General features: G+C 39.4%; 1 protein-coding gene across 1 annotated transcript; it reads left to right on the top strand.

Moving 5' to 3' along the window:
* Positions 1-18,324: 18,324 nt before the first annotated feature.
* LOC149300135 (calcium-activated potassium channel subunit alpha-1-like) lies at positions 18,325-70,428 on the top strand. The gene is made up of 25 exons (XM_089485568.1): positions 18,325-18,363; positions 20,807-20,868; positions 21,187-21,277; positions 23,271-23,382; positions 24,071-24,146; positions 25,003-25,078; positions 27,475-27,645; positions 28,337-28,428; positions 28,554-28,664; positions 28,774-28,879; positions 28,993-29,075; positions 29,525-29,594; positions 34,854-35,009; positions 36,022-36,131; positions 36,785-36,850; positions 37,947-38,033; positions 39,223-39,320; positions 40,169-40,226; positions 49,061-49,160; positions 52,671-52,902; positions 60,153-60,215; positions 62,508-62,644; positions 66,554-66,748; positions 68,274-68,393; positions 70,285-70,428. Exons 1-25 carry the CDS (start codon positions 18,325-18,327, stop codon positions 70,426-70,428), a joined length of 2,655 nt encoding a protein of 884 aa, XP_089341694.1.
* Positions 70,429-72,089: the final 1,661 nt, after the last annotated feature.

Genomic DNA, 72,089 nt, shown 5'->3' with positions numbered 1-72,089 from the left:
TAACAGCTGCTCTTCCTCATCATTATTAACATTAGGTGGTTTATAACATATCACAAGCAGTAGTTATTTTCCTTTTTTTGTCATATCTACCCATAAAGCTTCCAAAAATCCCTTGTCGCCCTCAAGATGCTTAATATTTGACTTTAGCTCGTTGTTAACATACAAGCATACTCCTCCTCCCTTCCTATATAACGTATAACCTTTTAAGTTAACTGCCCAGTCATGGGTCTCATCCCATGCCTATTATATCATATTGCTTAGTGTATGCTATTGCCTCTAGTTCTCCCATTTTGTTATTTAGGCTCCTTGCATTAGCAAGCATACATTTAATATTATCCTGAGTCTCTTGAATTTTATGAGAATTTTTATGAATACTTACCTCCTCTGTTCTGATCTTGCCCCTCCCCCCATCTCCACCCCCTTGTTCTGATCTGAAGCCCCTCTCCTTTCTGTGCTATCTCCATTTTCAAGATCTCTGTGTCCCCCCCCCTACCACTAGTTTAAAAACCCCTCCAGCCTTCTAGCCATCCTCTCCCCTAGCACAGCAGAACCTCTTCCGTTTAGGTGCAATCCATCACCACTATAAAGATTGTACCCAAGCGCAAAATCAGCCCAGTGCTCTAGAAAGCCAAAACCCTCCTTCCTACACCATGACTTTAGCCACGCATTTACCTCCCTGATCTCCCGCTGCCTTTCTACTGTTGCGCGTGGCACAGGTAATATTTCTGAAAATACTACCTTGGAGGTCCTTTTCTTCAGTTTATCTCCTAATTCCCTGAAATCATTCTTTAGGACCTTCCATTTTCCACTGACTTTGTCATTGGTACCAATATGGACCATGACAGCCGGGTCTTCCCCAATAATCCATCCACTCTGTCAGCAACATGCCGGACCCGAGCACCCGGGAGACAGCAAACTGTCTGGTTGAGCCTATCAGAGCGGCAGATTACCCTATCTACTCTCTTAATAATAGAGTCCCCTACCACCACAACCTGTCTAGCCTTTCTTACGCTTTCAACCCCACTCATACTAGAGGGGCTGTTCCCTCTGCTGTTAGAAGGAACAGCTTCCTCCAGTATAGCTACTTCTGAGCTGATGCACCCAACATCTTTACTCAAGCGGGCAAATCTGTTAGGCTGCACAAGGTCAGGACTAGCTAAACCTTTCCTCTTTCCTCCCCCTCTACCACCACGTGTAACTGTTACCCAGCTACATGCCTGTTCCCCAACTGACTTATCTCCTCCCTCTTCACTACCTGCACCCACTAAACTCTGCTCAGTGAGCAGCAGACTCCTTTCAAGATTGTCTATCTCTCTGAAAGTTGCAATTTGCGTCTCCAGATCTCTAATATGAGCTTCCAGAGAAACCACTTGCTCACACCTGCCACAGAGGTATGGACAAATGTGCATTGAGTCAGATCATCAATCTTGCTAACTCCCATAACCATACTCACAATCAAGTATAAGAGAAAAAAACGAAATAAATAAATGAGAATCTACAAAATAACAGTTAAACAAGAACACCCGTCAAAAATAAACAGTTAAAAGTACAGAACTATAGTTCACCAAAAACAGTCCAATAAATATATAGCAGTATAAATACAGTACCTTGTGGAACCCCTTTTTCTCTTTCCAACTCCTGTTTCTTTTTAACTCCTACTTAAAATAGCCTACTTGGAAAGACTATCTCAATGCAGAAGCAACTCAAGTGAGCAAGCTCTGTGAGTTACTTGGGGTTTTATATGGATAAACCCACACAGGTGAAACTAGGTAACCACTCCCCTCAATTAACTGAGCTGCAGCACACAGAAGAAAAAAAACACACCAAAAATAAAGCACCCAAAACAGACGACTGAGTAATTAAATGCAACCAAATAAAGCTTTTTCCACCAGTTGTACATAACCTGAACACGGCTCTTAAAAAGACCCGTGCATTTCAGACTGAGCAGCCCATGTACATACATAAACATAATACTTGGTCATTCAGCATGGGAAGCCTGAAGCCACAATTTAGTGCGACTAATCCTTGAAATAAATATTATAGAGTAAATAACACAATACCTTATCTTTTCCACTAAATGATTTCAGGGCCTTGAATGTTTTGTCCCCTGAAGTCACTACAAATTCAGGAGGGCATTTTATCTCTGGATAAGTAAAAATGAAATAGTTCCTACTGTAAATTAAGGAAACAGATACACACCAAACACACACACCAGGACAGGCTTTTCCACACCGACACCCAGACACACACACACCAGGACAGGCTCTGCCACACCGACAACCAAACACACACCAGGACAGGTTCTGCCACACCGACATCCAAACACACACACACCAGGACAGGCTCTGCCACACTGACATCCAAACACACACACACCAGGACAGTTAAAAGGAGAAGAAATGGTTCAGCACTCAACTCCCAAGAAGCTGGGAGCTAGCAGGAAAAAAGGGCAAAACAAAAACAGAAAGCATTACAAAAATAGCAACGTTTTGGCCAAACAGGGCCTTTTGAGCTTGACAAAGGTCCTGTTTGGCCGAAACGTTGTTTTTTTGTTTTGCTTTCTTTGAATAAAGTAACCTAAGGATTGGAAGCTGATTGTAGTGCTGGGGTTCTTTTCTGTGTTCGTACACACACCAGGACAGGCTCTGCCACACTGACACCCGAACACACACACTAGGACAGGCTCTGCCACACTGATACCCAGACACACACATCAGGACATGCTCTGCCACACTGACACCCAGACACACACCAGGACAGGCTCTGGACAGGCACACCGACACCCAAACACACACACACCAGGACAGGCTCTGTCACACCGACACCCAAACACACACACCAGGACAGGCTCTGTCACACCAACACCCATACACAAACACACACCAGGACAGGCTCTGCTACACTGACACCCACACACACCAGGACCGGCTCTGCCACACCGACACCCACACACACACCAGGACAGGCTCTGCCACACCGACACCCAAACACACACACCAGGACAGGCTTTGCCACACTGACACCCGCATCTGGAGGGTTTCCACGGACGGTTTCACTCAGCCTGCCTGTGGCATCTTTGCCCCCAAAACAGCTTGCCTGTGGAAACTTTGCCACCAAAACACCCTGCCTGTGGCATCTTTGCCAACAAAACAGCCTGCCTGTGGCATCTTTGCCAACAAAACAGCCTGCCTGTTGCATCTTTACCCCCCCTTACACATCCATGCTATCACACACACATATTCATTCACTTGTTCACATATATTTATTCACTAATTCACAATCATTCACTCATTCAGATATTCATTCATACATTGATACTCATTAATTCCCTCATTCAGATACTCATTAATTCCCTCATTCAGATACTCATTTACATATACTCATTCACAAACATTCATTCACTCACTCCTTCACAGATACTCATTAATTCACTCTTTCATTCAATCTCACATACTCCATACAGCCTCCCTCACCCCCTTACCTGAACTGATGATGCACGCGCCGCTCGCAGACTTCCGCGGATCTGCACAGAGGAAGCAGACGCGCAGCAGGGACGTACGTCACATGGCTCCGTTGGATTCCTGCGTCTCCCTGGTGGTAGAAGAGACGCTGCTCGCGTGCGTCTGCCAGGTAAGTAGCGGGCCCGCTGCTAGAGTTGCGGGCCCGGTCACAGTTGCTGCGGGCTTAAGGGCCAGGTGCCCCTTTTGCCCTGCGTTAAGGACGGCCGCATAGGCCCAGTCAGTCCGGTCCTGACTGGGGCTATTTTAAGGTAGGGGCCTGGAGCTGCAGCTCCATTAGCCCCTTAGTCAATCCGGCCCTGCCGCGGCCAGGGCTGGCCCAGCCCGGCCCACCAGGCAAATGCCCGGTGTGCCCGATGGCCAGTCTGGGCCTGGTGCTTTGTATTTTTGTGGACACATAGTGTGAATTTGTCTTTTTAAAGGATCTTCATCCGTGATGTACCTATGTGTCCACAAAAATACAAAGCGCCAGTCCGGGCCTGGTGCTTTGTATTTTTGTGGACACATAGGTACATCACGGATGAAGATCCTTTAAAAAGACAAATTCACACTATTCCTAGCTTTTTCACAATTCAAAGCAGATAACACATTTTTATCATGCTGAGTCTTCAAAATGTGTGTTCTATGTGTTGTTAAGGGGGTACGTGGGCATGAACAAGTTAATGGAAAAACCAGGCTCACTTCACGCTTTCCCCACAGGGCCCAGATAAACTTAAAAAGCTGTTTACCCCACCACTAAGTTCTATTTAAGGTCTTAAAAAATATGGCTTTAGTATCCCCATAAGCTACTTAAACTATAGAAAAACCCAATTTGGTAAAAAAAGATGAGGTAATGTAATAATGTTCAAACATAGAGCACAAAGACAGAAGTGATTAATATTTAATCCAAGCAAAAATGGTCACAACAAATGGATACAAAATAATGGTAAAAATACATACAAAAAACACAATAACAAAACAGTATAAAAATTAACAAGACTTAAACACACACGTAGACATTCATGCTCACACACACACTTATACGTAGACATTCATGCTCACATACACTTATGCTCATATATATATATATATACATACATACATACATACATACATACATACATACATACCCCACTTACCACTCACCTCTCCTGCAGCTTTCTGTCCGGCTGCTCACACACTGTGCAGCCACAGTACAACCCATTCTGTTGCCAATGTTTGTCTATGGAGATGGCTGCCTATGTGCTTGTTTTTATACATATGTGTGCAATGGATATGACTAAAACAGCTAAACTCAATAATTAAGAAAGGGTGTCCACATCAGGAATATGAAGCTGCTTCCAGGAAGGTGTAGTCCTGCAGACTCTAGCTATAGTAAAGGAAGAGACCTCTGAGGTCTTGAACACGTATGTAACTTTCTACATATTTCTACATCAACTTTGACTAAACTTTGTCTTCAACGTTAGTAAAGATATCCCAATTGTGATGATATCTTAGGATCAATGTTCACTATAGGATGTGATGATTTTTGGTGGACCAGATGCCAACAATATCCTCTACCAAATCTTTCTGTAATTCCTTTCATACACACCCACTTCATTTTATGGTTTATAACAAATTTAAATCAAAATCAAAGACCTATCTAAAATATAATTAGTGCTAACAGTGGTAGAAACAGGAGAGTTAGACATTCAACTGCCAGACTAAACTTATATGTACTGATGCAGATTCTAGACTGTGACAAAAAAGACGGCATTAAGAACAATATAAAACAATTTCTACTAAGTGATTCAATGAGGCAGGCAGAGTATTAGCAAGTTTATAATCACTACATTTTTGCAGACCATAAAAAAAACTTCCCAGCAGACAGCAAGCAACACAAGTACCATCTCCTTTACCCAATCATAGGTGAGCCTGAAAAAACCTTAGGAACTAATCACGAGTGCAATTTTACATTAAGACACAGCCTTAATAAATTGAAACCTGACAAACAGTGGTTCTGGTTCTATTGATGTGAAATTGATTCTATTAAATGTAATATATGTGTTTTGGGACTCTCATTGCGGCTGTTTTGAAGCCCCTTTCGGTGCCTAGCACCTTGCTGAATGACCTTTTTTCACAAAGGCTATGAAGGTATAAATGTTCTTTTCTTTAATTCTCCTTATCAACAGGGCCTTTTCTCCACTTTTCAAAATAGGTTTAATAATATTATGTCAAACTATTTCTATGTTAAGGACTACTATTAAAAAAAATCTTGTATGTTTATTAGGGAAATTATCTTCAATACTTTGGGGTTTATTCACTAAAAGGAGTGTATGCAGAAGATTTGCGGTTTTTACAATTGACAAGAGAGCTAACTTTCACCTCTTTGACTTTACTATGCACTATAAAGAGTTTTATAATGGAAAGGTTTTATAATGAAAGTTTTTTTCAGGCTCCCCAATCGTTGAATTATGGACCAGCTCAGTCCTTTGCACTGTAGAAATGTACTACAATTGGTCCATCATAATGAAGTTAAGTGAGAGTGTTAAAAACCACAACTCTCCTGTCAATTTTCCCTTTAGTGAATAGAGCCAAGCGTGAATGCTGCCTCCTCTGAAGCCACTGTCCTTACTGCGGATTGCTGGAATATGATGTCACATCACCATGCTCCTTTTAAGGTGAAGCTAAACATCATTCACCAGTACTCTTTAAAGCAATATCGATGTTCATTGAATAATACCTTCTGACAGAGGGCAAAGCCAGGAACACTCAACTATCTGTACAAAACGAGAATGGCTTTGATTACAGATTTAAAGTTTTTAAATAAAACAAATAGGGCCTACTCTTGCATACATTTCAATATAGACAAAAACAAAAGTCCATATGACATACTTTCTTTTTTATGGTTAAACTAAAAAAACAAATGTACACATTTTATGAATCTAAAATGTTCTTACATGTACATAGCCTTTATGATCAAAATAGGTCTGACTATGAGATGACTAAGATCCAGATCTCCCGCAGCTGCAGGGGACCTGGATCCTCCTGTCTCCCCGCCCCCGCCCCACTTACCGGTACTTCTGAGTCCCCGGTGTGTAGCTGGGGCAGCGTGTAGATGTCTACGTGATTCGCGTAGACAACTTACGCTGCAGCAGGAAGGAGGCGTGGCTACATGACAGGGAAGCCAGAAGCACCGGTACGTTTGGGGGGGGGGCGGGGGAGTGTTTAATGGGGGTCATAAGGCATTTCTGGAGGCAGAGTGCTCTGTGAAATGCCCTTTAACCCCCTTAATGCCACTCTGCCTCCAGCAATGCCTTTTTAACCCTCTATACGCCACTCTGCCTCCTGAATGCCTTAAACCTCCCTATATGCCACTCTTCCCCATAATATGCCTTTTAACCCTCTAAATGCCAAAGTGGCCTATAGGGGTATAAGGTATTTCTGGAGGCAGAGTGGCACATAGGGGGTCAAAAGGCATATCATGGGGCACAGTGGCATATAGGGTTAAAAGGCATATCATGGGGCACAGTGGCATTTAGAGGGTTAAAAGGCATATCATGGGGCCCAGTGGCATATAGGGGGTATAAGGCATTTCTGGGGCAGATGTGCATAACTGGTGAGCAGGTTGGAAAATAGAAGGAAATAAAACCAAAATATTTTTCTCAATCATAGCTTTTATTAAAAAAAAATTGTTTACATGAATTAACATTTACTGGTAAAACTTTTTTCCTATAGGGTCGTCTTATATTCAGTCTTTCTTTTTTTTTCCTAAATTAGTATTCAGATTTGGGGGGTCGTCTTATAATCAGGGTCGTCTTATAATCAAGCAAATACGGTAATTCTTTAACTTGATCCATCTTAGTTTCAATACTTAGTGGCTCTTTGGAAATATTTTCCAATAAATGTTGCAATAACACACCAACTTGCTCTTCAACACTGATATCTCTTTAAAGTTGAGCTCCAGAACATAGGATCAGATTTGCAAATAAACTTTCTCCCAGTTCTCCAGAGTTATTTGTCTGTTGCTTTTTTAAAACACATTACCATTTTGATGAAATCAAAGACTCAACACAGCCCTTCCCAGGCATGATTGCTGTGGAGAGTTATTGCTTGATTCATCTAAATAAATCTAATTCCCAGCCCTGGTTCTGAGTTTCATGGATATTAAAAAACAAAAAAAAACAGCCTCAGACTAAAGCTAGTTGGCTTTTTTGGGGGTGGGTTGAGATGTGGTGAAAACTGAGACCTTTTAAAAAAGGAATACTTTAGGGTGTTTATATGCTTTGTGAAAAATTCACACAATTGTAACCCATGTTAAATGTCATCAATCCATAAAGTAGATCATGGATAGTTCCCACTGAGTTTAAAGGCTGACATAATTGATATGTTTTGCGTACACTAAGCCACAGAAACAAAGGATACATATCAGGGCTGACCTAAGACATTGTTCTGCCTGGGTCCAAGGATGAAATGCTGTGCCCCCCAAAGCACACACTCTAAAGGAATTCTGTTAGACAATAAAGCTTGCACTCTAATGTAATTCAATTAGGTAATACAGTGTATAGTCTAATGTCATTTATAAAGCTTGCAGTCTAATTCAGCTAATGACAGTGTTTGGCGTGCAGACAGCACACTAGACGTGTGCACATGGACCAAAAATAATTTGGACAAATGTTTCATTTATTTTTATGTCCGTTCCTTTTAGGACAATGAATTTCATTTCTTGCCCTTTGCGTTCGGACAAACTTGTGAAAAAACATTAATTGTCATTCATCCTCTCTCGTGCCCTCTTCTGCCTTCTTTCATCATCCACTTCTACCCGACCTGGTTAACAAAGTTAATCGCGGGGAGAAGCAGATAATGAAAAGGGACCGAAGAACAAGAAGAGGCAAGAGAAGAAGCATTTGTTTTGTTGAGGTCCTACTCGTTTTCAGACATTCATGCGAATTAACAAAATTGGAATACATTTGTTAACATTAAAATTTGTCTAAATCAGAATGCACAAGTCCACAGCACACAGAACGCATAACGGCCCCCGAAAGAAAGGGTAAGTTGCCCCCACTGTCAAAGTGCTGCCTGGGTCCCCCTGACCCACCATGACCCATGTAATCTACTTTGTAAGTACTTTAATATGCATTTATTCAATCAGTGGTAGGAAAGCCCTCCCATTGAAATAACTTTCTTCGCATGTGCACAAGAGATCTCATTAGACCTCCGTCTTCCAAAGAACACTTGTTGAGTTTACGCTGGAGCTGACTGGCAGTGTGTATCACGTGGGCAGCAGGAACTCCTACAACCCAGGGAGCTGGGTAAAGAGATGAATACATATGAGTCACTCAGCAACCATACGCATTAAATTGTATATAATGGTTGGAGTGTTCTTTAAGATATTAACAGTAAACCACTTATACATAAATTCCTTTTCTTTTGGGAAGAGAATTAATCCCAGAATACAGTTTATTTCCCTTTATGGTGATAAGGTCACATGAATGACTATCATTTGCTTGCATGTCAATTCAAGAGTCTGGATGAATAATAGGTCCTTGCAAGGTTTTCAAAATATGTGTTTCGTAGACCAACCATGTCCTTATTCAAACTAGTTTTTCTAAGAAACATTTATGAGATTTGCACAAATATATTGTCCAGAAAAAATCTAATCTTTCAATGAAAACAAGCTTTCACATGTCATTCCAATCCTTTGCCTGCTGCCAAGGAATACAAGGAAAAGCTAATCTGATTACAGTGTTAAGTGGTTAGACGGTGGGAAGCAGCGAAATAGTGGGGATTTTTGGATACACCATGTGGTGAGAAATCCTTACATAAAGGACAACACAAAAATACAAACAGGTTCTGAAAAAAAATGAAATCAGAAATCCATAAAAAATGTTTTCATGGCATGAAACTGCGGTTGCACCAGGGGTAGAACGATACATAATTCCTCTTTGGGGGAAGGTGACTAAAATCCAGATCCTCCGCAGCACTGCAGGGGACCTGGATCCTCCTCTCTGACAGCCGCTTCTGCCCTCCACTGCGCGCAGACAACCTCCGCTACTGCCCTTCACTTCCGCTGGGGCTTCTATGATGTAGCACCGGCGTCGCATGACCTTCCAGTGCTCAGTCATAGAAGCTCTAGCGAAAGTGCCGGCCAGCAGCTGAGGTTCACCGGCTGCCCCCACTAGACACCAGGGGGGCATAAGGAATATCAGGGAGGCAAAGTGGCGTATAAGTGGGGTGTAAGGCATATCAGGGTGCAGAGTGGCATATAGGGAGGTATAAGGCATATCTGGGGGGGGGCAGAGTGGCATATAGGGAGGTTTTAGGCATATCTGGGGGGCAGAGTAGCATATCAGGGGCATAGTGGCATATAAGAAGGTATAAGGGGGTGGAGTGGCATATAGGGGATATAAGGCATATCGGTATAAGGCATATCAGGGGGGGCATATTATGGGGCAGAGTGGCATATAGGGAGGTATAAGGCATATCTGGGGGCAGAGTGGCATATAGGAAGGTATAAGGCATATCTGGGGTTGGAGTGGCATATAGGGGGTATAAGGCATATCTGGGGGCAGAGTGGCATATAGGAAGGTATAAGGCATATCTGGGGGCACAGTGGCATATAGGGGGTATAAGGCATATCAGGGGCATAAGACATATCTGGGATATAAGGCATATCTGGGAGTGGAGTGCATATAGGGGGTATAAGGCATATCAAGGGGGGCACAGTGGCATATAGGAGGTATAAGGCATATCTGGGGGGGAAGAGTTCCATGCCTGGGGGCAGATGTGCATAACTGGGGGGCAGGTTGGCAAATTAAAGGAAATAAAAACAAAAAATGCATTTTTCTCAATCATAGTTTTTATTAAATATGAAAAAATAGTTTTCATGTGAATTAATATTTACTTCTAAAACTTTTTTAGGTATGAAAACTTTGAGAAATATTGTGTTTGGGTTCTTGTACCTTTAAAATATAGCTTTTATTATTATGTCAGTAAAAAAAGGCAATTAGAGAAATACCTTTGTGATAGAGATAAAAGGGTTAATGACACGTTAATGAAAATTTTAAGTTTTTTATTCTGATGTTTGTTTTTAACACCCAGTTTGTTCATTATATTATTTTAAATAAACAAAACATTTGCATATTTTTTTTATCCGATGAATCGAAAAATTAATCGGCCAACTAATCGATTATGAAAATAATTGTTAGTTGCTGCCCAAACTGAGATACAATGAAGACAAGTAACACATCGATATAAGGAATGGTCCCTAATGGCTACAGGCTTTATTAAGTAAAAGAGGGATTAGAATAATCACATTACACTTTATCAGAAATAGCACAAAATCCATGTTGCTTTAGTGGTTACGAACAAAGCTTACAAACAGAACATACCATTTGAGCACTACCATCAATGTGATTGTATAATGACATATAATCAGGAAAAGGGGACTAATGGGTCCTTTAACCAACAACACTTTCAAAAAACATACTTTAAGGCATAGAAGGTTTAACCATTTTAGTACCAACTACATATGTAATACCTGGTTGCCAAAGTAGGCATAAGCCAATCGACAGCACCTCCAACAATAAAAAAAAATAGGGATAAAACAATAAAAAGGGCAGGGGTTAGTCCATTAATCAGGCAGGCAAATATGGCAGTGCAATGAAGGCTGATCTACCGTGAGAAGCAAAATGTGAATTGTATACATGTCCTGGAAATAAAAAGGCCATCCTAACATGGCCGTTAAAAGTCTGTGAATTGTAATGTATGAACTGACCTTATTAATTCTTCAGTAGTTAGAAAAGCAAGGCTGCGTGGTTGGCTGTCCAAAAAGTCTGGGAGTTGTAGTAAGCCTTACTGTGTATATTGTTTTCTCCGTGTGTAATAAACATTGGAAGGAATCATTAAAAGCAAGGGCGCATGCAATGCTTTCCATTCTACTGTGGTATTGATACATCTAAGCTTACATTATTTAACGTAACTTGCCAACATTGAAAACACTAAAACAGTGACATATTATCGATTTCCTTAAGGCTTTCTGCAGATCTTTACATTATCTCAGCCTTCCAGTATTTTATGGAAATGAAGCTGTTAAAATGTGTTTGTTAATATCCCTCTTTAATAGCCAATCAAGAACAGATTGGTGCCCTGTGGAGTATGCAGCTAACAGAAGAGCAGCATACAGTATAATCTGTCTCATGTCTAGATTGTGTAGCACACTCAGCACTGATTAACCCTTGGGTTTTAAAACAGTCCCTAAAAAGGCCCAAAGCAGCTTTGACTCTGTTTGCTCCGACAAGGTGGTCAACAATGCTTATTGACTTTGGATTAAGAAGAAACCACGCATATGAATAATTAAGGATATCTTTGTCCTGCATATATTTACAAGAAAATAATGGACTGTATATGCGACAGCAGTAGTATAGTTAACACCAGTACAGTATCTTATCTTTTGAATGCATTTAACTGAGCTACAACTTGACCAGTTTACATTATTTGCTTATACTTTACACTTTATTTCCATGAGAAAAAGATAAACTATATATAACGTTAACATTAAAGCAAGGATGTTTTTGTAACTCTTGACACTCAAAGGTACTGGGGCACCATAGCTCTTTTAACAATAACATTTCTTTCTCAATAAACCCCATAAACCATTTTTGGCTCCTTAGTCCTAGAGAACCTTCATAATGCTTTAACTTAGGGGACCTCTGCTCCTTATTTTGTGTGTGGTGTTACGGAAAATAAACATGTTTTGGATGGACAATGTAATTAATGGTCACTTCCTATTTTCTTTCTCTTTCTAAACCTTTCTCTGTGACCTTCTTCTGTCAAACAGTAAGATGCTTCAGCCAAAATCACAATGGATGAATACATGTATAATTGTAATACAATGTGGCCCTCTGGTGGTTAAAGATTGCTGTTGCAACCAACTGGGAACATGCCATTGAGCAGTATTTATTCACCAACCTATAGATGAAATAAAGTGAGCTCAGGGTGACACAGGTCAGCCTGCCTATACATTATGTGTAGCCAATGCCAAGAGAGTTCCTCCTTCTAGAACAGTTGAGTAAATTCTATATAATATATGGTACAACCAGTGAACAGGGCCGGACTGGGACTGAAAAGCAGCCCTGGAAAAATTTGGAGACCAGCCCCATATAGTTTATCTCACGGTGAAGCTCTTATACCCACACGCACCCCTTATACACACCCGAGTCACACTATGTGCAATTCTTTTTATCTCATTATTTGTATTAAAATGCCAGAAAGCAAAAGTGTTAAAAGGCCCTAATAAATTAAATACATTACACATAATAGGATCAAAACATTTACTACTGCGAACATTGTTAGATGAAAGAGTTCCATTTTATTCAGTGGAACAAAACACTGATCACATTATTCTTCACGATATTCTGGTAAGAAACTTTTATTTCTTTATTAATTCATGTAGACTATTTTTTTCCATATTTAATAAAAGCTATGATTGAGACATATTTGGTTTTTATTTCCTTTCATTTGACAACCTACCCCCGAGTTATGCACCTCTGCCCCCAGGCTTGCCACTCTGCCCCCCTGATATGCCTTCTAACCCCCTATATGCCACTCTGCCTCCAGAAATGCCTTATACCCCCTATATGCCACTCTGTCCCATGATATGCCTTCTAACCCCCTATATGCCACTCTGCCATATAGGGGGTTAAAAGGCATATCATGGGGCACTCTGCCTCCAGAAAAGCCTTATGCCCCACTATATGCCACTCTGCCTCCCTGATATGCTTTATACCCTCTCTTTATACCCTCACTCTGCATCCAGAAATGCCTTATACCCCTATATGCCACTCTGTCCCATGATATGCCTTCTAACCCCCTATATGCCACTCTGCCATATAGGGGGTTAAAAGGCATATCATGGGACAGAGTGGCATATAGGGGGTATAAGGCATTTCTGGAGGCAGAGTGGCATGAAGGGGGTTAAAAGGCATATCATGGGGCACTCTGCCTCCAGAAAAGCCTTATGCCCCCTATATGCCACTCTGCCTCCCCAATATGCTTTATACCCTCCTATATGCTCCTCTGCCCCATGATATACCTTTTAACCCCCTTTATCCCACTCTGCCTCCAGATATGCCTTTTGACCCCCTATATGTCACTCTGCTTCCAGAAATGCCTTATACCCCTATATGCAACTCTGCATATAGGGGGTTAAAAGGCATATCATGGGACAGAGTGGCATATAGGGGGGTATAAGGCATTTCTGGAGGCAGAGTGGCATATAGGGGGACACACTTACATACACACACATGCCGATTTTTTTTGTTTTTAACAAATACAAAAAACATTATACAGTACAAAAAATACATTATTTTACTCACCTTCTACTTCTCTTGACTTCCTGGTAGCTGCACACTGTTCTCCTCTATGCTGACAGGATGCCACTGACCTGACATCCGGTGCTGCAGCAGTCTGAGTGCGAGGGGGCGGAGCTTCCACCTCACGCTGCTCCCATCACTATGCAGCCATCAGACTGCTGGGAATGTAATCTAAACGGCCGGTGCGTGCTGATGCCGCCGGCCGGAGCTACTTTAACACTTTTTTTTTAATTTATATGGTAAGCTGGATCGGCTTGCCATATAAAGTAAAAAAAAAGTATTAAAGCAGAGCCGGCCGGCGGCATCAGCACGCACCGGCCGTTCAGATTACATTCCCAGCAATCTGATGGCCGCATAGTGATGGGAGCAGCGTGAGGGGTGAAAGGTCAGTGCGAGGGGGCGGAGCTTTCACCCCTCACACTGCTCCCATCACTAGACGGCCATCGCACACGGCTGCTGGGTGCTGATGCCGGCCGGCCGCATCAGCACCCAGCGGCCGCTTTGATTAGATTTCGGGAAGCCTGGGGGGCAATTGCCCCCCTGCCCAGCCCGCCCCTGGCACCGAGGGAGGCGTTCATTGCCATTTGCAGCCGCTCAGCGGCTGTCTTCATGGTAAGTCTGCCGGCCGCCCAGCCCACGGACCTTCCGGCCCACCGGGAAATTTCCCGGTATCCCGGTGGGCCAGTCCGGCCCTGCCAGTGAAATTATCTCACTCATTTAAGTGTATTATTCATAGCCAGCTCAGTCCTTTTGAATCGGAGATCCCATGGAACACAATATATATTATATCATAATGCTTGGTGCAGACATTGACAGTGGTACAGCATAACTGTTATCATTATATACTGAGGCAAACATTGACGGTGGTATAGGATACCTGTTATTGTATACCAAGGCACACACTGACGGTGGTACAGCATAACACCTATCATCATATACTGAGGCACACATTGACGGGGGTACAGAATAACTATTATGATTATATACTGAGGTACACATTGACAGTGGTATACCGTAATCCCTATCACTATACATTGAGCCAAACATTGACAATAATGCAGCATAACCCCTATCACTATATACTAAGTCAAACCTTGATGTGGTGTAAGCCTACCACTTCAGTGTCTGGCTTAGTATGTAGTAGGGATGCACTGAAATGAAAATTCTGGACCGAAACTGAAAATTCAGCATTCACTTGGCCAAAAATGACCCCCCCACCTTTAAATAAAATCCCACACTTTTATTAATACACCTAAATTGGACAAAAATAAATAAATAACAATATTAATATAAATATATATATATATATATATATATATATATATATATATATATATATATATATATATATCATTGTTAACAGCAATCACAATCCTATCATGCCCAGGTTCTAGCATATACTGGTTGCCTGGAGTGTGATTGCTGTATAATATATATATATATATTAATATTGTTATTGAATTTTTCTGTCCAAGTTTGGAGTGTTACTTACTTTTAATAAAAGTGGGGTTAACACACCAAAATTGGACCAAAAAAATCAATATATTATATATATCATGGCCAGGCAGCCAGTACATGCTGGAACCTGGGAACCTGGGCATGGTAGAAGTGAGATTACTGCCTCCCTATGCCATGCTGCCCCCCCACACACACACACACTTACACATCCATGTTCTCACACACACACACACACACACTCATTCACAAACATTCACTCTCACTCTCACTGAATGTTTATCTTTCCTCTGTCACTGTCACTTTTCCCGCTACAGCTCCTTTTCCTCCTCTTCGTTCTTCCTCTTGGCTCTTCTTCTTCTGTCTCCTTCCATTGCAATGAGCGGGGAAGGCGGTGGGCGTGGCTTCAGTGTTGTGCTCCGGGATATGACAGCAAATCCCGACGCACAGCAACAGTTGCCGTGCACATCGCAAGGAAGCAGGATCGGAGGTCTGCATTAACAGGTCTGCTCCCTTGATTGTCTTTAAGCCGATTAGAGGGAGATCCTTGATCTCCCCAACCGAGCCTGCTCCTCTAGGGGCGGACATTACTGACTGTCTCTGGAGGGGTGGCAGCGTGGTGGTACCCTCCTGATGAGCGGCACCCGGGGCAGACCGCCCCCCCCCCTTTGGTACGCTACTGCCTCATTTATTCCCACAATCACGCATACTCGTTCATACACCCTCCCCCACTCCCTGAACTGCAGATCTAGGTGCCGCTATATTCTTCCACAGGGGCCGCTGCTTCCCTCTGCGTAGCTCGCACTCTGTGCAACAACTTCTCTTGTACTGCCCAGCAAAGCAAGAATGGAGCGGAGTCATGTGACGTAAAGTCACGTGACTACGCTGGGTTCCTGCTTGTCCTGGGCAGAGCAAAAGACGTTGCTCGCAGAGCCAGTACAAACAACGCATAGGTAAGCAGCGGGGCCCCTGCGGAAGTGATTGCGGGGGTTGCGACCCATGCGATCATGGTTTAAAGGCATTAAAGATGGATTAAAGACGGCCCTGACGGTCGTTTTACTTAGATTTAGGGCAGCCTAGGGGGCAATTGCCTGCCCCTGCCTGTATCTCGCATTTAAATTAATATATCTCTGTGTATATCTATTTTAATACTATGTTGTACTATTGAGGCATGCATCTGTCTACAGAAACAATATGGTGTGCCCCCTACTACAGGACTCCAATATGTGAGTAAGTGGTCACCTGCAACTATACTACATATAGATAAGTCTGATAAACCTGAAATATTTTATGTCCAAACTGCACTGATTCCATGTAAAATGTGGGCCAGTAGTTACGTATTTCCAGGAATGTTCTTTTTTCAATTTCAGTTGCTATAAGATATATATATATATATATATATATATATATATCTTTAAAGGAATCCAGTTAGCAGCAGTGGCAGTTGTGGTGTCGGTTGAAAATAAATGCCGTTAGCCAGTAACTCCTGGAGGAGCAGGGCCAGTTGGGGAGATCATAGATGATGTCATATCCCGGTGCTCAGCACTGAAGCCAGACGCATCTTCTGTGTGTGCAATGTGGGTGCTGGGACAAGTCCATATGTACACATACAGAAAGACTTGGTTGCATATTTCACAGTGGTGGTTGTTAACTTATAAATGTTTTCCAAATATTTGTGTGTGTGTGTATGTATACGTTTGCCCCTATCCCCCCCATGTGCCCCCTAAATATGATTGTAGATGCCACTGATCAGCAGTGAAACATAAAGGAATTGTACATATTAAGAAGGGTTTGTCCTACTCCATAAGCTTGTGTTACCCTTTCTCTCCAATGTCTGCAATGAAGTGGGGTGGGGGCTGGGGACATAGATTGCTGGTGGTGCTAGAAACCACAGGGCCACAGCAGGACCTTAAATAGACAATAGCACAAGGGAATTGTGTTTCCTTACTTTGTGACAGGTGGAAGGGACATTTGCTGAGCAAGAGATGGAGGTTATGGGTATTTTGGATAGATATGTGGCAGCTGAGTAGTAAAATGTTGAGAAACACTGACCTAGTTTCTATTGTTTAAGATATAATATTTTCCCCTTAAAATGAAGTTTATTACTATTTAATTGCATACAGCAAAACAATTTGGGTTTTACATTACACAGCAATCTCCTGGTTATCATTCTGTGTTTTAACATAAAAACTGCATGGACGTGAATCATATAGTTTAACCAGCTTGCCTGTTGCTGAAAATGGGTAATTGAGTGCACCATGCGCAAGTTAAACAGACATATTTTAAAAGACCACTTGTTTATCATACACAACAATATCAGTCAATTTACATTTTTGTTTCGTCAAGAAACTTTCTTACGCTCCCATGTGTTTTAATTCTCATGGAGCATCTTATATTCTCGCACACTAATGTATTACTGATTTGTGTGTTTACAACAATATGTAAACCTCCCATCAGTTAGAAAACCAAAGAAAAGATTCTGATGACAACACTCTCATTCTTATCTCCTAGTATATGTGCATGTGCCTAGTATCTGTGCCAGCAGCATTGTGAATAACAATGGAATTCTTGTTCTTCAGAAAGAAAGTTCCAGTGCCAACTCCAGCAACAGAAGTAGAAGGGTATTTTAAGACCAGTTAACATAATAGGGAAGCAAAATGATATCTTCACCCTGTTCCACTGAAAAGAATGCTTCTCTGATATCATCAGCATCTGTGTTTCTAGGCGGTCTGGTCATCATATTGTTGTTGAGAGCCATACATTCATGCTTTCAGAGATGTTCCAAAACATCATATAAGGTGAACACTGCACAATGTTAACTTTTATATAAAGATGCCTTTTTGATTCTTCTATTTTACGATGGCTCCTAATGGAAATGTTGATCTCAATACAGAATATATAGAAGTGTATAGTGAGTGCATCATGGCAGACACCATAGGATAACAATGGCTTTCTTTTAGATGAGGCAGAAAAAAAAGAAATCAATTAGTATTCAAGTCCGGGTGGTACACTTTGTGGAAATGACGTTGTCAGCTCAGACCTTTATAGGAAAGATTTTGGTGAGTAATATGGTATATTGTCAACTTATACTGTTCTACAGACGAGGTATAGATGCCATTAATTATTCAGCAATGTCTTTTCTTCCTATGATTTTAGTTTGTATGCGCCTTTAAAGTGCCACTTAAAACAGTCCTGAAAATCCAGAAACTAATCCTAGTCTTGGATCATTGAACCTACTCTGCAACAAGCAGGTTCAACCTGCTGCATAAAGAAAGACCTAACATGTGTTCATAAGGACCAACCCACTTAAGTAGAGGAGGGATGAGATCCGGCACAGCTCTGGCTTACACTCACTGCTCAACCTTTGACGTTAGATAGACGTTGCCAGATGTTACACTTGAAAAGTCTAAAAACAAATGGTATTGCTTTACTTGTTTAAATCTTGCATTAGGTTAATTGAAGGTTAGAATTTTGCTGGTGTTGCGCAAAATGATGCTTCTACTTAACTTTGCAACATTATAATAAGTTAAGTAATAAAAAACAATTATGTGCTTTTCACCAATAAAGATTGACAGATCTCTGATGCACCCTTGCAATACAACTAACCGTTCCAATGCTGACACAGTTAAACAAAATCTGTCGAATACCATTATTTTGATACTGGTATCTATTTTGTTTCGTCTAACAATTAAAGGGTTAAAGTGTTAAGGTGTGTTTAGGTTCATCTGTGCATGTGCTGACTGTTAGTTTAACCTATTAACAGTGCATTAATAGAAATGCATTTAATAAGACCTGTCTTCAAATTTCTTTTTGTGGTTTTTAAATTGCCTAGAAATATGACTAAAATGTGTAAATTTAACAAAGCTTATTTTCTATGGATTCCAGTGAATTACTTGTGACCTTCAAAGCCCTTAACAACTCTGCACCCCTATATCTACTGTATGTTCTTTTCTCCAAATAGTCTCCTAACCAACCTCTGTGTTCTTCATACTACTAGTGTCTCTCTTCTATGGTTCCCACGTGTGTATCCAGGGTTCTACTTGTTCTGTACCTAATTTCTGAAATTCCTTAACCCATTCTGTTCTACTTAGTCTAACTTTAAACAGGTATTAAAAACTCATCTGTTAAGAGAAGCATACAACCTATCCCCCTTATACCATTAACCTACATCCTAAAGAAACGTCATAACCACCTGATCTCAACGCCACTGATTTCTCCATATTTCCCTTCCTACAATTCATATTCCTACAAAGTCATATTTACCCAAGTAGTCCTCTCCTACTGTTTAACCAATAGGTTGTAAGCTTGTAAGAATAAGACCCTCTGCTCTTCCCATACCAATATGTCTTAATGCGTATTAAACATAACTTTGTCTCCTATTCTAACTTTCAATTCTTGCTGAATTGCATCTGTTCAGAGAAGCATGCAGCCTAATCCTTTAATATGTACGATTTAAGGTCCAAAAGAAATCACTGTTTCCCCAACCTTTGAGATCTTCAGGCCACTGGTTTCTCTCTACAATTAAACCATCCTTACACAAGAGGTCCCTCATTTTTAACCTACTAATAGATTGCAAGGTTGCAAGACCAGGGTTTCTGTAGCAGTATGTTAACATGTTTTCATATCACTGTTCATTTTATTTAGTGCCAGTTATGCTCCCCTATTTAAATAATGCTACAGGCTCTGCTAGCAGAACAGACAGGGCCGGCCCGACAATGGAGCCGAGTGGGGCAACCACTTTGCCGCCCCAAGCCCTTTTTTTTTTTTTTAAAGCGAAAGAGAGAGAAAGGGGCGCCGAGTGGTTTTCGCTTACCAAGCTGTCAGTATCCGCTCGGCGCCCCTCGCTCTCTCCTCTGCGGCGAGTCTTCCTGTTCGGTCTCGGTGCCGGCTTGTAATGCTGAGTGCCGGAAGATTTCCGGCGCTCAGCATTACAAGCCGGCACCGAGACCGAACAGGGAGACTCGCCGCAGGACTGCTGAAAGGTAAGTACAAGGGAGGGGGGGGGCGGCGGCAGGGACGGAGGGAGAGGAAGGGTATATAATGGGGGGGGCGGCAGGGACGGAGGGAGAGGAAGGGTAGATAAGGGGGGGGCGGCATTTTAAAATTCGCCCCAGGCGGCATTTTGCCTTGGGCCGGCCCTGAGAACAGAAGAAACAAATTAATTTAAAAACCTTTAATGTTAACAAATCAATGGACTTCCTATTAACTTCATATAATAGAGAGCTCTGGTCTATTCCATCCCCCATTCCACACACACTTTCCAAAAATAATGATTTTATGTGCATTCACAAACCAATGTCAGTTCAATTTCAGCACGTGTGCAAACGTTTTGACAAATAAAATTCACTTTAGTCATGTATCTGCAGAAACTCAATTCCATTGAATTAGTGATATATATATCGAGACAGAGTATTTGTTTTGTTAGTCATAACATTTTTATTTTTAAGAATACAGTTAATGTAAATATCTAAGAATATCTTGTAATGCTTTCTCCTCTACTAGGTCATTGGCGTGTTTGTGCTCACCATTATCACAGTGATAATTTACTTTATTATGTCTACGTAGTAAGTACTACAGCCTTTTCTGCTTCTTTCTTAATACAAAGCCAAAGTTCCCTATATCAGATTCATCTTGGGCTTTTATTAAAAATTGAATGAAATAAACTCATGTTGGAGAAGAAAAAATGTGGTGCGCTTTGCTGGAAGCAATAAGAAGTGCTTCTGAACAGCTTCTCTCACTAACCAAACCAAATATTCCACTAATGTTTAGCCATGTCACATGCATCCCATTGTACAGGGCTATGAAATATAAAAGTTATTTGGTTTGTTAACCATACGGATGAAGTATATTGGGCTTTGCCATACCTCCCTTTCTCTCTTTAGCCCTTTAGAATTGTGTGACTACCCTGGAAAAATGACAGCTGCAGCAGAAGTGTTGGCTAATGGGTTCTTTGCATTTTACTTTGTATTACGGGTAAGTGTTTAACCCAACATACTATACTCTGGAATCCTGTAGAATTAGGCATTGGATTTGTGCATTGGGATTTGTACAAATGTCCGAAAATGAGGAGGGGCCTCCAATGAAACAAAAGAGCTCCTATTTTTTTGCTTGCATTTTCTTGTTTTTTTTTTCACTCTCAATCACTCACACTCCCTGACACTCTCACCCTCTTCCTCTTCCTCCAACAACTGCTTCCATTTCCCTGCCTCCTTTTCCACAGCACTGCTTCTTTTCTTGCCTCTTCTTGTTCTTGTGCCTTCTGTATTTATTCTTCTGTTTTCTTTGCTTCGTTCAGTGAATTTAATTTCTGAATGGAAACATTCCAGCCAAATCGAAAAGGAAGTTAAATCAATTGTCTGAAAAAGAATGGACCAAAAAGAAATAGAAAAGTTGTCTTAATCTTTTTGGTCCATTTGCATAAGTTTATTAGGCATTGCTTATGCAGTAATTTTTGTAATAAATGCTTTCCCAGATAGTTATACATAGCTAGACATGCAGGATAGAAAAGCGGTCTTTGGGATTGTTGGGCTAGAAGGGGGTAAAAACATTTTGCCTTCACCACTCACATAATGTTCACAGTGGCGTGCAGTTCTCAAAGGCAGAGCTGTGATCAGCAATCATATGTAAGAAGTGGAATAGCTTGAGAAATATGGATGTTTGGTAGTGGATTAAGATGATACTTAAAAGGGACATGATGGTAGTAAACACTGTAAGAAGAGTTCTTGGTGCCCTTCCAGGATGGCTTTCAATTGGAAGTCTCCAAACTAAATGTATAGTGAATGCTGTATTCTCAGTTTAAAAAAGTAAGAAACATGAATATAATCTCAGTTGTCCAGGTGGAGGTCACAGGTTGGATGTGAGGATCATGTTTCCTTAATTTAAGCTCCTGAATGCCATATAAACTTTTTTGGATTACCGCCAGGGCCTTACCTCCTGCTGTGGGACCTTCCTTATTCCATAGGGCTGCCCTTGGTTTTTATCCCATGCTGTGGTTCACCTTTGGAGCCTTCCTGGTCACATTTTTGCGCCTTGTCCTTTACATTGCCTATTACACGAGTGGACATTGAAGCTATTTAAACCTGACATGGTCACGTCCTCTTTGCCCGTGAAGTAAGCTGGTTTGTTTCGGATACATTACATTTATTTATAAAGCGCCGGCATATTCTGCAGCGCTGTTAGTCAGTAGAACAAAATTTCACATACAAAAACACATACAATAACAAACTGGTGCAAAGGAGAAGAGGGCCCTGCTCTTGCGAGTTTACAATCTAGTCAGTGGTTGGGGGGGGAGTGGGACAATAGGAGAGGACTGCTTGAATGGGGATGAGTTGATCTGGTTCCGATGATGTGTTGAAGCTGCTTTCTGCAGCGGTACTCAGTATGTCATTTCCCTCCAGTTTAACGCCAGTGTAACTCTTAACTACCTACTTATGAGGAGGCCACAGCAGCTACATTTCCAAGCTGATGCTTCCCGGTTTCAACCTGACCTTTACCTGTCCCAACATTTTGGCCTGTTATTTCACGAAAAGTTTAGGTTTTCCCTCAGTATTTGTCACACAGGGTGTTGCTGCTATGTCTTGGCAGACACATATGCTGGAGGCTCAATTGAAGAGGTACCCACAGATACATGTTAGGCCAAGGGTCTGAGAGGGAATTGTTGATATTCACATGGTTTACAGCCAAAAAAAAGTTATGAATTAAAGACATGTATATTTCTTTAATGTTCTTCACTTCAATATAAAAATAAATTGAAGGCTATAATAAGGCATTTCCTATGCCCTATGCATTCTGAAAATTGATTAGACTTCTTAAAATTAATTTTGTATTGATTGCGCTCTTGCAAAATGTTTTATCATTAAATATACACAATCAATATGAATCTTAATTGCAAAAAAATGCCATTTCTATTCTTCATGAATAACTTATGTGCTGTGTTATATGTAAAATTACTTACTTTGTCTTGCAGTTCATTGCTGCCAGTGACAAGCTGAAATTCTGGCTAGAGCTGAACTCAATAGTGGATTTTTTGACTATTCCGCCAGTTTGTGTTTTGGTTTATTTAGGGAAAAACTGGCTTGGTATGTTTTCTAAACTACTCTTATTTCCATTTGTATACTTTGTTTTTTAAAATGTGGTTTCTATCTATCACAAATATAATTTTGGAGGTTCAACACAAGCACCTTTGCAGAGCGGCAGACCTTTGCCTCCTGGGAGGTTCCTCAGTACTAGTTCTATCATCTCTAGTACTCTCTAGATAAAATAGAAAAGCAGCGCCTCTATGAAACAGAACTCTCATATATTCTTATAAACATTAGACACTGATCTCCTGCTCCACATGCTATAGAGGCGAATGTCATAGGGGATGTAGAGCAGCCCAGACACATGATATTTCCAGTCCAATTCCATCCTGCCATTTTTACCACGCATTACGAAGAGCCACGGTGGTCCAGCACAATCCATGTTAGTGTTCTTGAATTTAATTTCACTAAACTAACTATGTAGGTCCTTCATAAAGCAAGTGAGATGAAGTGTTTTATCTCTCTTCAACCCACCTATGACTGAAATGTTCAGTGAATAAACTCCTCAATTACTGAATTATTCAAATTCCGATTTGATCAATATAATCCACGATTGTGGAAATAAAATGTCTTTAGCTTCTCCCAGTTATGTTCAGTAAAGGTAAGAAGAAATAACATTCTCTTATTTTAATATTTTCAAGTTTTGTAAACTATTGCCTATTGATCATGGAGTTTGTCTCCTACTTAGGACTTCGCTTCATCCGGGCTCTTCGGTTGTTAGAACTACCCAAAATTTTACTGTTACTCAAAATAACTAAAACCAGGTAAGAATGAACTAAAATTCTAAAAAGTAAACAGAATCTAAAAAATAAATCACAGTTTGGTCAGGAGATATACTGCAGACTTGATATTGGCTGGTTTACATTGTTTTCCTACAAGAAATGTTATCAAACAAATGCAACATACCACAAAGATTCAACATAGAATACAATACAATGATGCATTGACATTTTTTTTAAAAAGTAACAAAATGTGTCATCCTATCTGTCTTGGAATGTGTAAATGAAGAAATGTTCTCAATTTTATTTATATACTTTGTAAATTTGTGTAATAAAAACTTCTAAGGTTTATTTACTTAACATATTAGATATTGCAGCAATGTTGTGTCTGAATAGAAAAGTACCTATAAAAGTCTTCCATAGCTTGTCTAAGTGTGTTTCTATAACACAAACTGCCTAAATCCTTCCCTATCATATTATCTTGCATGCTCATTCACATAGGCATGGTTGGGTGCAAGTTCATCTAGTAAGCAGAATTTCTCTTGAATTTCCATACCATTTTATTTTTTTCTTTAAAACAAGTCAGTGAGTATGGTTCTTCAAATGATTGGTCACTAATTAGTTAACCTATATAGCCTAAGATGGTGTGTTATGTTATACAGTTTCCTTTGACTTAGTACCTTAGCTGGGTCATCACCTGGATGATGCTTGAGAAAAGGTGAATTTTCCAATCACTCTATTTTGTGCTAACTCCACATGTCTGCAAGTTGGCTTTAAGAATAATTCTAAAAACAAAATATATTAGTATATTATTTGAATATAGAAGTATATTATTTGCAAGCATGAAGTGGTTACTTTAACTATAGTGAGGAATACCAACTGTTTTCTCCATTCCTGGCAGTGCTGCTATCAAGCTCTCAAACCTGCTAGCTGTTTTCCTTAGTAGCTGGCTGACATCGGCTGGATTTCTGCACCTGGTAAATATTATATGTTCTACTATATATATAACATATATACTCAGGGGTGGACTAAGACCATCCAGGGCCCTGAGCAACAAAGAGTCATGGGTCCCCTGTGGTAATGCCCATCCCTTAGTCACACCCTATAATGACCACTCTTCTTCTTGGTTAAGCTCCTCCCTTGTGGTAACACCCCCCTCATATCTATTTTTCAATATTCATAGTAATAAAAAAATGACTTTTAAACAGTGTAAACCAATTTTAATATAAAGATAATTAATACCGTATTTGCTCGATTATAAGACGACCCTGATTATAAGACGACCCCCCAAAATCTGAATATTAACTTAGGAAAAAAAAGAAAAAGCCTGAATATAAGACGACCCTAAAGGAAAAAAGTTTTACCAGTAAATGTTAATTCATGTATTAACTATTTTTTTTAATAAAAGCTATGATTGAGAAAAATATTTTTTTTGTTTTTATTTCCTTGTATTTTCCAACCTGTCCCCCGGTTACGCACATCTGCCCCCAGGCTTGCCACACCAATATGGCACTGTGGCCCATGATATGCCTTTTAACCCTCTATATGCCACTGTGCCCCATGGTATGCCTTTTGACCCCCTATGTGCCACTCTGCCTCCAGAAATGCCTTATACCCCTATATCCCATTCTGGCATTTAGGGGGTTAAAATGCATATTATGGGGCAGAGTGGCATATAGGGAGGTATAAGGCATTCCAGGAGGCAGCGTGGCATTAAGGGAGTTAGAAGGCACTGTATAGAGCACTCTGCCTCCAGAAATGCCTTATACCCCTATATGCCACTCTGGCATTTAGGGGGTTAAAAGGCATATTATGGGGCAGAGTGGCATATAGGGAGGTATAAGGCATTTCAGGAGGCAGAGTACTCTATTAAATGCCCCCTTAACGCCACTCTGCCTCCTGAAATGCCTTATACCTCGCTATATGCCACTCTGCCCCATAATATGTCTTTTAACCCCCTAAGTGCCAGAGTGGCATATAGGGGTATAAGGCATTCCAGAAATGCCCTATGCCCCCATTTAACACACACACACACTTACCGGTGCTTCCAATTTCCTGCTGTATTGCCGGGGCAGCGGGTTGACGTCTCCTTCCGCTGCAGCCGGAAGGAGGTGGAGTTGGCAGTGGGGGTTTGTCTGCGTCCGTCGCGGATACCTTCCCCGGCTGTCAGAGATCAGAGTTCTGATCTCTGACAGTCGGGGAAGGTATCCGTGACGGACGCAGACAACCCCCGCTGCTAGCCACACCTCCTTCCGGCTGCAGCGGACGTTGTCTACGCGGATCGCGTAGACGTCAGCCCGCTGCCCCGGCAATACAGCAGGAAGCACCGGTAAGTGTGTGTGTGCAGCGGTCTGATTAGAAGACGACCCCGATTAGAAGACGAGGGGTATTTTTCAGAGCATTTGCTCAGAAAAATATAAAAGTATATATATTATTTTCCATGACATAACTGCCAACAACACATACGGAGCCAGACACTGAGGGTAGTACAGCATAGCTGCCATCACTTTAAAATGAGCCTGACACTGATGGTCGTACAGCATAACTGCCATCACTATATACTGTGCTAGGCATTGACGGTGGAACAGCATAACTGCCATCACTATATACTGTGCTAGGCATTGATTGTGGTACAGCATAACTGCCATCACTATATACTGTGCTAGGCATTGACGGTGGTACAGCATAACTGCCATCACTATATCCTGTGCTAGGCATTGATAGTGGTACAGCATAACTGCCATCACTATATACTGTGCTAGGCATTCACGGTGGTACAGCATAACTGCCATCACTATATATTGTGCCAGACGTTAAAGGTGGTACAGCATACCTTCTATCTACTTTAACTAAGCCTGACATTGACGGTGGTACAGCATAACTGCCATCGCTTTCCACTGAGCCAGACATTGACTATGCTACAGGATAACTGCCATCAGTATATATTGAGCCAAACATTGACAGTGGTACTGCCCTCACTATATATACTGAGCCAGACATTGACGATCCTACAGCATTATTGCCATCACTATATACTGAGCCAGGCATTAACGGTGGTACAGCATAACTGACTAACCTTTTTTTCTTCTGTCTTAGTCTGTTTTGCCTCCTCCGACATTCATGCTCACACACACTTATACATAGACATTCACACTCATATAAATAGACATTCGTGATTATATACACATTAATGCTCATATGTATTCAAACATACATACCCTCTTCCTCCCTTCTGACATAAATTATATAAAAACCAAGAACAATGCTTTAAAAATCATAATTGACTTTAGGAAGTGCATGCATCCCACTTTTGGTGATAATTGCACAGTATGGCATACTGTCTATAATACCTGTCTGTATTGTGTTTTATTAGCTTGAAAATACAGGAGACCTATGGATAGACTATGATAACTCTCAGCGCATGAATTACCTTGAATGCATATATATGCTTATGGTGACTATGTCAACTGTGGGTTATGGAGATATTACAGCCAAAACTACCCAAGGCCGAATCTTCATGATATTCTTCATCGTTGGAGGACTAGTAAGGAGTTTGATTCCATACATTTTAATGGAAAATGGGACCTCACAATAGTTATACAAATATTACTTTTGAACATTTGTATTGCGTTTTCAAAGACAAAAACAAAAACAAGGAAACCAGGGTACAACATACAGTAATAAGAAATAAATTGCATTGCAAAATGACCCAGCCCCCCAAAGGACCATCGAATGAGAAAAAAAGAAAAGAACACTGTAATACAGGGAGGCTAGCAAGTTATACAGATAATAAAAGGTGTTATATCAGCTACCCTGCGAATTTAACACTTTTGTAACTAAATGCAGCATTATCAAAACATCATTATCAGTACTGCTGAATACACATATCCATTTTTGGAGTCCATGTCACATATGATGTCGATAGGTACCACAACAATCACATGTAATATTGATTGTATGACATTAACACAAAGGTGGTATAAATACATATATTTAATGACACTGGGACAACTGCTGGGGATTATATAAAGGCCATGTACGATAAGAGGGAGAAAATGTTAGGACACTATTTCATGTATAAATGACTAACCTCTGTATAGAAGTACATTATGCTAGTAGTAGATAAGTGACATATTTAACCTTTCTGAGGGTTCAGTCTTTCCAAATACAGTTAAGCACTAATCGCCTCTATCTTTTGCATTGAACTGCTAATTAGGAGAGGTATATATTTTTAGGCTTTGTTTGCCAGCCATGCTCCAGAAATCGTGGATATTGTGGGAAGCACTAAAAAGTACAATGGGACATATGTTGTGATGGGAGGAAGAAAGTAAGTTAAAATTTTAATTCATATAATAAATATGGTACGGCCCAAGTGCATATTGGTGTATGAATGGAAGCCCATAGTTGATCAAGCCATTGGCCTTTCTTATAGACTAATGTCCTATTTTTCAGACATGTTGTAGTCTGTGGGTACATAACACTAGACAGCGTGAATTCATTTCTCAAAGACTTCATGGACAGAGATAAAGGGAGGACCAGCACAGAGGTCATCTTTATGGGAGAGTGAGTTTTCTATTATATATTATACCTGTATTATATCCATTTTTAGATCATTCAATCTAAGACATATAACAGTAGTGCTTGGTTAATATATGTGTTTCTCTGTTCCAAGAATCATCCCAAATTTGGAGCTGGAGACTCTGTTAAAACGTTATCACGCGCAAACTACCTTTTTCTATGGATCTGTGATAAATGTCGACGACCTGAAAAGAGTAAAGGTAAGATATCTTATGGCATTATAGCTTCCTTAATCCTTTGATTAATAGTGTTTAAAATTAAATTGGTTTCAGTGTGAAATACTAGACCATCTGTATTTTTGTCTCGGTCACAGATGGATCGCGCAGATGCATGCTTGGTTTTAGCTGACAAACATAGCTCTGATCCGGAACATGAAGATGCTTGTAACATTATGAGGTCAGTGGTTATCGCCCGTGCTCTGGGTCAGTAAAGTCAAATAGCAATTTCAATTGTTCAGCAGGTTGTCTAGGACTATATTATTGACAAAACACAACATAGAAAGTAAGCGTTTTATGAAACGGTCCTATTGCAACATATAAAGAATATATGGTTAACGCCAAACAATTGTATAAACTATGTGGTTTTCATTTAAATATTGAAGTTCCCTAGACCCATAAGTATATTTAGTTTGTGTCACATTTAAATTGTCTGTAGCTGAATTACACTCAATTAACACAATGATAAGCTATATACAAGGTTCAATATACATGGATTTTTTAGTAATAAATTAAATGTGGCTTCTTTTCCTAAACAGCTTTAAATGGTCTTTTTATGTAAACGTGTGTATTTTTGGTATATATACTGAGCTTAAATTTCATTGTTTTATTTGCTTATGTGTTTTTCAGGGTCATATCGATCAAACACTATTACCCCCAAACTAGAGTAATTATACAGATTCTGCAAACATACAGCAAAGTAAGTATAAAGCAATAATCCATAATAGTTATAAAGCAATATATCAACATTATTAGAAAATATAAAATAAGTGGATGTGGTTGTGCACATATATAAGTATGAATATTCTTTAACACATGGGGCATTGGTGTTAATATCCTCGAGGCTTGTTCACTGTATATATCTAAATTTAGTTATTTATAGAACCTAGTGGACAACATGTAAACATATATTTTCTATAGTGATATATTTTTCTATTTCAGCTCACACTAAATATATTTAGCCATAAATGTTTTGCCTTTTTCATATATGCCATTGTCTACCTTGGAGTTTGTTTACTCCGCGTTCTAGAGTATGAGATCATTGTCCAGCCCATGACACTTACAAACCAATTCACCAATCTTGGGTTCCATCCCTGAATGTTCATAAGAAACCATGTATAAAAGGAATAAACTGTCCACCCTTCTATTTTGCAGTGAGCTAATTTACATGATCCTACCAGCTCATATTTTTGTTAATCAAATTCAAGATCTAGAAATGATTCACCTAAGTGTATAATATCAAATCACTGGCATGATTCTAATCTTGACACTTGCCATCATGCACAATTAGCATTACATGGGTATAGCTTGGTGGGCTGACTTCATAAAGTGGCACTCTTTTAGAGGAGATCCCAGCAGGAGATGTCATGGGGGCACAGATTAATGGCAAATCTAAGGTAATGTTAGTATTTTTAGGAGATATTGAGATTATAATACCGTCTAAATACTGATCATTCGAGACTTCCTAATTTAGTGCCAATTTATGTGTTTAGAACTTCAGCCTCAATAACTCCCACAATATGGGATGTATTTCAAGCTAGTAGTTCAGCTCTAATTAGCACCACTTGTATAGGATGTATCCTTTGGGTTCTATTCTCAATGGGCCAAGTTGCATCAAATTCACAGCCAAGTCATGTTGTTCAGGGCAGTTCAACTGAGATCAGTGACCAATTCTAGCACTAACTCAACCACCAACTCAAGTGACTTCAAGAGTGGCATCGAGTTGATGGAACCCAATACACTCAAAATGACAAATGAACACCAAGTCAAGAATCTTAGAAACTAAGTTTATTGTGTTCCTGTTCTATGCTGTTAAGTGGCTTTGTGTTACCTAGTCTAGTTATTTCTCTATAGGATTGTTTTTAAGATTGAAGCTCCCAATAGCGATATAGCCGCCTGTATCCATTCATATGGCATTCCTTGTGTGTGGTGCAGGACTAAGAAATATATGACCATATAGTGTGATGGAATCCCAATATTCATCCCTGGAGTGTTTTTTAATAGTATTTGCTGGGTATGAGCTGAATTCTTGCTCTGTTTTGACTCCTTGTGTGTATCTCAGAAATATCATGATATTATTATTATTATTATCTTTTATTTATATAGTGCCAACAGTTTACGCAGTGCTTAATACAATACATAAATTCAAGGGGTATGACAAGACGAGAATTGACAGACTAAGACAAACCGATACATTTGGTGGCTATAACCTATATTTCTAGCTCTATACGTTAAAAAAATCTTCTGATAATGTTACCCAATATGTCCTGCAGAAGAAACAGAAAGCTCCATGGAAACATGACTGATATATGTCGGTGTCAACACCATAACTCTTTGTAGCCTTATGTTTGAATTTAATTACTTATGCAGACTCGACTTCCCCAATACAAGTCTAAAGCAAGCATTAATATGTCCACCAGATTCTGTGTTTTCTTGCATGGTAAGCAGTTGACTCTGGGAATAAGGCCAATATACTAACTAATTAGTAAAATCAAAATACCTTCTGGGTACAAGCATAGTTATATAGGCGTCCATCAAGTTCAACCTTTCCTATATCTGTTAATTTGTTTGTTGATCCAAAAGAAGGCAAAAAACCCCAGTTTCGCTCTTTCCAATTTTGCACTGACCAGGGAAAAAAATTCCTTCTTGACCCCAAAATGGCAGTCAGATTTCTCCTTGGATCAATAAGCTGTTTACCCATTATATAACCAAATATTTTGTTTTTCCAAGTATCCATCCAGTTGCTGTTTAAACGTCTGTACAGACTCCGATAAAACTACCTCTGCAGGCAGAGAATTCCACATCCTTATTGTCCTTACTGTAAAAAACCCTTTCCTCTGCCTTAGACTAAATCTCCTTTCTTCCAGTCTGAACGCATGATCACGTGTCCTATGCATAGTCCTGTTTATGAACAGATTTCCACACAATGGTTTGTATTGGCCCCGAATATATTTATATAATGTTATCATATCCCCTCTGAGGCGCTGTTTTTCTAAACTAAACAGATTTAAATGTGTTAACCTTTCTTCATAACTATAGTGCTCCATTCCTTTTATTAATTTTGTAGCCCGCCTCTGCAGCCTTTCTAGTGCTTTGATATCCTTCTTTAGAATAGGTGCCCAAGATGCGGCCTTACCATTGATTTATATAAAGGCAAAATTAAAATTTCATCCCACGACTTGATGCCCCTTTTTATACACGACAATACCTTACTGGCCTTAGCAACTGCTGACTGACATTGCACATTGTTGCCTAGTTTGTTGTCTATAACAATTCCCAAATCCTTCTCATTTGTCGTTACCCCTAATTCACTACCGTTTAGGGTGTAGGTTGCTTGTGCGTTCCGTACCCCGAAGTGCATAACTTTACATTTATCTACATTAAATTTCATCTGCCATTTGTATGCCCAGTCACCCAGTCTATCTAGATCCCTCTGCAGCACAGTAATATCCCGCTCGCACTGTATTACTTTACCTAGTTTAGTGTCATCTGCAAACACAGAAACATGACTTTCAACGCCTACTGCCAGGTCATTTATAAATATGTTGACTACAATTGGTCCCAGACACCACTTACCACTTTTGACCAGCTTGAAAATTTACCATTTATAACAACTCTCTGTTCTCTATCTCAACAGCGGGAAACATCACAGATACTGCAAAACGCCTTACAATTAAAATAAAGCATTTGTGCTTGGTCATCAAAGGGCACTGTAGCTGAGGTCTGGGGTGCAAAAGTCAGACCTTAATCAATTTTAAAAGCTGTGTGAGCTCATAGGAGATCAACTGATCTTCCCAACTGGCTCAGAGCATGGAGGGACAGTGCCCAAAACTTGGGAAATCTTGGGCGGTTGGAATCACCGTTTACTTGCAGTTGTGCAGTTGCCTACACCGCACAGCAGGATCATAGTGCTCGTAGTGCTGGGTAAAATGGGGGCCCAGATTAGGGTGCATGGTGCTCTCCACCTATAACAGGGGTATTTGCAGAGACATAAACAAGATCAATTCAGGACTATGATCAATATTGACAGAGAGAGCTTCTCACGTCCTGTGACAGAAAACCATGAAACATCTCACAGCAGATAAAAACCATTTGGTCCATCCTAATGTGCCAGTTGTAAAGACTTGTATCTGTCCTTGGTCTTGTCTTAGCTTCAGGTTAGCTTTATGCCTATCCCGTGCATGTTTAAATTCACTCAAAGCCAGGAAGAAGCACGTTTTGTAGTTCACCTGTTGCAGTCAGTAAGAGTGGAAGCTGCATGGCTTTCTGTTTGTAAAGAACAGAGTTACTGTGTCAGTATCCCTCAGCCAGCAGTCACATGAGCAGAGACACTCTGTGCGGGTTCGCGTTTGGATCTATGCATATGGAAGGCGGTATAAGCATGTGTATGTATTTATGTAGGAATGTCGCAGAATGTATGTATATATATATATATATATATATATATATACTGTATATACGCATTATGCCTTATGTGTTACTCTATATCAGTTGTGCAGCACAAGGAAAGAAGCAATATGTATCTGGTATTTGTAAACACAAAAGTTGTCTTATGTTAGGGTACCACATATTATTTCTGCCATTCAGAGACACCCTCACATAAAATGCATTTTATATTATATATATTTATCACATACACACTGATTCACATGTACACACCATCACATACACATTATATATATATATATCTGACATGCACACTGATTCCCATATACTATTATATATTAATTATTAGGAAGCCTTCTGATTTAATAATATACATACAATCATTACAGACGAGAGTAGATTCAGAGTGTTAACTCCTCTATTACCATACATTACACACATACACAATCACACAAACAAACACAGTTACACAAACAGACACATACACACAGTCAAACACACATACCTGGTACTGGATGCAGTTTACACTGAGCTTGGTGTGAAGGAGGGACTAAGCCTATCAAGAGAGGCTTCTGCATTCTCAGGCAATCAGGAGAGTTGAGAAGTGTCTCCTGATTGGCTGAGACCTTCTTCACTCAGACTTCTCAACACTATGCATTATGCAACACCATGCAGTTTTGCCTGTGGTCCCTTTTCTGCCCCCTAAAGCATAATTCCTAGGGATGCCAGTGGCTGGGTCTTTCCAATCCAAGCGGAATTGTGCTTCAATTGACTGAAACTGAAGTAATGGCAGTGCTGTGGGTCAGGCCTATGGGAACGCCCAGCCAAGATATGCCTCTGTAGACACTCATATAAGACAATAGAGACAATGGCAAGCAAAGTTCCACTTGGGGAGGCAACTTAGAGGTTAAGGGGAAACACTAATAGAAGTATTAAACAGGTTCCTCATAAAGTTACACATCACTGTAATGTAAATGTGTTCTTTAGTTTATACACAGTACAGGGCCCTCCTCACCTGTTGTTTCTGCAAGTCAAATGTTTGTGTTATACAACTTATGTCCTTTGTACTCATTGCACAGCGCTGCGGAATATGATGGTGTTATATCAAACAATAAATAATAATAAAAATAAAGGCCTAGAACTTAACAATACAAAACTTGCGGTAGATTTAGGTTCCAATCCTTTCGTTCCTGATTAATAATAATTAATAACTCAATGAAAGGAGGCAAAAAAGAACTCACAGTGGTGAGTTACTCTAATAAAAGGTATGTGGTGTTGGTTTCCTATTAAACCTGTCAAATCAGCCTGTTACTTATTACTTATAACCTTACCTTATCTCATATGTCCGACTGCCATTAAAAATAAGTTATTTGACACATTTTTTTAAATAATCACACAAATAGACGCTGTTTTCTGTTTGTGCTGCTTCGATGCATCTTATCCTTAGTGAATATGTAACATTGACGTGAACATCGCTTTGCTCCATAAATGACACTAGATGGCAGCAAATATTTACTATCCACTGCACCTTCTGTAACAAATTACTCGGATGACTTTCCACTTTTTGCTGTAGACTCACCTGCACAATATCCCCGGCTGGAATTGGGAAATCGGCGACGGCATCATCTGCCTTTCAGAGCTTAGACTGGGGTTTATGGCCCAGAGCAGCCTAGTCCCCGGGCTCTCCACTGTGCTAATAAACCTGTGTTCAGTGACCGATAATATACAGGTAAGGCACATTAACATTATATGGACAAACCTCAGGAAAATACCAAGGAAAGGCCTACTAGCCACCCAAAATCATAGAACTGTTCTAAAGTTTCAAGATTCGATCTTGGACGGGAAGTATGAGGGACAGGCTTTCAAGAAGAATAGCTTAAAACATAGAAGCGCCATTCACATGCCCTTTTGCAAAGCATTGGAATCTTAGAAATTTTGGGGCATTTTGAACTAAGAGAGCTGGAATTTTTAACTAATAAGAGCTGGAAATCTCTGATCAATTATCAGCTGCAGCTTTACAAGCAAAACCAGACTGAGATCATTTGATCGACTGAGATGTGTTTCCTCCAAAATAAGCAAATTTTAGCCACTTTAAATGCCTTTTTTCTGTTACACACATATGTTATTTCATGCTCTAAAAGTCATAAGGGACGTATGGTCCACACTTAAATACCTTTTCTGACATGCCGCACATAATACCCATTCCGTGCCAAATATCAAATATAGTGTGTTTATTACTTAAGATTAAAACAAACCAATCCCGTCCCGGGATCAAAAATACCCTTATTATTACCCCACCCTAAAACATAACTTTTATTAATATGATTGTTAAAAGGTATAACCAAAAAAAGATTTTTATTAGGGTGGTAACTTGAAACTGGAAAACAGATTAGAATAGTGAATTTTATTGTTATTTAAACTGAAAAGACATTATTATCTGCAGTGAGATAAGTTAAGATTATATAGAATGGAGACAGAACATGGTATTAATGGGGAGAAGAGTGTGGGGTGAATGGAAAAGTAAAAGCTGGAATATTTGTTTACATGAGCAGGGGCAAGTAGAGGGCAACAATAGGGATATATGATACTGGGAGAGGCAACCTCTATAGAAATGCAAATGATCAAAAATATAGGATAATAATGTGAAATTGGGATTATCTTTATATGTATTGGCGAGGATGCATTGTTGGAAATAATTTCAAAAGGTGAAGGAACGTGTTGATACCTGTGTCTTATTTCAGGTGGATGAAAATAGCTGGTGGTGGCATTATCTGGACAGCACCAACAACCGCTTGATGACAAGTGTGCTCTCCAATGCCTTTGTGGGAATGTCTTTTAAGGAGGTGTGCAGGTACGACTTAAAGTCTCCATCCCAGAGGCCACCATAGGACATTGCATACCTCTTGCATTTCTCTGGACTAGATTTGAGAAACCTGTGTCTATTCAGAAATTGTTACACACCATACAACCATCACCCCCACTAACTTTCTCCTAGCAGGACATGATAGCTATATTCAAAGGGCATGTCTGTCCATTACACAGCTGCAGGTCATACACATACCTGGGGACTGTATGAATGAACTCAACCAGAGGCTCTTCAGATATTAATCATGTAATAGCCCATCACAAACATTCTGTTGTAACGACATACTAATGGTGGTAACTAAATCACGCTAATATAGATCCTTATGAAAACCCTGACTTGTCAAGAGGTGAATACATTTTGGACCAAGTCATCTGTATTCAAGGAAGGATTTAAACATGGATAGACACGTAAGAAAAGCATTTATTGGGATACTCCGAGACACAGGGTCAAACTATCTGTATTCTCAGGCACAATTAAACATTTTTTATCTTGTTAATACCAGTATCTCATTGTGCTGGACCATCTAAAAAGTAGCTAATTTTCCATGACCCATAATATTAAAGCTTTGTAAATCCTAAGTACCATGTTCATATCTTGCAGACTTCTCACTTTTCTAAACTACTTTTTTTTTTTTCTAGAGTCTGCTTCATACAGATGAACATTGTGCTGGTGGCGATTGAATACAGGTCGAACTCAGGAGTCAGGTGAATGTCCTGTACATGTATTCTTTTAACAACCCCCTTAATAAATTGAGAAGCAATTCTCAGCTATACAAACCTGTGAGATTTTCTTAAGCTGGAAGATGTATCCCTGGTTATGATAACTCAGCTGTTATGGGCCTCTACACAGTCAACTCTCAATGGCACCGTAATGCACAGTTTTCATGATAGTCAACTAACCATTGTTTTATAATAGGTTGTTATGGGTGTAAAATTAGAAATTGTTCATTTGTTCCCAAATGGTGCTGTTTTCTATATGGAACCATAGAGATACCCTGTGTCACACCCAAAAACACTTACACAACCAAATACATTAACTGACATACACACAGATACTCACACCAACACAACTAGACACTCAACATTAACACACATGATGCAGGGGTGGGGCTGGGATCTTCAACCCCATAAAACCCGTGCACCTACTGCAGTATATTAAGCTGCTAAGGTTTTGGTATTGCATGCACTCCTGGTTTTTGATCTCGGCTTGTCTACTGGATTCTCCTACTCTCTGCCTGACCCGACCTTCTGGATTGCCCTCGGCTACGCTTTTGCCTGAGCCCTTTTTGCCTAACCACCCTGCTATTGATTTCCAGTGCATCCCAGCCAAGACCCTACACACACTAACATAACCAAAACACACACTAACATACCCAGACGCATACACTTACATATCCAGACACACAAAGCAGCCACCACATACTCAGCACACACACTAATATACACAAACACAGACATACACACTAACATACCCAACAAAATAAAGAGGTAAGTCTAGATTTACCTCTTTAGGTCTACAACTGGAGGATGCTTCCATCTTTCTGGGAGGGTCTGCCCCTGCACTTGGATCCATTAGAAAAAGAATAATAATTGGGGTTTCATAGGTTTTTCAGATCCCTACTACTGTAGATATCTACAGCATCAGCAACACAGTGCTGAGGGTGGGGTGAACCTGAAAAGATACCAATGTGTAAGGCTTGGCCCTACCTTTACCTTAAGAAAAAGATGCCCTGGTTGCAAACTTTAGACAATGGTATTGTGTTTGAGACATGTATTTAAAGAATATATGTATATTTGTTAGTATTTTAGTGAATCCAAGAGCACAGGTAAAACTACATGAAAACACTGTTGGATTCTTCATTGCAAGATCTTCGTGTGAAGTGCAGAGGTTAGTGTTTGCCTATAAGAATAACACATACGAAAGCTTTGATATTCAGTCAATAAGCTTCTAAAGAGAGAAACATTTCTTTGACACAAGAGAGGAATTGGTGCTTTCAAGTTCACTATTTTTTCTGAGGAGCCATACAGGACAACTTACCTAAGAGGAAACACTAAAAACCGTATATTCTTTGGTACATAGAATGTACCAGGTCTATACTTTGTAACATTCACATTGCACTTGAATTGTTTTCAAGTTCAAAAATGATAAGCAAACTGCAGTCCACAATAAATCTTGAGGCTGCCTTTTGAGTTAGACCTATGTACCTTTTAGTGAATTTACTGAAAGGATAAATACTATTAGGAAGGATCAAGGGTGAGGATATCTAGGTGCAGGAAATCACAGGCAATATGAATATTATTGGAGAAAAGCAAGTTGACAAATAAGTTCAGGGAAAGTAGTCAGCAATGCAGGGGTTAATGAGGAGAAACAAAGACCAAAAATGCTTCCACTATTACTTGCCACTGAAATAGTCTTGATAAGGCGGGGAGGCAGGGATCGCAGAAACATCTTATTGCTGCAATATCAGCAAAATAAATGCGCGCTGAGTAAGGTCCTGCTTGTCCCTTTAATACCGTGCTTGATTATCTATCCGCCCCCTTGCGGGATGTCATCTCCTTTACCATGTCTCTGCTGCAAACCCTTTAAAAGTGTGCAGTAAGCACATGCGTGTCCCATAGTGCAGGTGATGATCCCAATTTGCTTGTTTTTGGGCCTAATGTTCCAGGGAACCACGGAGGTGCCTGCTGCAGACTGGGTAATTGGTTACTCGGGGGATGAGCGTATTATATGTTGCTATATTGCATTATTATTTGTATTTCTGGACTCTGTTCTTTGTCCCCTTTTTATATTTTTACAAGACTTCCATGTACACGGACAGGATAATATTGTAATTATTATGATTATTATTCTTATCATTAGTATTATCTTTATATAGCACCACCATATTCCACAGCACGGTATAACAGATACATAGGTAAGTAGGGTCCTGCTCAAATGAGCTTACGATCTAGAATCTTAGGCAATTCTGTGCAATCCAGTAGCATAAATACACAGCAATTAAAGCTGCAAACAAGATGTCAGTCCAGCACTGTATATTCGTAAAATGTCATATTAATGCAGTATGTGTTATGTGTAGGTCTTCTGTATACTGCACGGTTTGCCACAATGACATTTCCAATCCCTTACTCATCAAGAAATGTGCATGCAAAAGCCCTTCTCCGTGTGCTTCATCAGGTACCTTTCATACTCTCTATACTGAAATAATTTATAATTTAACTATACCAGATAAATGAATATGACTTAAAGATGATCCAATATGTAAAATGTTGCATCTTTCTATGATGAGATCATGTCCTTAAATGTTCCTTGGAGTGTATAACCCTGGTTTTGTCCACTGTTAGCTTCTACTACACATAGTAGTCTGAATCTAATTCCTGGAGATAAACTTATCACAAGTAAAGAACGGAGATTTATTGGGTTTAGGCAGCGCCGGACTGGGGATAACAAGGCAGCCAGGGCACTTTTAAGGCCAGAGGCCACCTTATGACATGAATGAGGATGATGGCTGGATATGACAGACCGCAAGTTAAGTTTTTATGCTCACACAGCACGTGGCCGGGCACATCCAGCCGATCTGCCAGTGAGTCTGGGCTTCTGTTGGCCTTGGCCCACCGGGCATTTGCCAGGTGTGCCACATGGCCAGCCCGTCCTGGGTAAGAGTCATTTACTTAGGTAAAATGTATGTTTTATGTTTTTATGGCACTATATATGCATTTTCATATTTCAAAAGCAGAGGGCGCTAAAGTTCCATAAATACCACAATCCTTAACCTTCCTATAGATGTTTCAGCTTCAGTTACTGTGATTTGAACATTAAAGTATGCTTAATATTCAATGATACAGATGGGGTTGTGTTTTTTCATTTTTTAATTATGATGTCTTTTTCAATACATTACCCAGTTTTGGAATTCATGCTATAATGTGACTTTGTAAATGTGAAACTATGCTATTTGCTGTTATTTCAGTATATTTCATTGAATTATTTTGTTCAGCTTCGTATTTTCTTTTCTATTTTCGTGCCAGAACATATTATGCTGACTCCTGTAAAATCATTGGATAAACTGTCTCTTTCTGATATCAGGTGAGGGAATGACATTATTACCAATTCATTACCATTTGTGGCATATTTAAGATGTTGACGGACCACAATTCCCACCATTCACAGTTAAACTGCTGTCGGCTTAGGATGTTGGGATCTGTGGACCCAAAGAAACATAAGTGCTTCTGAATTTCTCTGCAGTGGCGTGCCATCTGATTTAAGACTGGAAAAATAATGGCACAAACCAGAAATGTGAATCAACAGACAGAAACTGCTTACCATCATTTACAATAATAATTCCTAATCTCTCATACTAAAGGCTGCTGCAGATAACACGGTTGTTCTCGATGCTAAAACAAAACATTTTGCTTCATAGAATGTAATGGCAAAGAACAAACTGTCTACAACGTTTTGCAATTTCATATACATCGTCGGTTGGGCCATTAGTCAAAATGAACCATATCTAAATTGTAATAAAGATTTCCCCTTACCAGCTGTAAAACAAAGTACATTAATCTGCAAACTCAGAAGATTAAATCATGTAAAGCAATTGGCTACACATTTGGTATATTTTGTTTTTTACTGCCTGAGCCTCAAGGACTGGACTCTTAAGGAGACAGTTTAATGTGCCTGGCAGCCTCACCAGAAACAAAATGCGTACTAAAGTAGAGTATTTTAATATGCATTATTTAATATGTAAAAGATAAATAAATTACTTAACAGAAAGAGAAGCTGCAACCCCAGAGCTGAAGCTCCCAACCTCTTTCATGGTTAGACAATTCTGACCACTGATTGGCTACTTGAAGCAGCCAGTCAGTATCAGGAAAGCATTCCCATTAAAAACAATGGAAGCTTTAACCCCACATTGGCAAGGGGGCACTAGACCCCGATTTAAAGATTTGCCAAGCTAGTGGCTGAGCTTTAATTATATCTTTCGTCAGGAGATGTGTTCAGCTGAACATATTTCCTACAGGGCAAATCGTAAGGGGGGTAAGGGACAAATGCATATGTGGGATTCAATAAAAAGTGTAAAGGGGGCTCTCAGCGATCATATACATTAAATGCCCATTTAAGCCGTCAGTACTAACATTATGAATATGGGAATAATATATTTTGGGGAAATTCTTTCTTAAAACACAACATATTTTTCTCTTCCAAATAATTCCAGAAACACATGGTCCTCGGGCATCCCACAATATGGGAACAGTTCGCGACTATTAATACAGCATTATGACAAACTAAAATCTATGTAAAAAGGGTAACTGTGCCATGTGTGAGTACCTACTGCCAGAGCGAGGGGAGGCCAATTCTGGTTCCAGTTTAGGTTCAGCTTGCACTTTCCTCCAAGGCAGACCATGCCAGGCCCATTTGAGCTCATTCTATGCCTAGATAAAGTAAGAGTGAAAACGTTGCTCTGAGGTCTTATGTGGGCATACTTATTTTGCATTTTATAAACATCTTCCACACATGATTTGTCATTCAGTTTCAATTTATTTTACTGATTCGTCTTGAGTTGCCCATGAGTTGTTCATCCACCCATTTCACAAACTTAGAACCCCAAAGTGTGTTCCATGCAAGAAGGCTAACTTAGACCTTCAAAAATGGCTAATTTCAGTTTTAGAGCCCTGACCTCCACCCTATTGAACTGGAATGGAGATTGAGAGCCAGGCCTTCTCGTCCCATATCAGTGCCTGACCTCACAAATACTCCACTGGATGAATGGGGAAATATTCACACAGAAACACTCAGAAAAATCTAGTAGAAACCTTTCCCAGAAGAGTCGAAGCTGTTAGAGCTGCAAATGGGGGACCAGCTACATATTAATGTCTATATATTTAAAATGCAATGTTGTCAAAGTCCTTGTTAGTGTAATGGTCAGGTGCCCCAATACGTTTGTCCATATAGTGTGTGTGTATGTATACATATATATATATATTTTTTTTTTTTTAAATGCAATGCAAATAGCGTGTATTTTTAAAAATGTATATATCAGGAGGCGACCCCGTCACCCTCAGTGCAGGTGCGGAGGAAGGATTTTTTTATATATGTCAGTCCCTCCTGCGCGACCGGTACAATGCAGACTTCAGTAAATATTAGAAGAGATTTCTGAACACATTGTAAACACAGAGCCTTAATGCTGACTTAATTTGACTGGAAATGTCACTGGATTTATAACACTTTATTTCACTGGCATCATTTTGTGAGGGTGATGGGTGTGGGGGTGGTGGAAGGAGGGGGTTTCAGAAAGGGAGCAGATTCCGCTGAAATATAATTATTAAAAAGGCACGTTGAAAAGTCAAGTAGGCCAGAGGGAGGTATTTAATGAAAGCGAGGTGCTGTATTCTGCAACTGTGCCGTGGGGAGGCTGAATTTCTTATTTATTTGGCCTGCATGCTTAGCAATTGCTAGCAATGCATCTGTTAAACCTCAACTTCATAAATAGCACCATTTTTATTCTTTCTGGAGAAGACAAATATATATAAAAAAAACAGCTGTGGAAGCCCATATAATGATGTTTGCTCCACAACAGTTAGAGGGTGAGAAGAGCGTGCAATGAGCTGTGGATATGGCTCTAGCTGTGCTGGGCTTTGTTCCCCGCTGACAACAGAGATCTCTGGCAGGTTAGAAGTTATTCAATTCAACGCAAGATTCTACAATGGCTACGTGAATTACAAGTGGAGCTTACAGATGCTCGAACACGATGTTCATTGTATTTTTACTGAAAAATCTTGTAACCAACGATAGGCATAGTGTCAACAGGCAGACAGAACTGTCTCGTACAAAGAGACATTTACTAATTGTCCACCTCAAAGCTTGATGCAGCCTTCGTCTGTATGAACACTTGTGTGGCCACCTTAACCTATATAAAGGTTTAATCATTAAACATCGAAGTGGAGTGAGTGTAATCTCACACATTAGTTATTCACAATAAACACACTGAGTTTCCCCACGCAGGGGGCCTATTTGGCCCTTCATAATATATGTCAATAGTTAATTGGGTTGGGTGACATTTTTCATGGGAGGACAAATCACCTAACATTCACTGTTTAGTAAATAAACTCCAAGGTCAGCCCCGCTAAGGCGTACATGTCATACAATAATAGATTGCGATATATTACCATGAAGGGAATACGTGTTATTTGTGTATTTTAACCCCTGCTAAATCTTAAGAGGCAGAACGGCAAAAGGAGGGGGCGCGTAGAGCGAGGCAGATTTACATTTTCGTTTTAGTAATGTATAGCGGGGATTAAGGGAGAGGCGGAAAGCACTGTGTAATATTTCTCTACTGACTTGTTTTATTAGCTTGCTTTAAACATGTTACATTACTGCATTTACGTGAATTGGCAGCCTGATAAATACCTCTCCTGGTCGTGATTGCGATTGCTTTGGGCATTAATATTATTACATTCTGTCAGTGGGAAACGTCTGAAGGATGACTTACTGTAAAGATTACATGCTGAAATAAATCACATTTCGCTCTTTGTTACCGTTTATGGCCTCTTGGAATGGAGTCAATCTCCTTTTTAAGTTGCGTTTCTTTTTCTTTTTTTTTTCTTCTTCTTACTCTCAGCCTGTTACATTATGTATTGCTGTCAGATTAGAACAGATGAGGTGTCAAACATGAGCTTTTTGAATAATTTCCACCCTCGGGTTGTTTTCGTGAAGGACAAGTATAAAACCACAGAAGGCATTACGGAAGGGGGGGGATGGGGTTACCCAGCTGATACTGCTAGATATGGGTCAGAGGTGCCCGGAGACCACTTTACACATATAAGATTAGACTATTGTGCTAGGTAATGGTTTCCAGACCTTAACTAGCTGGACGTGTGATCATTGCTAGGAACCTAACAAGACCGCAACGCGCAAGGCAAAACGCCAGTGGAAAAATAAATAGCTTTTTTTTTTCTCTGTGAAATATTAATACAAAAGAATCCCAGACAAGCTAGGCCCACAATGCAAAAGGATAAAGGACTATTGTGTGCACTCAATGCCGGGATGTGAATTGTTGTATTTTGTGTGTACTCAGGCAGTTAATCGCTTGTTCTTAATAAGCAGGTTCACGGAGTCCTGACATAGAGGGTTGCAAGGTCTGAGCACTTCAAAGGCAGATATACACACACGCTATATCAGAACGTGTGTTTTTATTGATTTTTTTTTTTTTTTAAAGGCCATACAGTACTTGAATTTTTAAAATGTTAAATATTCTCTAAATGAAAACAGGGTTGACATAGTGTTTCTGTTAGAAATTTGTTGCAAAGGTGCTTAAATTATGTTAAAAACATTTAGAATTCAAATGGTACCAAAATGTGATAGAAAAATCATTTTATAACCAAAGCATTTTTTTTTGTATTTTACCCCAAATTTTGGCTTTTTTTTTTTTTTTAGAACCCCTATGGATTTAGTTTTTAGTTTGGTGAAATCAAGACGGGAACACCCCTTACTGCTGTGATAGATGGCACTAATTGGTCTAATTGAGCTTCTGGAAACTATGAAGAATAACACTCTAATACAAATGATATGCCATAATAATGATAAATGCTCACCAAAACCATAATGAATTAGTTATCAAAAAGAGTAGCTATAAAACATTTACACATGCATATAAGCTCCCTTCCCTTTGATTCACTCTCCTGGTCATAATCTATCTACTACAGCGCTACAGAATCTGCTATATAATTAAATGTAATGTCTGCATGACTAAAGGTATGCAGACACCTGACCATCACTTGTTGGACGTCCCATTCCAAAACCATGAGCATTCATATGGAGTTGCCTCACCCCTGTGCAGTTATACCAGCCGCCGCTCTTCTGGGAAGGCATTCCACAAAATGTTTCAAGTGTTTCTTTGGGAATTTGTGCCCAGTCAGCAATAGGTCAGCACAGGTCAGACACCGATGTTGGATGAGAAGGTCTGGCCAACAATCAGCAATCCAATCATCCCTAACATGTTCTATGAGGTTAAAGTCAGGGCTCTGTGCAGGCCAATCGGGTTCCTCCACACCAAACTCATCAAACCATGTCATGTATTTCTACTTCTTTCCAGCAGACAATTCATACAGCACTATTAGCAACGGATGAATCGTTATTGTAGCAAGTAGGAGCTGAAATTACCAGTATCCACATAGACTTGCCAGGATTTACCTACTAGGGTAGATTTACTTATGAGTGCCCCCCATCCATATGTAACATATACAAACGTTCACGCTCTTTGGTTGAGACTCTATAGGGTCATGTCTCGCCAGGGCAAATGCAGCACCTAGTTCAGATAGACCCAAAGCTACACCTGGGAAATTCTGCCGCTCATGTAAAGTTTTTGTTGGACAGCCTACAGGAAAATCTACCAACATGTAGTTTAACCACAGTTAAAATCAGTGGGAAATAGAAGAGCCTCAGCGTGTGGAGACCAAAGTGGTTTTCCACTGACCTTAGGGTGACAACAGGACCACTACAGACCACTGTAGTGCACATGACTTTACTGTTCACAAACATTTTTATATCTGTTAAAAAAAATAGGATTCAAATGAAAATGTAACAGATGGTATAAAATGCAGAGCAAGCTATACATCCAGATACACGTCTTTTACATCTGAGAACACTAGGACATTTTTTGTATTTTTAACATACATAACATATTATGGTCAGGCCATGTCCTTCTTTTAAGTTGAGATGATGGAGGGGGTAGGCATGTGGTTTCTATTTCCAACCCTTGACAAACACATAATCCGTTCTTGCATATGCAATGTCAAACATGATACTCATCGCAGCTGGGGCCAAATCTGTTATTCCAACAAAATCTGATTTAATCTTTGTTTGTCGAAGTAGAGAAAGCATGATTGGACATGAGCTGTTTTCTCACTAGAACTGTTGGAATTCTCAGTCATTCAAGCTTTTTTTCCAGAAGTTCCTACCAAAGGGTAATTTAATGTTTCAAGAAGTAAATGAGGAGCAATCATCAGGAAGATTTCATAGTTTCCATGTTTACTACTCAACATTTAGCACTTTGCTCCTGAATCACCCTTAATACTTTTTGTCCGTTAAGTCCAAAGCCATAGACAAAAGGGTTCTGCCTATTACAATACTCCTTATACATTTTCTTTTTGATTCATGTCAGTTCAGGAATGTCCAGAACAATATAGCCCATTTCTGTGATGTGCATTTTTAAATTGCATGTTTTACAGAAATGCATAAACTATGGAAGGGTCCTCCAAGACCAAAGCAGATACAGTAACAGTTATACAATTACTGCTACACCAGAGCTACTATTACTCCCTCTTTTCACCCCTCCTTTTGTTTTAATTACCCATACTATTCCACTAGATTTTAAGCTTTCAAGCTCTCAAAAGCCCACTACTCCTGAATGGAACTTTGTATAAAAGTACCCTAAGGCTAGATGACAAGCTTAGGGGCTGGGTTCTTAACTTCTGTTGTGTCTGTATGTATTAATATATATTTGTTATGTGTGTTAAATGCCCCATTTAAATTGTACAGCGCTGCATAATTTTTTGGTGCTTAATAAATAAAAGATAATAATAGTGTGTTAGTCACAGGGAGAGACACATAGGATGAAGGGTTTTTAAAGAAAACCATATACCAGTAATAGTAAGAGCATGACCTCTTGTACACATTGTACAGATTTTTCTCATCAATGTAAAAGACTATGTGGGCTACACATAGGAAGACATTTACTTCAAGATGGTAAAAACCTCATCCACATATTAAACGTTGCTGAATATAGAGACATTTTTGATGCCACCTCACTTATGGAAATGGAGTTAACCTTCCATTTACTTGACTCGCTGGATTGCTCGCAATTCTTAGCCGCAAACTGTTAAGTATTTAGGGGTCACAAGGGGATTCAGGCCTTGGCCTGAGAAATATATTCTAGTAACTAAGTATTTTTTTAAACATTCTGCTACATCTCTAGTCCTCTCCACTGCCTGCATCCCAGAACACAGCTTGCTTCCAGCAATAATTTATTAAACTCTGAACGAGTGTCCAGTTTTTCACAAATCATGGTTCATGTGTGAACCAGATGGAGAGATTGGTGCATTTGTCAAAGTCGAAGAGCCCAAGTTACATTAATTTCCACTTTGGCAATGTCATCAGGTGAATGCCTTTGCAATGAAGTGTGACTGCTGCAAACCTTCTCTGTTGACGCAACCGGTAGTACAGGTGTTTCCTCCAAAGCATTGTCTGTTTCCCATAATATTCGGGCAGAGTTATGCGAGGCTGACAGGGAGATCTTGCATCATGTTTTTTATTACGGAACAAAAATGTATGCTGATTGATTTGCTATGCTCTGTATACATCAAGAGGGAGAGTGAATTTACTGGCTCCTACTCAGCGAATATGCCATGTCAACGTCGTCTGCCATTCATCAAGTCAATGATTCCATGTGCAGGACAGATGTCACCGGCTTTATGGTATCCAGATGGCCAGGTGGGGTGGAATAAGTGTGTGTGGGGGGGGGGGCAGCAACTATAATATGATGGGCTATTTGTGGTTAGGATTATTGGATTCAGTTGTATGTGTTGACTTTTGAATCCATGTTTTGAACTCAACCCTTGAATGAGCTTCTTGTTTTGACACTAGTTGAGCCCTGTATCTTCAGGAGACTGGACACAGTTCAACTAAACCTTAATTTTAATTCCTCACCCATCCACAGTCAGGAACCATTGAATTACCCACAACCTAACGATCATAACAAGCAGGAAATGCAGTATTAGTGTAGTGTGTTAACAGTAGTTAGTTCTTTTTAAAATAAGCACCACAAACCCCTGTAGATTGAAAGCTTGCGAGCCGGTTCCTCTGTACCTGGTGTATTGGTCTGTCTAGGTCTGTCAGTTCTGGTTTTGTCATACTCTTTAAAAATACTTGTAAGAAGCTCTGCAGAAACTGTTGGCGGCATATAAATAATAATAATATCCTATTGTCATTTACACATTGAGTCTCCAGGTAAGCCAAATTTGCCTTGAATAATGAGTGTACATCCATTCAGATACTTTTCAAAACACCAAAATGACTGCATCTGTGATTTACACAATTATGAATCGTCCTCCAACCTGGCTCTAAGTGGGACCCGATCTAGCGTGACTGCAGTCCAGACTGCTGCACTAGTGTTTGAACTCATAAGAAGTCTATTGACAGTTTGGATAAAGTGGTTCGTAAATCTGTATTTTAGCCATAGAGTTAAGTCCCCATAAAACTTAATGGTTATTCAACCTGACTGTAGTCATGGGGCATCTGTGAACAAAGATTAGCCCTGCGATTACAGGTTGAAGTTATCAATCTAACTTGGTATCTTAAATTCTTGGGTTAGACATTTTAACTAACCTCCATCCAACGTCTGTATGAGTTCAGCCTGTCCTTTCTATATATAATAAATAACAAAAGTAAATAAATTCAGTCTTCCTGTTGGTGGTAAGAAGAAACTCAGCTTGGTTTTAAAATGCTATAAAATTCTCAGGATGAGGTAGACATCAGATAAAAATCAGATGCACTTATATTCACACCTCCTGAGAGAAAAAAAAGGAAAAATGAATACCTACAGTGCTGCTGAATCTTGGACATCCTTCCTTATTTTAAGAGTCAACACGTGCTTACTGGGCATTACTGGACAATTTAAACAACTGAAGAAGACTGCAAGTTAACATTGGACCACTGTATTATTAGATAAAAAGGTGGCTTACAATTTAAAAAACCTTGTTTTAGGTTATATCACTAACCAAAAAAAGTAATTATTTATTAGCTATTTTGATCTATGAGTAATAGAGAAGAGAAAAATATAATAAAAATAATGATCAGGTCAAGCACATCTGAAGTTACGTTACAGACAAAGTTGTAATTTCCATTTAATGTTCCTTACTGTATTATAGACATCTCTCAAGCGAGACGGACGAGGAGGGGCAGACAGCTTTGGACTCTACAGGGATGTTTCATTGGTGCAAAGAGGTTCCACTCGAAAAAGCTGTACTGGTGAGTATCATGATAAATATTTATACAATAAAGACCTTATTTGGTGAGGTTAAGCACCTGTTCATTCGTTTTGGCCTGACTGTCCTATTCTGGCTTGTTAACCATACATTCATTGAAAATATTGCAATGTTGCTCATGGGATCACATTTTGTGAAATATCTTTTTACCGAGTTGAAACATCCAAGTGCCTTGACTATAATTAATAGTATTAATATAGAATACAATTTTATTTTGTTTCTTTTTCCTGGGAGCAATCGCATAAGTTTCTGCTTTGTTGAATAGGTGGGTACAAATGGTAAATGGAAGTAAAATATACCTTCCAGGTGTTCTTATTTTACCCTCACGTGTGAGTGACGTTTTTTTCCCCAATAACCCAGTCTATATTTTAGGCTGAAGATCATAAACCATTGTAAGTGGTTCTGTTTGGCCTTTTACTTTTATCACACTGTATCATGCTCTGTATAAATGATTGGTGCTTTATATGTAAATGATAATATTAATATGTTTTTAAATTCAGAATGATTGATGATGACGGTTTTGTTCCAAACCCACGTAGCACTAACTAATTCCAACCGCACATTAGCAGCACGTAACACAGATATTCCTGCACAATGCCTGGCTGTCTTAGCAAATACTTATAATGAAATATCTTCTGCTGAAATATAAACATTATGCTAAGCAAGTAGAACAAACAGCCTGAAAACCCAGTTAATTATCAATGAAGCTTAATTCTCATCACTCATATTAATTGTGAAATTATACCTTTTCTCCAAGAGACTCGAGCTAATAATCAATCCATTTGTCTCTTTTAAGATAAGCTTCATTTTACTGAGCAGTCTGTCTCATTCTGGAGACGAATGGTTGGACTTCGGGCCAATGAGATTAAAAGCTTGATAGGGATTCATTAGTCAACGATAATGAAACAGGTTCAATCGAAGAAGATCTTTTAATATGTGTTATTTGTATTCATGGTTAAATGATGTTGTAAATAAGATACCTTTGCTGGTTTGCTGATGAGCTAAAAACTCAAAAAGTTAAACTGCATTACACGTAATTCCTATAATACTTTGTCTGTACTTGGCTATATAAGCACCTTAGAATTTAGGGGGACTGTAGATCTTTTGACTAATCCAAGTCCTACCACCATTTTCCAGACAACCTTTCTTTTTAGTGTCTTTAAAGGATCATATGACTATTGAACCAGGTATCCAACTTAATAAAACTTAAAATACCATTCTGCAACATGCCTTGAATTCCTAATATAATAAATTTTGGGTTAGGCAAGGGTTAGAGACAAGTATATAAGAGTAGAAATAATATGGGTAGTTTACGTATTGTTTAGAATTTAGACACCAAGGAGTGGATGTCATTCTATGAAAGAAAATACAAATGTATCTCAAGGGAACTTACTTTTGCCATAGGTAAAATAATCCATGCAGACTACTATCATACATGGTGTAAGACAACTCACTCCGGGTTCTCATAAGCAGTGCCTTAATAGCTAGGAGGAGTATTGTTACTCCCACTAGAAAAAGGAAGGGAACATAAAATAATAGAAGGTTAGGGCAAATTTCACCCATGTAGCAATACCTACTGTCTTTGGAACATTAATTTATACACATACTCATTTTTTACACATATTACTCATATAGGAATAGGTAATAACCTAAATATTACTGGGGTAATCCCAGCCACCTCAGACATAATTACGTAAAGCTAATGATAGCTATGCATAAGCCTATTTGCCAATTGACCAACCTTAGAAATACTGAATCCATGCTTATCATTGCTTTATTTGCAGGTAATTTTTTTTTCTTTTTTCTAGTGCCCTAGCCTATATCTGAAAATAACAGTCAGCCCAGCTCTGCTGGAAACCACTTGAATGATATGGCAGCAGACATAAGTTCTTTGTTAAGAATGTTGTTATTGAGGTTCACGTAATGGATCAGAGTGAGGTGTTTATGGCCCATAAAATGTAACAGTAAAACAGTATGCAAGAAGGACCATCAAACAAGAACTAAGACCACTAAATCAATTCAAATCAAATATAATGCACTGACAATATGTACTGTGATATATAAAGGGCTGTTATTGTCTACCCAAAGCACACAATTACAGAGCATAAAATATAGTGCAGATTTATATACCACAAACAATGCTCAATTCTTGGGTTCCAGCTATGGGGTGAAAGGTTGGGTGACTCACCATTCCAAATTTTTCTCGGTAAACCCTTTGGATCAAATACACAACCCCTGCCAGTCGACCATTAAAGAGAATTAAAAAAAATTGCCATTTGGAAATTACTATGTGAAATTTTCCACAGTGTCTGCCTCTGTGAGTAAGTTAGTTATATATCTACATAAAGCCCATCAGGAAAGACAATAAGGGCTTGTTCATCTGTAAAGAGAGAAAGGAGAAGGGAATATGGTGGAAACGTAACAAATTAATGGGCTGTGTGAACATTTGATAGGGAAACATATCCAAGATTCAGAAAACCAATCATACTGAATGGCATCTTGAGTGTAGAAGAAAAACTGGTCCGGAGTGAACTATTTTGTACAATGCTCAGACATATATATATATATATATATATATATATATATATATAGAATGTTCTCTATTCAACTACTAGCATAACTGGTGCTTCTATGTAAGAAGCATATGCAGCTGCTCTGGGTTTCCATATCACTATCCAGGTGTCATGTGAGATAAAACCATCTAAAACATTGTTTTAATGTTCGGTTGTAAGTTACTTGGATTTATATTTTCTGTCTCTCATATGACGCCTGTCTCTACAGGTGCGTATCACGCATATCTTTCCTCACATCCCCTGATCCCTCAATGAAGACACATAGGGACATAGAATTTGACGGCAGATAAGGACCATTCTGCTTGTCTAGGTTGCCTATAAATTGCATTGGAATCCTGCTGTAAGCTCACACTAACTGGAATTTACTTGCATGGGTCTTGCAGACGGGACAAACGTTTCTAGCCCTAGAGATTGTTTGTAACTGTAGAGCTGTTATCACAATTGATTAAAACAAAAGAAATTATAATTCCAGTGGCAAAATGGCATCTCCCACATATAGCACAACAAGAAATAACAAAGGAAATGTTTTATTGCAAATGAATTGAAAAGAAAGCATCAGATTTTTTTGGTACTTTTTGTATAATACGCATGGTATGGGAAACAGCACCCACATATATTTTAATGCCTCATCTTCATCTGCTAGTGGTGACCGCATACCAGGACAATAAAGGGATTTATATATATATATATATATATATATATATGATACAGATACAAAGCTACCCTTTCTTTTTAGTATGGTGGTACAAAGATACTGTAGGAAAAAGTATTCTGCTTCTGAGTATCTCATCAACCTCTGTTCTAGAACTGACTGTTGTTTTTGATGCTTCACTACCTTTTGTATTACACAGAGTATACAATTAATAACATGTATCGTTTTTACAGAACATGGAATAATTAAATTCCTGTTTACATTCTAGACACTCAAAGCAGCTGTGTATAAGAACTTTCACAATCATATTGTCGTCAGTGTCTTTGGAGACAGTAACTCTACCTTGATTGGACTGCGGGACTTTGTCATGCCTTTACGAGCCAGCAACCTGACCTATGATGAGTTGAAACCAATAGTGTTTCTTGGGCCCTTGAACTATCTGGAGAGGGAATGGAAGTACATTGAAAACTTCCCAAAGCTGTTTGTTTTTCCCGTAAGTGGTAAATTCATATTGGTAATACTTTCATGTCATTACTCATAAAACGATACCAATATTTTATAAGATACTGAATTAATTAACATGCACATTTTAATACAATTTACTACAATATATCTCATTCAGTTGGATTGGTAGTAGAATTGTTTAACATTTTTCTTACATATTTAGTATTTTGTTCATTGGGAAATTTTAAGAGATTATTAAAAAAATATGTATTTCAATTAACTTTGAGGTAGGGAACTCTTTTGTATATATGATTCTAAACACCAGATAGTTATGGATGAGGGCTGTCTTGTACTTTACAACATTTACTGTTAAGCTACCGAATGTATAGATTTTTCTGCTGTATCCGTATGGTATCAGCCCAATTAAAGAATGAGGTTGCAAGGGCACTACTATAACAGATAGCCTGGCAGCTCAGCAACTCCCTCTGCTGTTGTGGATGAAGGAAAAATTTAGCTCTGACTGTGGGTGCTGGGCTTAGACATTGCACCCGGGAACCTATACATGTGCCTCTGTGGCTAGATGAGATCTCACTGCTTTTTACTAGACCACCACCAGGAATTACTGATAAAAATGTGTTTGGTTTTTAAAAAATATCAGAGAAGTGGTGACTATTCTCTTTCAGGGTTCTGGACTTTCCAGTGTAAATCTAAGGTCTGTAAACATACATTCATGCTCCATGTGTGCCATTATATCTTCCATCTGGACCGGCAAACCTACTCAGTATATGGAGGACACCGAGTGTATACTTTCCACTCTTAAGATGAGGTCCATGATCCCTGAGGCTACAGCTGCTGACTCAGGTAACTTTTCATGCAAAATTTAAAAAGATGCATAAAAATAACAGAATAGAACAATATACCTATGTTTCGACCCTTTTTTTTTAACTAAACTATGACTTGGATGCCCAACTACCCGACATCATGGCCTATCCATATCATTAACAAAACATTGGCATATTCTATACCATTAGAATCAGTCTGCCAGACAACCGCTATTGACAGCTACCGAGCAAAATGCCAGAATATGACTATTGTGTGCCATAGTTAAAATAACAAAGCCCAATGCATGCCTTCCTGATATCTATAGAAAGAAATATTTTGGGCCGGCAAGTGATCCTCGTAGGCACATTTGCTATGAATCCCTCTGTGCAATTTCATAAACCCGCTATTGGTCGATAATTACCAGCATGTGTGCTATAATTAAATTTCTATGAGCAATGGAGTCTTTATGATTAATTAAAAATGCAAACTCATAGCATGCATATTTTAATTGATAGCATTGTGCTTTATCAATGCCTTAGGCATGAGAGGAAACAATGTATTCACAGTAACATGCTAATAAATGTCAGTTCTGTAAATAAGATTAAACAAGTAAATTACCAGTGGCAGTAGTAGTGACAAGCCACCAAACTGGCACCTGACGCAAAGTATTGGTCCTAAATCATCTATGGCGATCAGATGCTGAGCATTGGGGCTGAGATCTTGAGAATGTTAGCCTCCATGATGTAACTAGACCAGGGGCGTCCAACATGCGGCCCGCGGGACCTCGAGGTGCGGCCCGCGGGACCTCGAGGTGCGGCCCGCGGGACCTCGAGGTGCGGCCCGCGGGACCTCGAGGTGCGGCCCGCGGGACCTCGAGGTGCGGCCCGCGGGACCTCGAGGTGCGGCCCGCGGGACCTCGAGGTGCGGCCCGCGTGAGATCGGCAGCCAGGATCACAAGAGCCCTGCTGCTTACTTGTGGGAGGGTGTATTGTACTGCACAGAGGAAGCGGGAGGCCACGCCCCCTGCTGAAGTCTGTGAGCGGCATCGAGAGCTGTAGTGCAGGTAAGGGGGTGGGGGAGGGTGTTTGAATGAGCATGCGTGATTGAGGGAATGAATCTGTGAATTAATTTGTGTGTGTGTGTGATAGCATGGATGTGTAAGTGCTGGAACCTAGGCATGATGGGACGGTGATTGCTGTTAGCAATCACACTCCTATCATGCCAAGTCAGCCAGTACATGCTGAAACCTGGCTAGCTGCCCCCCTTGTGTATTGATGCTGCCAGCAGTATGGGGTCTGCAATTACAGCCACCATGTACCAGCATGTACTGGCTGACTTGGGATGATAGGAGTGTGATTGCTAACAGCTAACAGCAATCTGCTAACAGCAGTCACAGTCCCATCATGCCTAGGTTCTAGCATTTACTGGTTGGCTGAGTATAAAAAGAGTGTGTTTGCTGTTAGCAATCATACTCCTATCATGCCAAGTCATATTGTTGATTTTTTTTTCCAATTAACACACTAAAATTGGACAAAAAATACAATAACTATTAATTTATATATGATTGTTGACAGCAATCACACTCCTATCATGCCCAGCCAACCAGTACATGCTGGAATCTGGATATGCCTGAGATTGCTGTTAACAATCATAATATATAAATTTTTTGTACAATTTTGGTGTGTAACTTACTTTTATTAAAAGTGTGGGATTTTTTTTATTATTTTTAAAGGTGTGGGGGGGGTCATTTTCGGTTTCGGCTAAGTGAACCCTGAATTTTCGGTTTTGGTCCAGAATTTTCATTTTAGTGCATCCCTAAAATAAATAGAACTATTTCATTTTTACTTATCCAGAATCCTGAATTTGTAGTCACAAAACATTCTAGGCCCAGAAATCAGTGAGAGGAAAAGTAAAGGTTTTGTTTCATTTACTTTATTTTAATCTGCATATCTTATTAAAGGCCATATTTTCTCACAGTGAAAAATGAGTGTGGCCCTCGCACATATACAATTCTGATGAAGTGGCCCACTGCAAAAAAAACTTGGACACCCCTGAACTAGACCATTACAGTAGACATCTAACTTGCTCTTGGAGCAGCAGTACACAATGAAGTCTGATTGTCCAATACAACACCTTGTGTCCCTAATGAGGCCGCCCTTGCATCTACCACCCTAGGCCTAAACTTCTTAGGCCAGAATATAACATAGAAAATAGGGTAACCTTTTAGTACTCACAGGCTATTAGAAGATATTGAGCTTTCATCCAGGTGTGAGTGAGCAGTCATATCTCTCTCTACCCTATGAAGTCTGATTTCCTAAGAGAAACAATTGAAGTTCTAGTTCTGTATTTATATGTTGCTCAATAAATGTTTTAAACAACTGCCTTTTATTTACAATGAAAGCACAATGTCCATACATCACTCCAAAACACATATAATGTATAAATAGATGTAATGAATTATGTGAGGATTTTTTGACAGCACAGAACATTACTGTGTACTTGTGGGGAAACAAAATTAATGGCACACTAGTAGTTTCCCAGTCTCTGAGTCAATAAGCTTTTACATGTGTATTTTAGCTGAGATGTAATGCTTGTGACCTGTACTTGGTTCCAGCAAATGCCTTTACTTATGATAATAAACGCTAATGGCTGTCTGCTGTCCCTGGAATTCCCTGTAAATCTCTAATTGAATAGCTGAGGATTTATGAGCTAATAAGTTGCAGATACTCTGTACTTATCAGAGGATATTATACATGTCAGTGCCAGGCTTAGTCATTTGCCAAACCTGTCTGACGATTAAATAAATTACTTTCCACGGCAGGATTTGCACAATTTGTGACTTCACTTTGTTAAATGCCACTTAATGCTAATGTAACACCATGGAACCTCCAGATTGGATTCCAGTTAAGGTTTATTAAAATACATTTTACCACTAAGAAAACACCATAAAGAGGTATGGGCATCAAACACTGAAAGAAAGCCCATTAGGTCATATAAGTGCCATACCAACTCTAAACTGTCATAACAAAACCACATAGACCAATCTACATGAATATAATTCAACATCTTTTCTTATTTCTAAATTGGATACATGCTTTGGTGCTGGTCCAGATGTTTCAAAAAGTGCACTACCCAAGCACTTAAATCATCAACCATTAGATCGTCAACCTTTTTTAACTAACTACCTCTAGTCATGCATATCTTTAACCAATTACTTCCAATACCAACCCTTTCCAACAAGTACCCCTAACATTAGCCCCTAATATTAGTCACAACTCTAGGTGACTAGCTTACCCAATGTAGCCCCTGACCCAGAGGCAACTGGTGCTCAGAGCTGAAGAGGTACGCTCTACAACTCTGTCATAAAAACATAGTATGTGACGGCAGATAAGAACCATTTAGCCCATTTAGAGTGGTGTAAAGCACACCGCCACTGGACCCTGCAGCAGGGCAAACGAGCTCTCTGGAGTGATGGATCACGCTTCAGTATCTGGAAGTTTGATGGACGAATCTGGGTTTGGTGGATGCCAAGAGAATGTCTCTTACTGGAATGCATAGCACCTAATTCAAAACTTGGTGGAGGAGGGATTATTATTATTTGTTTAATATAGCGCTATCATATTCCTCAGCGCTGTACAATGGGTGAACAGTTTGGGGAAGGCCCTTTCCTGTTCCAGCATGAATGCGCCCCTGTTTACAAAGCAAGGTTCATGAAGACATGGTTTCACAGGTTTGGTGTGGAGGAACTCGAGTGGCCCGCACATAGCCCTTCTCCCCATTGAACACCTTTGGGAAATACTTCAAAATCTTATGGAAAGCCTTACCAGAAGAGCGGAGGCTATTATAGCTGCTAAGGAGGGCCAACAAGCTTGGAATAGGATGTCCAACAAGCTTATATAGGTGTCATGGTCAGGTGTACACATACTTGGCCATGTAGTGTACTGGGAAAACATATCTAGTATAAAGTTAATTCATACCTACTATTCTTTTTAATTAAGGTGCTATCAGTCCTCTTGCCACTCACTGAAGTCTAAGTAGGGCTACCCCTGAGTAAAGACACAAATAACCAAACCTGGAAAGGTCCTAGGTATGTGATCATATGCCAGGTAGACATTACATAAGGACAATTATAAAGCAGCATGTTACTTATGCCAAAAAATATCTCTTGCCCTAATAAAATGAGCCAAGGAAAAGCTGATGAAAGGGAAGGGAATTGATCATGGCTTATATTGCATTACATGAGTTTAGTATACAAACCCTAATTTTTCAATTAAGAGATGCCCACAAATTTTCCACCCAAAGGAAACATAACCTGCTCTTCCGGAATATTTCCTCACTACATCTGTGAGCTTCGCCTACCGCTTTCACTGCTCCAGAACTAAACTATATTTCAAATGCACAAATGAAAAGTAATTAGGCGTTTCTTAATTTAGGTCTATGAGCGCTGACACGAAGGACATTTTTTACTGCTTCAAAGCACAAATATCAGCACTTCGACATTTATTCAGTTTTATGTGTTTGGATGGCTGTCTCTGCCCCTTTCCCTGACACCAGCCCAGACATCTTGGAGTAAAAATGCAATATTAAGCATTCTCCCAGTCTCCGTAGTAATGTAATTCTTTGTAATTGAATGCGAGTTTTATTAAACACCTCACGGGATGAACACTTTCCCTGTTCTCTGTATCCGAACCTTCACTTTCAATTACTTGCCTTATGTTGGCAGCTTAAAAAAAAATTAAACTACATTACCCAAAAAAACGAAATTACCATCCCTCAGGAGTCCAACCCGGCCAGCAGAAGTCTGTAGTTTTTCATTAACTCCTTCGGCTTTGGAAGCTTCAGAATCGAAGGACAAACGATATAATAAGATCATATAAACCTAAATTTAGTGACTTGTCATCAAGGTCATAATTTATGTAAAGCTAAAGAGGCTGCTGCTCTTTGTGTACCGTGCTTACATATATAAATGTGTGTATATATATATATATATATATATATATATATATATATATGTGTGTGTGTATATATATATATATATATACTGTATATATGTGATGTGTCTGTATACTACGTTACAGTCTCAAAGGCACAGATCGATTATAGACCTGGATCTCGCTGTGTGCCTTGGACTCTCTCCATATCCACATCATACGTACAGTTTAATTTTAACTACCTTCTGTCATTTTAATGATGGACACATCAGCTAGTATGGCATATAAAGACCTAGGTGAACTATGGCAGCATATTGACAGGGGAGAAATAAAGAAGAGGCAGACAACGAAAGGCAATTTAAGAAAGCCTAGGATGTGAATAAAGCTGCCCGATATAATTAATAATAAAGTAAAAGGTTATTAAAAATAGGGCAGACTATGTACTACAATAACAATTGTCTGGTTTGTTGACTGTCAACGCCTGATGTGAATAGGTATGGGAGAAAGCGGGTGCAGAGAGGAAAACTAAATGGGGATCAAACCTACTTCAACCTACAGTGGACTGTAATTCATTATGCGAAATCCACTATTGTGGACTATAACTCTCATCACTCTTAGAAGTGCCAGGATGTGCTCAGTGACAGGTTAAAGCCCTCGTGAACTGTTCACCGCTCTCTCATTTTTCCCTTCCCACCTCTCTTGCCAAAGGATTATTCAAGCCTTTTCATATGAAATCTGACTCTCTCTCTCCTTGGAAAAGTTGAACTGTCTTTCAATTGCGTGTCAGTTAGCAGAGTGACAGCACACGGCAGAAGCGTGTTAGCAAATTCATCCTGTGATCTAAATAGATTGTGACATATTCCAAACATGTAATAATAATTAATCCTGACACCTTAATCTGCCACTGGAGTTTAAATGTACAGTATTAATCTATCATTAAGTAATTCTGGCATAACAAGCCCATGTTACCACGCGACCAATGACTTGAATTTAGCAAAATATTGACACAAGAAGAAAGGGTTAAATTGGGCAGCTGCATCTATTTCCTGGCGACTATTATTTCCATTCCGAAACAACCAGAAACAAATTATGGATAATACGTCAGAAGTGCAGATATCATTGAATATTCATAACACGGCACATATAGCGTACATACCCGCAATTAAATACAAAAGATTCTATGCAATATCATAAAATTAACTATGCACCAAGCAGGGCCAACCCAGCTCTTCCTGCAGGAGAAGGTGCTGGCCCTTCATAAAGGGTAGTGATTAATAAATAAATTAAAACCGCTGGAAGCCACCCAAAGACTAGTTTTTTTGGGGGGGGTATTGACCACAACCCCTCCTTGAAGAATTCAGTGCCCCCCCTCCAGATCCAACCCCGCATTAAAAAGTGTGGCATGCTCAGTGTTTAAGCTGCCTCCCAGCAGTGGTGGTAATGCATGATAAAGAGATGCAATTAATGCTCGCTGGTGGATTTGACAGGTATAATTATTGTTTGTTCTCCTTTCATGCAAAAATCTCTTTGTGTTTATGTTTTGTTGCCTACAGACCTCCTGTGCTTATCGGATCAGAAGAAACCAGCGCCAAGGATTCCGGTGATCACAGAGCTGAGTAAGTCTTTCTTAGACTTATTACATTTCGGGGTGGGTATTATTAATACAGATCAGTTCTGAGCTAGCAAGTTTGAGAACGGGCAATCTAGAGTGGCCATGAAAAGTCAAAGATGGGAATCAGTAAAGGGGAAGAGGCAATAAAGAAAAGTTGCAAACCCCCCCCACACAGCCACAATGTAACAAAATTGTTACCCATATTTTAAAACATAAAAAGTTAAGTGGGTTTAATACCCAGTGAAATGTTTATATTTTTTCGACATTAGGTTTATATAATAAGGGGTACTTTTTATTATAAGCTATAATAGTGTTTAATAGGAGTAGTGTTTAATTTATACTTTCTTTTTAGAGGTAATAGAGCATTTGTTTCAAAGAAACATGTGAACCATATCAGACATCAGATGAGTTCATTAAACGACCATATGCCTGAGTACCCAGCCCCAAACAAATGAGGGAGCTATCGGGGGCATAACTAGGTGCCGGGCCTTTACCAATACTTTTTATGTAAATTCATAACGTATTGATAGTTATTTGTGGAAGTAATAGTAATGATATTTTTCTACACTATTTAAATACGTACACATTTAGTGTGAGTTTCAGGGTGGTAGAAAACATTCTGAGTTTGTATTAAAGAGGGTGAAAAGTGGGACAGAGGGATTTGAGCCTCAAAGATTTACTGTCTCCCCCTAAACGCAGACTCTTGGGGGTTTGCGTATATGGTGAATAGGCAAGATAAGAAAGAATGCAGTGTATTTCAGAAAGAACTGCTTTGTATCATAACTATTGAAGGACCTTCAGCGCTTGCCACCATAACCCTTATCATGGCCCATTTATAAACATCTACAATTTGCTCAGAGATCCGAAGCCCCCATTAGATCCGAAGGGGGCTTCCAAGCTTTGTCCAAGACGGGAATCACTTTAACCTGTGGTGAGGTTGAGTTTGCTCAATTTAGGATGAAAGTTGACTCATAGATTCATGGGTTTGCAGTAAATATAAACCAGTGAAATGTCACGTAAGACTTTTAACAGTTTGGGGTCCCAGCAATCTATTAGACAGAAGGTTAACTGTTCTTTGCTGTCAGAGCATTGATGTTCCTCTGTTATTTCCAGGGTTACACAGTGTATAACCTGTCAGCTCCCTCAATCTGCGCGTGACTACGGCAGTCGTACATGTCTCTCCTTGACCTGGCAAATGTACGCTTGTTATTTTAGCTTTTCTTTTCTGCTGTTAATGTCGACTCTTCTGCTAAATGCTGCTAATCAGCACGCATGCCGCTAATTAAATCATCTTGTGTGTGTTAGCAATGAAACCCCCTCACAAATAAAACCGACGGGTGTCTACAGTTTAATTAGGAGCCCTCCAAAGGTTCCAGCACGCTGGGAGGTGATGCTTGTCAAATTAATGTTACATGGCAGAGCCTGTTATACGGCTACATGGGGAGGCTACCTCGCTCTGCAACCAAAGCAGAGTAGACAGCTCCTCAGCCACGGGGAAGCGTTCTGTTTGAGATCTGTGTCATGCTGCATCTGTTGCAGAACTCTACAGAGAATGGGTTGTATCAGCTTCCAGTATATGTGGCAGCTAAGGGGTGAATCACAGAGTAAAGCAGATCGGGGGAAAATGATAGGACTGTGGTATTTGTTCGTTGAATGATAAGTTAGTTATTCTCTTCTCTGCACCTTTGCTCGCCTTGTCATCATGAAGGCAGCGTCTTCATAACCAACTGACCAGGTTTGCCTATGTCAGTATCTAGAAGTTTTATTTACCCTGCGTGATGCTATGGAACTTGCTATCACCAGCTTCCGGCTTTAGGCATAAAATATATAGTACAAATGAAATGATGAATAATATCATGTTACATAAATCGAGAGAAGCAATACTTATAATAATGTGGTAGTTTTTAAAGGATATATTATAGTTTATAATTAAGCAGAATCTTTTGCTGTCTCTTTGGGAAACTGGAGTTGAGTAAAAGTGAGAGTGGTGTAATTGGCATCATAACAGGTCCCCCCTCATTGATATTTAAGTTTCTCTATGTGCATGCAGTATACGTGCCACTCTGCACACAAGCTTGCTGTGGGGGATGAATAACCACTTCCCCAGATTGTCAGAGTTTAAATTTACGCAGCAACAACAGAATTAACAGAATTGTGAGAAACTGAGCCATTATTGATTCACAATTTTACTGTTTATTTATTGTGGGTCCCTTGTATCTAGTTGTTAAAACAATTCTAACTCTGTTTATGAAAGATCAGCAATTACCTGTATATCTTCTCCTTTTATTTATAACAGAGCAAGCATCAAATATTAAATTTATAGACGAGGACTCTACATACCCTCAACACCCAGAAACCAATGCACGATTAACCACTACTTTTGCTTCTGGATCCGTTTTCTCTGATTGTTTCCTAGACTCTTTGATGTGCATGGTAAGTCACATGCCAGCTAATAAGTTAGTCCTAACTGCACTTGGAGTGGCTGGTATTCAAATGAATGGCCCTTATACAACACATACAATCTTAACCCTTACATACTACTAATATACACTCAAATCTGACAGATAAGAAACATTCGGTCCATCTAAACTGCCGGTTTTTTTTTTTTACCTAATGTGGAGGGGAAATTAATTAAACTTTTTTGTGATGGTGTCAGAAACATGCTGCAGTTGCATCATGCTATTTGCCTCTTGCAGCTCTGGTTAGCTCTAGCCCCTCCCTTGAAGAGCACTGGGTAGCCCTAGCCCCTCCCTTGAAGAGCTCTGGCTAGCTCTAGCCCTTCCCTCATTCAGCTATAATCATTCTAGCCCCTCCCCCATACTGCTCTTCCATAGCTTTGGCTAGCTCCAACCCTTTGCTCTAAAAGCACACTGGTGATCATCTAGAGACAAAAGGCATGGCCAAATGCTGCCAACAAATATAGAAGAAATCATTTGTATATAAAAAAGGCCCAAAGATAGTAGCCTCCGTGGGATCTTGTGGTATCCACTTTGCTCGATATTAAAGAAGCCCCTATTGATGGACATATTTAAGCTGTGCTGTTAAATACTTAACTAGTTTGCACTATATCTGCTCTTTGTGAATGGTCCAATGGGCAACTAGTCCTTGAGAAATTTGCTATGGACTTTCTGCTAAGCAAATCAGTAGATTAAATGATGAATCACATTTTTTTTATAGGGAATGAGAGATACTCAGTGCCGGCTGCCCATTCTCTGGGTCAACTCAGGGGCTTTCATTCAATACTATAGTTTTTTCCCTATTTAAGTTTATGTCTACAAACATATTTTATTTTTGCATATTTACATTCTACACCAATAATTTGTTTAGATGAGTCAGTTAAATCTCAATTAGGTTTATACACGACCATAAGGGTAAGCTTCTGAAAGGGTTTTGTATTCTTTTTGTGTTTTGAGGGAAATATCAGCTTTACTGTTCTCTGCAGCCTTCCTGACCTTTTAAAAAATAAATGTCTTCTTGTGAAGCTCTTCAGTAGCCCAGGCTCATGTTTAATTATCTAAGACTGACATACTTGCTTAATATACAAACATACAGGCACTGCCATTAATCACATGTTATTTTAGAAAGCCTACATGGTATGTAGTTGCCTTTGTCGTGCGGCTGCCATTCTGGACAGTCCTTCAGAACTTTGGGTTGGGGTATGCCGGTTAAGTTTGACCTGCTCAATGTACAACTCTGTTTTATGATGCCTAATACATGAGCCAAGTTTCCCACAACAAGCCTTCTTCCATTGAACTGCTCCGGCACTTCCCAGTTCCCATACATAGAAGGAAGTGGAGACACCTAGACAGAATACTCCAAGCATTCCAATGTGTTACCTTAATGCTTGGACAGCTATGGGCATAAATCTCTCCTGATACTGTCCCAAAATACAGAATTACAGCTCTACTAGAGCCATCAAACCATCCTTGGTGTAAATGTGATAAAAATACAAAATAAAATACATAACTACATTCTGTGTTTACATACAGAATCACCCATGTATGGACAAAATCTGATCCAAATCAAAAAAGGCTATTCAATATGGGCCTGTTTCAAAGTATTTAACATGTCATGTTATAAAGAAGGGATAAACATGTTATACTTTTGTCTTATAGTTAGTTTTCATACATATTTCTATATATCTTACTATTTCGAATTTAATTATTTACCCCTATATGGTATTAGAAGCACATACATTAGTGTGTTCATTATATCCTAGAATAATATAGCATTTCAATTTGCATATCTTACACAGCTGTATAATAATGTAGGCACCATGCCTATCTCCAGTGGTTATGGAATAACAACTCCCAATGAACTTATCCTTAACTTGAAAATTAATGGAGTATTTGAGACTTATGTTATATTGAATACTGTACTACCAAACTTGGCTAAGACTCAATGACTGGTGGAGAGATGCTGGACGCCCAGCTCAGATGCATTGTGATTGTGAATCTTTTCATATATTCAAGTCCAGTACAGTATACTATAATGCACACATATCAAGTGTCACTGTATTGTAGTGGCGCTGTCACATTATGACACCACAGTAGGAGAAGTATAAAGTTACAATGTACCCGTGCATTTTATCTTTATGAGATGTGAGCATCAGACACTTGTCTCCAGTCTTAACCCTGAATTGCTGCTGCCTGTCTCAAACCGATGATGGCTGACAAAGATTTTCCTCTTCACATCTACACAAAGTCTGTAAATAGTGCTGACAAATGACACAAGCGGTCAGTTACTGCTGGAACAAATGGATGTCCTGTTACTTCAGGAAGCATTTAAGGGTTTAGAGATGGCAGAGAGATTTTCGTTTCTGTCTGCTGGGACTGCAACTTTCTGAGGACACCATCTCTACTGCTTTAAAATCGGCTACTATATTTTGACATAGAGCAGTGCAGCAATCATACAATGTCTTCATTTATTACTGCTATTAAATTGCTGCTGCGGCAAAATGTATTTCTCCATATAATCATAACGACTAAATTAGGGACAGTTGTTTTAAATAAAGAGGGGAAAAACAAATTGCAGCATTCACACAATGAATAAAGTGAACTTTATAGTTTTAGATGCTATTGTGATTTTTACTCCCTTTACCAAAATGTTGCAATTTGTAGCCTTTTCTTTACTCAGTAATCACCTTTTGTCAGACAACTTTACACACACAAACAAAATGGCAAAAAGGGGATATTGCTCCCATATTGTGGCGGTGTGGTCCCTGACCTGAGTGGTGGCATGGATATCTTGTGTGCATTCTGGCAGGTTGCTCCTTGTCCCTTTATTCTCCCTATTACCACTTCCACCTTCTGTGATCATCATGCTTACACCATGTGTTTGAAGTTATACCCAACAATGGACTTTGAGTGAAAGTTTTCCCCTCTGGTGTCTCTGGTCCTCGTAAACCTTGGGGGATATATGCCCCCTCTACTAGATCCATGTGAGGCCATTCATTGTAATTGTGTTCTTTCTGAGAAGCAACACAAACCTTATGGTCATCTCTGCCAAGAAGGAACAATCTGAATCACAGTTAAACATCTCTGAATAGGACATACTGCACATTTGCTAACAGTGTACTGGCCATATGAAGTAGCATTTATATATGAAATAGAAGTTATCACATAGCAAATCCTTTTTTTTTTGCAAGATTTGTTTAAATCTTGTTTCAAAGTAAATTATGCGGCATTTTCCACTGGTTAGTAAATCAATGGAATAGATAGAGGAAAGCTCTACAGTGATCTCTTCTAATATTCTGATAAAACAATGAAGTTAGGATTTTAAGGCCCAAAAACGTTTAATCTAATTGGTAGAGGGGGTAGCATCCACATTTTTGTTTTACTGCCCATACAGGGTAAATGGTAATGCATAGTGTCATCAAGAAAACCACCATAGTTGAGAAAATGTGCTAAATCCTTTCAATTTTGAAGCTGTGTTTTCACACATACTTATTGTGTATATGTATTGTAATACTAATTAGTGGAATATGTTGAGCTATTGGAAACTTATTATCATATGTGTCATTATCCCAGTCTCATCCTGAAAACCTTTCCACATTCTTTAAACCATGTTTCCTTGCGTCTATTAAAGTTCAAATGTTTCTGTCAGTCCTTGTGTTAGGCAGCACTCAAATTCTTGTTCCCCGAAAATAAAATTATCTAACTCAGCACTCAGTGAGGCATTTTAAGAAGTGAAACATATTTCTTGTTACTGCTAAAGCCTACTATAGAAAGCCAGATTGGTGACTATACATTGTTTGTATAATGAGTGTTCTATAAGCATTACACAACAGTAATGAAGACTCTTTCTAATAGTTCTCACTTAAGTTTTCTCTTTTTCGCATAGACATATTTTAACTGGCAGGTTTTGGGACTGCTCCAGACCCTAGTGACTGGAGGTACCACCCCAGAATTAGAAGAGCAGCTAGCTGAGGAGAATGCCCTAACAAATAGATCCGGGTACACAGACCATACTGCTCCACAGGACCGCTGCAAACTGGCCCTCGTCCCTCTGATGGACCCCAAACTGGATTATCATAACGTAAGTATATTTTGCTAGTGGATGGATACCTCACCAGCAGTGTACATGCTTAACTATAGTTAAGTCACTCCTGCAATTATCATCTTCTGATCTTCTGGCAACTGATGCCACTGATGGTGGAAATGGGACAGTGGTTAAAAGTGGCACTCCTGGACTGCTTTGTGAGACTTAATTGCATATGACACTCAGTTAAGTGGATGTTTGCTTATTAACATTTAACAAACATAAGCTTAGATAAATAAGAACATTTTCAGTACATGTAGGAAAATTAGAGATCCTGTCCATCTCTAGTGATTTTAGAAAACTATTCACAATTGTATTGCAATTGCATACCATGATAAGATATTTAAAACTCTATTAGATAAGAGTTTAACTCCTGTTGTGTAAAAATTCATTGACAAGATATATCTAAAACCTTTTAATATGCAATAGCAAAACACCTAACATTGTTTTAAAACATAGGGTCTTCAGACTGTGTTGTGCTTTTTGCTATCTAGTTTAAAAAACTTGGGGTGTGGTGGCTTTTGCCCAAAAGGGTAGGGTTTACTAATACATTTGTAATTATGGCTTCTAGCTCCTTAAGTTAACTATATCTCCAATGGCACCCTGCCATATGCGCTTGCATAAAATTGTTCTGATGCAACATCTGAAAAGTGGCTTTATTAACACAGCAAGAAGTATTCCTGCTGTTGGACCACTACAAAGGTTGCAGTGGAAATAAAACGTGTTTCCTTGGGCAAAGTTTTCCTATGTCGGTCCTCACTACCCGTTCATTGTAGAGGTTTGAGGTAGCATCAGAAAGAGGGGGACACTGACCCATTCTGCTTTATACTTGTGAGAACACTCTGAAACCTGTATCTGTTACTGACACCAGAAAATCCATACCATGGAGGATGGACAGCTTCTTCATAGCCTGTACATCCCCACACTTGAGCATCTTAGGTTTTAGAGGAAAAGTCTCCATCAAACATATCAGTCTGATCCTGCCACAAGTGCAGTCCTGAAATGCGCTGAAATGCGAGGATAATTTTGTCTATACAAGAAAATCAACAACAATATACCTTTTGACCTTCATGGGCCTCTTCAGTAAGGTCCAGTTGGTATCCCTCTAGGCACAACAGATCAAGGAGGTCTATGTCTTAACCGAATATAAGAGCTCCCCATAGGAAAAAATACTGTACAAAACAAGTTTGAGATGTACTTACCAAGGACAGACAAAGGCTGCTTAATACCCTGTCCTAGAGTGCATCCTTGCAGTGCTGAAAATACTTTGGAATATGTGGACTTGTTGAAGAACCACAAATATAATTAGCAAGCCAGAGCACAACAAAATGCATCAAGGTTTGGGATATGTGTAACCTTTTAGCGGCTGTTGCAATAGAGCCCCATTCAACTATTGTCCAATAGCAACCAATTACAGATTTCCTAACCCCTGTTTGAAGCCTCTGTAGTTAGCTTGTTTTGCTTCATGTATATAAACTTCAGGAAACTAATTGGGCTCTTATTCTGTATTCTTTCAATGAAGGGAAATACCTATGGAGAGTTGTTCTGCAACGCACTGACTGATTCCAGTATCATCTGCTTCGGGATTTACCGTCTTATGGATGATCCAGACCAACAACAGAGAAGGTCAGTGTACTTTTCGGTACTGAATCATGATTGACATCCATGAGCCATGTGTGATCTAATCAGAAATCTATACTATGAACCTTGTACAATACACATAGTTAATGTTTTTATATTTAATTGGAAATCTTATTCCATGTTATTTTTACATTCAGAAACTAGCATTTTGTAGAAAAAAAAACAGTTTATAAAAATGTCCAGTTCTGCTTTTTGTCCCAAAAATAATTCCATCTATGGGCTCTGATCATGATGGTAAAGAAGTATCTTATTTCTGATCATATAGAAGCGTAAATGAATAGACTGGGGGTATCCCAGGTAAGAAGCAGCAGAAAACACTGCTAACATAAATCTACTAAATTACAAAGAAAGTATTTTTTCTTTTTTTTCTTAATAAATGCCAGATGTTGTTTACAACTGAATAAATATAAATTGATATTTTAATTACAAGGTAACATTTTCCAAGACCTCATCAAATGCAATAAAGCAGAGATTGTGTTCTGGAGGAAAGCAGGAAGTTTTAGTAATACAGGTTTTAAAAGGTTCAGGGTAATTTCCTGTGCCCATAGATAATGACATGTTGCATGATATAATTGTACAATATATTGCAGACCACTAAACAAGCCCAGAGGTAATTATTTCTACATAGGGAAATTAAGTGCCTCCGCTCACAAGCAATGCACTTGGTCTACTGTGGCACTCCGAGGGTTAAACAGATTGGCCCAGGTATACGAAATAACAAAAATAAATTCTCTGTGAGCCCTTCATATGGGCTAAAGATGCATTTTTTGTCTTTATATAAAATGAACTGCTCACATATTTCTAAAAGCACGACTATAAATCAAGGTTCAAAAATTGCTTGTAAATCTCACTAATAATTTATTTTGTCTTCAGGCTGCAAAAAAAGCCTTTATCAAAGTGGGGAACCATATAAACTTTACCACATGATTTGTATTTCATTTTTTATTATCATTTTTAATAAGAAGCAGCAGACTAGCAAGACACGCCAGCACGAATATACAAAACCATAATAATTCTGTGTTTTGGTGCAACAAAACACATCTGGAAGACAATTCAGCCTTTCAGAGATGAGACTTTGCTGTATTTGGCCCTTCTTGGCGCATAGTGTAACAAGATAAGACTTTATGTGTCACCTCAACTAACCTAGGACTCACATGAGGGTAACATCTGTACACCAAACCTAAAAGTTACACAAAGTGCTCAGTAGTCTCCTCAGTACTTTAGAAAGTTATGTATTTGTTGAAGATAAAACCATAGAAAAAGAAGGTGTAAAGCAATTCCCCAACATGATTGTGAAGTGTCAATCGCTTTTATACAGAAGTCCTTAAAGACTATTTTCCATGTAACTATGGATTCTTATGGTTAATATATACAATTCAGTTGGCCAACTAGGCCAAGAGTGGCATATGCCAGAGAAGACAGACCCTCTGACACCAACCAGGAGCAGGTAGTCCTGTTGGACAATCCTTGGTGCGACACTGCTGAATGGACCAGTTACAAGGAAGAGCTTTATTCTCCCTAACCAGTCCATTTACACTATGAAGGACTTGGCCTGGCCAGCGCAGCCCTCATAACTCCTAGGTGCTACACATAAAAGATGGAGCTTCAGGATATCACATCAGGAGTAAGGCTGCGGGTGGTGGTGCTGCTCTGGGTCAGGCCTTGGACAATGCTGAATAAATACATAGCTTATATTTTTTAAAACATAGATGTCCCACATGATGCATATTTTAAGTTCAAAGGGGCCTACCAAGGAATGGCAATATCTTAGAAGATGCTTAATGCCACTGTATGTCATTTGAATTATATTATATTGAACAAGGACAGTGTAGCTCAAATATATTCCTAATAGCAATTATAATTTTGATACTTTCACTTACTTTGTTCTACAGGTACGTGATCACCAGACCACCAAAAAACTTTGCACTGCTAACCACAGATCAGCTGTATTGTGTGGTTCCATTCAGAGATCAACCAAGTACGCCTGGCTTAGCAAGATCAGTATCATCAACATCCATAGAGTCTTTATTCGCTGACGCTTCAACTTAGCGGTCTGAAGATGAATTACCATTTTTTAGTTTACATTTAAGATTAAATCCAACTCTTAACCTTTCTGATATTAAAGGCTTAATTGCCAACACACTGTTATTATACTCTGTCCTCATGTTTCAATGTTCTCAGTAGCTTACTCTAGTAGTTCAGAATCACTAGAATCTATGGTATTAATTTTCAGGCAAATCGAGCATCATGCAAATATTAGTTCTTCAAAAGCTATTACCTAGCCATAAAGCGAAACTGAAATAGTAGCATAACTATTCACTAAACACTAAACACACTAAAGAATTCCTAAATATCCATGATAAATTAGGGTCTGTGAGGTTTGCTGTTAGGCTATGGCTATAAAAAGATTCATGTTCACTATATTCTACTTCATGGTAATCCTTACACTCATTAATAGTACCCACACAAATATCAAGGGCAGAGAATTTGACTAGACATCACCGACAGACATTCAGAGTCAGGCCGGCCTCCTATATCCAGCTGCCAGCAACACCTTATTTCCTTCAACTTTAAAAGAATATTGGGGATGCCTGTAAGGGACTCTTGGCTTTGCAATAACAGCTCTTTATGCAAAGGCCTGTATTGAAAATAAGCTGTCAAGGACAAGCTGTCTCTGCTGTTATCTGTGACAACCAGGATCCTCTGTGTTCTGAATAAGCATCCCACCGTCGGCATCAAAAGCTGTGTCCGTCCAAGTTGAGCAGCGCTTTCAGGTGGGATGAGAAGCTTGTGGAGTTTGATTCCTGTACATCATCAGACAGGCACAGACTGAAAGATGAGGCATAGAGCAGCATCAATTTAACAGGATCATCTTTCACTTGTGGAAAATTCAGATCTGCTAAAGCAGGCTAAGTCTAATAAGGCTTTATAATCCATTTTTATGCCTGTCATCACTTGCTTAGCTTGTATTGTTGGCCCTCCAGCAGAAAAAGGGTTATTATCTATTTTTACACAACAGTGAGGGAAACGCTGCATTGTACAAATATTGGTAGTCACTAATGGTAGTGACAGCAGTCAGTTGGAATGTTTCAACCTCAAAAAACTTGCTGTGATCTGTAATAGAAATGACTGGGGTAACATTGTTTTTCCATGAGGGTGTGCATAAGTCTAGATAAGGGCCTATGGAAGTCCAAATCTGTCCGCTAACTCCATAAAGGAGTATCTATTGTGATAGAGGATTTATCAATGCCCCCACAATAGAATTTTATCTTTTGAATGGTGTACAGTAGAAAACAACAGTTACAGTGAAGTTCAACCATTCTTCCTATCCTTCCTGCTTTTGATCCAAGGAAGGCAAAAAGGGTTTTAGGATTGTAACACTTAGGGGGGGAAATAACTTCTTGACTCCAAAAGGCAATCAGATTTCTTCTTGGATCAAGAAGCTCTTAAATATTAATGTTATATACTGTATCTTTCATACCTTGCATGTTCTGCAAGGTATCCATTGTATTTGATAGACTAACATCTCTGATCAAAAGTGCAAAGATCCAGTTGGTCCATCGTGTCAGCCCTTTTTTTAATCACTTTATTTGTCAGCTCTTTGGGATAGCTTCATGCACATCCCAAGTGATCTTGAATTAATTTGCTGTGTTTGCCTTTACTTTTTTTCTGCTGGAAGTCTATTCCAGATATCTGC

This window comes from Sceloporus occidentalis, unplaced genomic scaffold (genome assembly GCF_023333645.1).
Source record: "Sceloporus occidentalis isolate IW3139 unplaced genomic scaffold, rSceOcc1.0.p SCAF_26, whole genome shotgun sequence".
NCBI lineage: Eukaryota > Metazoa > Chordata > Lepidosauria > Squamata > Phrynosomatidae > Sceloporus > Sceloporus occidentalis.
Note: the sequence above shows the minus strand (reverse complement) of the source record. Positions and strands in the feature narration are given on the sequence as shown.

Bases quoted from the DNA above. Each gene is read 5' to 3' on its own strand.
- LOC149300135 (XM_089485568.1), top strand. From the start codon at position 18,325: ATGACGTTGTCAGCTCAGACCTTTATAGGAAAGATTTTG. The intron at 21,278-23,270 runs GTAAGTGTTTAA...TTTGTCTTGCAG, and splicing joins CATTTTACTTTGTATTACGG to TTCATTGCTGCCAGTGACAA. The intron at 36,851-37,946 runs GTGAATGTCCTG...TATATTTGTTAG, and splicing joins AGGTCGAACTCAGGAGTCAG to TATTTTAGTGAATCCAAGAG.